This window comes from Amborella trichopoda, chromosome 9 (assembly GCF_054954075.1).
Source record: "Amborella trichopoda isolate Santa Cruz 75 chromosome 9, AtrichopodaSantaCruz75HAP2 v2.0, whole genome shotgun sequence".
Classification (NCBI taxonomy): domain Eukaryota; kingdom Viridiplantae; phylum Streptophyta; class Magnoliopsida; order Amborellales; family Amborellaceae; genus Amborella; species Amborella trichopoda.
Window position 1 is genome coordinate 17,631,768 of NC_142344.1, and position 72,089 is coordinate 17,703,856.

General features: G+C 35.0%; 2 protein-coding genes across 2 annotated transcripts; both read left to right on the forward strand.

The window, feature by feature from the left end:
* Positions 1 to 4,702: 4,702 nt before the first annotated feature.
* PRR5 (two-component response regulator-like protein) lies at positions 4,703 to 14,227 on the forward strand. Its single transcript, XM_011630726.3, has 8 exons — positions 4,703 to 5,093; positions 5,687 to 5,848; positions 6,327 to 6,457; positions 6,607 to 6,762; positions 6,886 to 7,012; positions 7,497 to 7,935; positions 12,226 to 13,042; positions 13,648 to 14,227. Exons 1-8 carry the CDS (start codon positions 4,931 to 4,933, stop codon positions 13,777 to 13,779), a joined length of 2,127 nt encoding a protein of 708 aa, XP_011629028.2. The 5' UTR covers positions 4,703 to 4,930; the 3' UTR covers positions 13,780 to 14,227.
* Positions 14,228 to 33,572: 19,345 nt separating this feature from the next.
* On the forward strand, positions 33,573 to 34,921 carry LOC18424551 (Late embryogenesis abundant (LEA) hydroxyproline-rich glycoprotein family). The gene has a single exon (XM_006829137.4). The coding sequence runs from the start codon at positions 34,043 to 34,045 to the stop codon at positions 34,706 to 34,708; it is 666 nt and encodes a 221-aa protein (XP_006829200.1). The 5' UTR covers positions 33,573 to 34,042; the 3' UTR covers positions 34,709 to 34,921.
* Positions 34,922 to 72,089: the final 37,168 nt, after the last annotated feature.

Sequence of the window (72,089 nt, forward strand, 5' to 3'; positions counted from 1 at the left end):
AATCAGTCAGTCCATTATGTTATTAGGAGTGGCAATAACTAAGGTTTAATGGGAAAGTGAGTTGATTCCAACCCAAAACAATTCCTAAAAGTTGTACCAGATAGAGCCGGAACTCCAAGGGATGGTAGAAATATCTTCAGAGAGCTTAATTTTAAAATTTGAGGTCAATCCCATATCATTTGTTACCGTTCTTAAAAGAACTTCACTTTAGCATGCTATTCCTATGCTACTGAGTTACTATTCATAATAACTCTAATTGCAAGATGAAATCATCATTTTCCTTTTTGCTATATTTCTAATTACCAAGGTGAAATTAGCAGATTTTTTTTATAGGGTATAGTTTGTATAAGGCTAAAGCCTTGATCAATCAAAGTAAGGCGCCCTGACTAGGCTAAACAGGCCTTAGCCCCATGCCTGCCCCTAGCCTAAATAAAATTGGGAAAAAAAAAAAAAAGGAAAATTAAAATTGAAAAAAAGTGTTGGGCTGGCCTTGGCCCATGATGGGCCCAGACCTTACCCTCAGGTCATAGTTGCCCGGCCCTTGCCTAGCTCTCTAGCCACATTTCGTGGCCCAAACCTAGTTTTTTAGGGCTGAGCTGATCGGGCAAAGCTAGGTCACGTGGCACATTTCCACCCCTACATCCATTTGAGATACCTTGGGCAATTCGTTATGGTTTACAAAAAAAAAAGTATTTTGGTGAGTCAGTCGAGTCACCTATTCTTGTGCTGTCTCCCTCCAAAAAACATCTCAAATATGTATTTTTTGATCCAAAATTTCAGGGTTCGGTAGTCTCAACCATGGAAATGATCTAAATGCCAAATTTTTAGTTTTCAAAGAATGTAAATACTATTCTTTGAATCCTTTTTCCACCGTCCATTTTAACTTTTTAATAGATGTAGCATTTCTTGATATCTACCTTAGAGATGGACGTAGACAAGATATGCTCGTTGAGTCAGCTGACTCATCAAAACCATGTCACTTACAAAAAGGTGTGGTTTGCATTGAGTCGAGGTTCTAAACAATCAAAGTAAAGCACACCTTCAAATAGTATCGAGAAATGTGATTTCAATATTAGAAATCTTTGTGGTAGCTTTAAAATATATTTTCATCTTTAATTATAAAATTTAAAGTTTAAAAAATAGTGTATATCGAACATATCTATGAAAACTTGAAAATTGACGGTCTAAAACCGCATTATAAGATGCACTATTTCCAAAAGCTAAAATCCATTTTTTTTCTTCATATTCATGCATCTTGTTGTCGAGATAATCAATTTGAGGATACTTGAGTATCAAACGAAATTTTGATGTGGGTTCTAATTTGAGTGTTAAAGCCTCGGCTCTATATAAATTTTTTCCTTTAAAAAATGAGGTTATGTTTCAATATTGCAAGACAGCCGTTGGTGTACTTGTTATTTCTCAAAGAGGGAGAGAAGGATAAGGCTCTAGCACGATTTGCTATATTTTGAAGTCGAAAGAATATCCATCGTAGAGAAAAGGAAACCCGCTCTTCCCCAATTAACCACCACAAAAATATCCACCAGTCCTTTGCTTTCCTCCATTTCCACTTTGAACCTTGGCCTTCACAATTTTCCTTTTAGAGGCGAAACTTCTTTTGACCCGTCGCTTCCAAGAACACCTGTGAACCATACACTTTCTCACAATTCTTGCATGCTCCTATGAAGTTGATAGTATGATTTATAAATCAGGAGACATTAGGGCTTCCATGAGTCAGCCCACTCATATATACGTAGGACTCTGCTCTTCAAAATTCATCTCCATATATAGATTTTTTGTTCAAATTTTTGTGGATTGATAATCTAGAACAAGGTAATCATGAATATGGTAAAAAAATAAAAAAAATAAAGTCTAAAAATGTACCTTTTTTTTTTAGGATTTTTTTTACACTCTTGTATGTTATTTTGGTTTGGTGCACTTTACAAAACGTCTATCCTAAAGATGGACGTTCCACACGTCAACACGCTTTTGTGTGAATCACATAAAATTTTTCCAATTTTAAAAAGTTATAACATTTTATGTATGTTAGGTTTCTATGACTCTAGGAAAGGGGTTGGGGGTCATGGTTTCCATTCCTATCAATAACACCATCCCACTAACACCTTCAAAAATATAACTCATAATCTACTTAAGAAAAGGGGTAGGGACATAAAAAAAAAAAAAAAAAAGGTTTTTATGAATCTCTGGACTCACATGTCTATTTAGGCCCCCCCTAAATGTTTAAGAGATGCATGACTTAACAATGAAAATCTTAAATATAAAAAATATTTTAAAGCTAAAAAATATTTGTTGCTCTATTTATTTAGTAATGTCCATCTTAAGATGGATGTTCAGTGGGTAAGCTCGGCTGAGTCACAAACAACTTTTCCTTTATCAAAATTCTTACAAGACATTAACTACTTAATTTTTCCCCTTAAAATGTTATCCATGCCATTTGATTGTATTTTAAATACCCATCAAATACACATGACAATGAGTTGGAATAGTTGAAAAAAAGCGAACTACTAAATTATTGAAAAATTGAGTGTATTGGATACATTTCCCTTATAAATAACGCCGATAAATTAATTTCACCTATTGAATATATCGGATTGGATACGTTGTATATTCATATAGAAGGTTTATATTTATCTCTTAGGAGAGATTAGATTTTCAACTTCATCATTAAATTTGGTCTATCAAGAAGGTCTATAAACACTAAAAGATTTTGTAAACCGACAATCTACATAATATATTACAAGATGTACTATTTTTAATCCTTCAAAATCTCTGCTTTTCTATATCCATATATCTCGAGGTTAAGATGTTCAATTGTAGAGTTTTCTGATGTTGAAACAACGTTTTTAGGAGTATATTTGAGGTTCACTTTACTTCTATAATCTAAAGTTGATAAATCCAATTACTTATAGTAAAAGAAAAAACCGAAAAAGTTAGTATTTTTGCAAACATTGAACCCGATCAATAGTGCACCTCTATCTACATCATTTTACATCAAGAATTCAACCACTTTACGTCCTTACAAATGGTTTCGATATTATTTTTCTAAAGTGTGTGGTTTGTATAGGGCTGAGGCCCCAAACAATCAAAGTAAGGCGCACCTTTTAAATAGTATCAGAATATATTTTTTCGTATTAGAAATCTTTGTGATGGCTTGAAACTTTATTTTCATGTCTAGTTATAAAGTTTAAAGCTTAAAAAATACTGTACATCAAGTAAATCTATGAACATTTGAAAAATCTAAATATTTTCATACCTAGTTTTAAAGTTTAAAGCTTCAAAAATATTGTGCAACGAGCAAATCTATAAACACTTGAAAAATCTAAAAAATTGTCGGTTCAAAAATACATTGCAAAGTGAACTCTTTCCAAGATTTAGATTTCATTTTTTCTCATATTCATATATCTTGAGATCAAGATGATTGATTTAAGATTTTTGAAGTCCCAAAAGTTCGTGGTGAAAGAGCAAGGTCCAAAGCAATTAAATGGATGAGCCTAATTCGCCCATTTCAATTTTTGAAAAATTGAATTTGGCCGGTTCGGACTTTTTTTAAAAAAAATGTTACAAGGTGGAAGAAACAAACATTTATGTAATAACAATTTTTTTTCGATATTTTGATGATAGCATAAAATAAAATAAATATTTATGTAAATTTTTTTAGATTTTTTAGGTGCACTTTAATTTGATTGTTTAGGCCGCAACTTTATATAAATTTTTCCTTTTCTTTATTATATTTGGAAACCCCTCAAAAATTCGAAAGTCAAAACAAACAGGTGCATGCAGGGCATTGTCAGTAAAGTAAAAGGCCATGCGGCACCAAAAGATCTGCTCCCCACAATCCACAAGACGACAAGCCCCAGCATGATTGGCGCACAATACCTGCCACGTCATCAAAATGCCACGTCGGCACCCCTCTAAAAAATCTCTCCTTCCTGACCACGTGTCGACTCATCGTGCCCTCTGTGCACCACTTGGCTCGAAACGTGGCTAATCCTGGGCCGGACGCTCTCTGCAAAACTCGTCCATCCACGTGTCGACCTAGGACGATAGGCTGGCACAAAATATCCAAAGCAAACGGAAATATCAACCCTACACGCGTCAAAGGCGACGGTGATGCAGTGTGGATCTAGGACCTTCGGTTTCGGCCATGGGCTCTCCGGCGTCGCCCCGATGAAATATCTGAACCGGTGATCACCAGTGTGCCACGTCAGCAGTGGGAACAGAGTGGACCAATGAGAAGCCTCCTTTTGATCGAAGGGTTTGCTGACGTGGCATCAGAGGGGGAGATATTTTGCAAGGCAGAGGCGGCCTCTACGTTGGCAAGCGAGATCGATTCTTGTGGCGGTTACGCCACCGCTTGAACCGGCAACACCCAAACCCTTTCTCTATCTCTTTCTCTTTCTCTCTCTAAAAAAATCTATCTTCTCTCTCCCCCTCTCTCTCTCTCTCTAACAACCCTCTCTAACAAATCTGTCCTCTCTCTCTCTAACAACTCTCTCTCTCTCTCTAACAACTCTCTTTCTCTCTCTAACCTGGTTATTTGACTCTCTCCCTCTCTTTATCTAACCCCTCTTTGTCTGGCGTTACTGAGGCAGTTCCACTTGTGGATGCCGTCTCTGTCTTTCTCTCTCTTAATTCTTAACTCTTTCTCTCTCTATTTTACCTCTCATTTTTTTGTCTTGAAAGAGGTTTGGGTTTTCTTCTATTTTGAGGAATAGAAGGGAATTGATTTTTCTTCAGATCTTTTTGGTCGGGTTTTCTGGTCTGGTTCCTTTGCTTTTCGAAAGTCTCGCTGTGTTTGGGAAGAAGGGGATTTGGGTTTAGAGAAGGGGAAGAAGACTTGGGTTTTTGTTTTGCTTCTTGTTGTTCTTGGTGTGGGCTTCTGGTTTTTGGGGAGTTTGTTCGTTGGTTTTCGATGGGTGAAGAGGTGAAAGGGGAGGAATTGAATGTGGAGAAGGAAACGGGGATAAATTGGGAGAGCTTCCTTCCTCGTGGCTGTCTTAGAGTGCTGCTGGTCGAGCCTGATGACTCTACTCGACAAATCATAGGTGCCCTGTTGAGGAAATGTAGCTATAAAGGTGCCTCTCTTTCTCTCTCTCTCTTTCTCTCTCTCTCTCTCTCTCTTTCTCTCTCTCCCTCTCTCTCTCTCTCTCTCTCTCTCTCTTTCTCTGTTTTCTTTTGGTGGGTCTGTCAAAATTCCCTTTTTCATCAGTGGGTTCTTAGGGCTTTGATCATAGAAGTTGGTAATTAGGTCTTGGGTCTTTTGCTTAGTGCTTAATCGAACATGGAAGATGCAGTATTTTAGTCAGCAGTTGAAAATACACTGGAAATTGGGATGAATTTGCTTATTGGTTTGAAATATCCCGCAGTCTACTGCAAAATTCCTTCTTTTTCTTCTTTTATTCTTTGTATATGACCCCTCTGTTTCAAATTTCTGTGCTGTAACTCCTAGTGTTGATTTTTCTCTTGTTTTCTGCTGTATGGTTTCCCTGTTTTCTTCTTCTTCCTCTTATTGGGTTTCTTAACGTATTCTATTTTGGCACTTCCTTCGCTGTTTACATTTTCTTCAGGAGCTTCATTTACTCTTGAACTCATTGATAGTTCTAATATTGACGCTCCTAAGAGATCACTGAACTGAAAACTGGGGGATCTTGTGTTTGTTTTGTTACAGTTGCTGCTGTTCCAGACGGGAGGATGGCATGGCAGATCCTAAAAGAGAATCCCCATAATTTTGATATTGTTTTGACGGAAGTGATAATGCCCACAATTTCTGGATTTGCTCTACTCTCCATGATAATGGGTCACGAGATTTGCAGAAAAGTTCCTGTTATCAGTAAGTATCTTCCTTCTTAAAGAAATATGATTTTCTTGGTGTCATCCTATTTGCAATGTGAGTTTTGGTACTTTCCAGCTCTGGAAGCTGTAGATTTCCAATTGAATTCCAGTAGTTTGTGTTCTGAAATGTATGCATCTGTTATTGTAGCCAAATGGTTTTCTTTCTTTTTGTGAGCTCCTCCAAGTTTAAATTTTTGTCTTAAGAACTCCATGGAACATGATTTTCTCCTTCATAGAGTTAAATTTTGATGGGTTTTACCTGTTCACAGTATATAAATAAACTTAAACCTTCATTTGCTACGAATGATTCTTTTTTGTTACTTTTACTGTTCTTTTGGTCTTATGTAGCGAATACCAAATTGTTTTTATTTTTTTTCTGCACTAGTTTTAATCCTGAATTTCTTTGTTGTTATATCCATTCAGAAGTCTATATTTTATGAAATGGTTACATTTTTAACTTTTCTTGGTGTATGCAGTGATGTCTTCACAGGACTCTATTAGTATTGTTTTAAAATGCATGTTGAAAGGTGCTTCAGACTTTCTTCTCAAACCCATAAGGAAGAATGAACTCAGAAATGTGTGGCAACATGTGTGGAGAAGGCACTCTGTATGTTCTCTCAGCAATCCTTCATCTTCATATCTTCGAGTTTCTTCTTCTTTTTTTCTTCCACCATGTTTCTTCAATTATTTTCTTTTCTTCTTTCAAACTAAATTTCAAAATTCTTATCAAATCTGCTTATTATTATTTTGATGCAGTCCAATATTGGAGGCATTACATGCCAAGAAGGAAATCCATCACAACTTAAACTTGAGGCTTTATCAGAAAACAATGCTGCAAGCAATCATTCGAGCGAATATATTGCTTGTGCACAGAAAAACAAGGAGAACAGTGAAAAAGGGAGTGACGCTCAAGTGAGTACATTATTTTGTTATAACAAGATATGTTATAATCAGATATGTTATAATCCTCTAAACAATATTGTAAATTAGTTTTATAAAGTGATGAATGGTTTGCTTAATTGGTTTCTTGTGCAGAGCTCTTGTACAAGACCAGATTTGGAAGTTGAAAGTGCAGACACACAAAGTAGTCAGGAGTTCTCGTTGCAGCAAGGCAGGAGTATCCCTCAGGAGTTACAGCTGAAAGTAAACGAAGCTGCTGAAGGTGTGATAACTTTCTCTCTACCGTTATTTTTTTATTTATTCATATTTATTATTATTATTATTATTTTGGTGGGCGGGCGGGCGGGGTTTGGAAGGGGGGTTGGTATGTTATTTTTCTTTAATAAAAGAAATACAGAGCCAAAGAAATTTACTTTGATAAAGATAACTCAAATGAAAACTAAAATTGACTAAATGGTACAGAAGACTTAAATGCAGGACTTTGACAAAATCAAGCAAAGCTTAGTGTTCCACAAAAATTTGGGCGTACATCTGTAAAGTTTGATGATGAAACGGTGGTGTCGTATGTATTACTATTGGATGGTAAACATGCGAGAGAAACATGGAGAAAGAGACATATAGTCTGCTATTTACATTTTATAGATTGGTTTGATTTGCAATTTTCCATCAAAACCTTCTATATTTCACTGCCAATTGTTTTATCTTGGATTGGAGTGGCTAATGAGCATATTTGTATCATAAATCAGCAAGGAGGCCGGAAAAGTCTTACTGTGATCAAGCAATTGTATCAACAAGCCAAACCCCAGAGGCGGAAGGTGACTGTGCGAAACCCCTTGATGAAGAGGAGAGCCTGAACTTAACTGGTTTCAGGGATGGTGCAAATGCTGATTCCATAAATGATCACAACTCTATGAAGTTTACTTTCTCTGGACAAGCCATTGACTTGATTGGGGAAATTGATAGACAAAGAATGTGTCAATATTCAGATACAGGAACTCTTCCACAAAGGGAACATTTATCTAGAGGCATGGCAAGTCCCTTTGATCTAAAGGATGACATGTCCCCATCAGGCTCTGTTCCACTGTGGGAGCTCTCCCTTAGAAGACCTCAGTTCCTGGGCTTTGATAGGCAAGAGAAAGAGGAGAGACATATATTGCATCATTCAAATGCCTCTGCATTTTCAAGGTTTGTCCTGCCTTCATCAAGACATTGCTCAGTTTCTTAACTTGACAGTTTACCTTTAAATTTGTTGACACTAAATTGTAGATGCGCACATTATATTTTCATATGTCTCACCGATGCTTCTGTTAAAGGGTGATGTAGGATGAGATATATTATGATGATAAAAAGAAATGAGAAATTCATGTTATCGCATTGTTGCATACAATCACTTAAATGGATTGAAGACATTTTCTGAAAATGATAATTAGTTTCTAATTATTGGACTTCAATCGACAGGATTAGAGTTAAAGATGCCAAACTTAATGTGCTATGCAAGTTGATATTTTTGTCGTGTGCCCGCATCTATAAAGAGTTATATTTCCATTTTGCAGTTACGTTAAATATCTAAGTTTCTGGCCCACAAAGCTTATGAAATGAATGGAATCTGAAGCACATTTTTATTGAAAATAGTTCTGGGATTTTGGTTTCTTTCGTCTCTCTAGTGATTTCTGTTGGATATGATTTCTATGATTCAGCCCTTCTGTTACTGGAACTTTGTTCCATTGACATGGCTTTTTGTTCTCTTGTTCTTCATTTTTTGCATCTATCTCAGTTATGTGTCACCAGCCCTCATATTTCTCGGAGTCCGGTTCCGGTTTGAGGTCTATGTGTCTTCTTTAGTTTGTCTGATCCACGATTAGGATGGCAAATAGCCAAGTGGGCCTGGTCTGATTTTGACAGGGTTGGGCTCCTATATTGGTCCTGCTGACACCTCTTGGGCAAAATACTTTAGGGGATTGATTATCGGGCTGGATCTGTGTGGCTGGTGGGGCTTGAGCCAATATATGTGAATTCATTCTCTTTAATGTATTAAATTTACTTTTTCTTTGTTTATTTTCCCCTTTTTGTTGTTTTTGTTTGTTGGAGCAAGGTAAAGATAATGTCATATTATTTTGTATGTATTTTATATTTTTGTGGAGTTTAGGAAGTTATTAGCCGTAACATATAAAATAGCCCAGGGTTGCACTTGGATCTGGTCCTAGGCTGTGCCTGGCCCGGGCTCTGCAGCCATGTTATGGGGCAACGTTTAGGCTTGCCTTGAGATTGTCATTGTCTTGGTCCTTGCCCTGAAAATGTAGGGCTGGATTTGGGCCAACTCTGGCCTTGCCTAGATCCACCCTGTTGCCACCCCTAATCCACATGTATTTACATCATTTTCATTGAAACTTGTTATATAATAAATCCAAACCCATTTAGAGATTTTGTTACAATTTTTATTGATGTGGAAACTGCACATTTTCTGGTAGAACCTTTTTGGTTCACTGTTCGAGTTTCAGTAGAATACACACTTCCAAGGCAGTCATACTGTGTATATATTGATTTTGTTGATTAGTTAAGAAGCATCTAGGTTTTCATCGGTTGGATTTTGTGCATCCAATTTGGTCAAGTCATTGTTGAAATCATTATTGGGCCACTTCGTCATGGGCTGCATATATTTTGATTAGTTTCCATCTAGAAAATTGGTCAGTATGTATTAGCGAGGAGCTTCTGGTAGCTACACTGGCTCATGTTTGACAGTTGTATGCATATCTCTATTTTATGATTGTAATTGGGATTTGATTCAATAGTGAAGATAATGTGCATTTGCTATTTTTGTTCCTCTTCATGATCTTGTTGCTTTGAAGTTTGTAGATGGAGGCATAAGACCATTGCAATCAATTTCTACATTTACTTTACATCAATGGGTAATTGATGAATGCTTTTTCCAGTATCCTTTTATCCTTTTGCTTCTGCCTCACTTTTTGATGTTGCAAATCTTAGTAGGGTAGCTAACTATAGAAGCATAGAATACTCCAGCTTACAAGTAGCCCTTACACTAACATTTGTCGTTCATTCTACCCCTGATTATCCAAAGGGTGTGTAGTAGTTAATCTGGTCAATGAGCGTAAATGATTATAGTGAGCCAGTTTACTGTGTACAAGCCATCGTAACAAATCACAACATCAAAGGACAACTGGATTTTTAGTGAAGGTGCTGTGTCAGGCACTGTTGAAAATTCTAAATATCCAAACTCAAAATTCCGTCAATATGTTTTGGAGTTATGTATTAATGCCTGCTGTCCTTCCTATTTCATCTAGTTTAGAGCCAGGACTAGCCAGCCCCAAAAAACAAAGTCAATTAGGTCGATTAGCCCTGTGTCACGGGTTGGGCTAAACCATCCACATGAGAACGATATATATATAATATGTGAATATGAATATACAGATTTCTTTAATCAAAGTCCTTTGTTCATGATCTGGCATAATTATTTGTGTCATTGTATACCTTTGCATCGTTCCATAGATGGGTTTGTGTGGGTTTCCATTTGATTTGTGTACATGCTTCTCTTCAGTTGGATCTTAGCACATAACAAATTTCACTTCCTAGCAAAGGAAAGTCGAAAATTGGTCTTCTGCCATTTTCTTTTTTCCACCATTGGTTTGTTTAAATTAGGTACATTTCCTCATTAAATAGATGTTGAAATCGCCCTTGACATCATGCTTTGAAAACTATCTTTTGAAAATCTATTACCTTCTTGACCGAAGTTTGATAATCTTATTCTATTTGTTAGTGGGACCATGGTGATTTACGTTCCCTAGCACCTGGAGATCTTCATCTTAGGGTACCTCACGTAGTGTATAAATATAAAAGTATGTTTATTATAAGCCTTTCTTGTCATACTGCTGTATATGGTGTGCTTATCTCTTATTTTATTCTTGGAACATCCTGAATGTATGTTAACTAAAAGCCTTTCTTGTTTTATTCTGCATATGTCTCTCTCTCTGTTTTTATTTTTCTTAATAAAGCCTTCACTTCAGGGCTGCCAATTGGGCTAGGCCCAAGCCAGTTTGGGCATGTTAGTTGAGCTTGGGCCTAGCTTGGTTTAAAAAGCTTGGGCCTCGAGCAGGCTCGGGCATGGCTGCAAAACCTTGAGCGGGGATTGGGCCAAACCTGGCCCAGACATGATCCGGCTTATTTGCAACCCTGTCAGTGTTAGCCACTTGGCTGATCCAACATGTGGGCGTCTGGGTTGGCCTCTGGAGTGGCTTGGTTTAAAAAAATCAGGTCAGGCATTTTGGCAGCTCTACTCCAGCTGATTCGTTAGCTATTTTTGGGCCTGTGAGGTTGTCAAATGTCATAAGCCAGAGTCTGGGTCAGTAGGGATATTGGATAGTTTAAGAACTTGCAATGAAGAAGAAAATGAAAAGACTTCTAATAAATCCAAATTGTTTTTTCATGTCCTATGGTGTTTATCTTCAGAGTTCTTTAAAGTCTATCAACGCTCCTTTCCATATCATTTAAGCTCCCAAAAATCATATGCTTATGTGAATATGCAGTCATCCTTTAGCTCCATTAATCTTCCCCAACTAATGTTCCATGCAGTGGTCACATGCCACTTCTGAAAAAGCAATTTTGAGTCACCTCGTAATAATCTCTCACAACCACCTGATTTCAGTGCTAATAGATTTTTGGGAAATTTATTAAGTTACCCATGGGAGATTAATAATTTAACACTTACCCACCCATATTTTTTTTTTCAAAATACCCATAAATTAGCACATGGCCTTGAGTTGGAATAGTTCCAAAAGGGTAAATTTTTAAATATTTCATCTCTTGTGGGTATTTTGATAAATTTTCCTAGATTTTATTCCTTCCATCGAAATTATTTTACAACATTGCAAGAGAATTTTGTTTAATAGGGGTAAAGATGACATGGCTTCTTCATCTTCTTCTTACTTGTTGGGGTGACTTCTTCTATATCTGCTTTAAATGTCTTAACAATTTGTACTAAGTAAATCTGTATCTTATGGAGCATGCCTTCCCAAGTAAATGGTGCTATATCTTGATCGTATTGTTTCCAGACGCACCATCCTTCCTTTCTTTTGGCTTAGTTTTGGTGCTTGGATATATATGCCGTTCTCTATTTTTGACAAATCGATGCATTGTTGCAATACCTGCTGAGGCTGGTAAAGAAAAATAAAGGCAATACCACACACATTTGCTGTATAGTATGCAATACATAGGCAGAGCATTCACCTTCCATTCTCAGTGGCTGACAATGGAGATGAACCATGTTCGGGATGGAAGACATCTCTCGAGCACGGTTTATCTCCAATATCCATTTAAAGAACAGTAGGTGGATTGCCCACTTGTGTATGACACACCATACCTGGGAACTGGGATGTGTATGTTGTAAAGAAAAACTTTGAATGGAGCCCATTTGTTTTCTTGAATTGAGCTTCAGTCACTCATGAAAGGAAAAAACTTTTGCAGGTACAATAACCAGACTGCACATCCTTCTTGTCCAGCATCAACCAGTTTTTGCCCTGGCGTGCAAGAATCCAATGCCAAAGCCCACTTACCCATGGGAACCCAAACCGCTACTTGTCACTCCATCACTGATCAATATCCCTCATCACTCAAGAGAGAGATGCACCATGCACTAAAAGAGAACACAATGCAATTAGAGAGCAAAGAAGAAGAAGAAACTCCAAAGTTTAGCCCATCGCTTAAAGACAGCAAAGCCTTCCCATGTCCTCAAATGGGTGTCATCTCTTTCCCAGTGCCCATACGAGGCAGACCCTTTGATGGTGTATGCACAGGCTATGGTGCGGTGCTCCAGCCCATATTCTATGCACAACCCAGTTTACCTCCCTGGGATTCACCCCACCAACAAGAAGCTCAAAGAGAAGTAGACCCATCTCATCAATCTGATCAAGCCTCTGAACAATCCCATAATTCAGACCATGATCACCATATAACAAGCCATGAAGTGAATCAGCCAGTTTCACTTCCTTTGGGCCAAAAGCATGAGGTGCAATTAGAACCAAAAGAAGCTCAAAAGAGTGCTTCTCCTGCTACTGGGCAAAGTGCAAGCACTGTATGTAATGGGAGCCAAACTCATGTTAATGGGAGTGGGTGTGGAAGTGTTTGCAATGGCGGTAGTGGGAATATTAATAATGATAGTGGAAGTAACGACGGTTTATTGGGTCATAATGGGAACTCAATTGATTATCATCGTTCAAGCCAACGTGAAGCTGCCTTGAATAAATTTAGATTGAAGAGGAAGGACCGGTGTTTTGAGAAGAAGGTAATTGCTTTATTTTCCTTGATCTTGTGTCTGTTATAGTTTTAGTTTGATTACTTATACTTGGTTCTGGACTTGAACCAAGTTGATGTGTTGGAACACGAGTGAAACACGACTCAGACCTTCCCAAGTTGGGAACAAAATTTGAAACATGGCATGTGCCCTGGCCAAGTAGATTAACTGACACCTTAGTCTTGTGATCATGTTTTTACATAGTGATGGTGCATTGGCATGCTGGAGCGACTGAAAATGATTGGGATAAAAACCTCTAAATCCTTTAAAAATCTCATGAAATCTTTGAGAGACACAAAAAATGATATTTATCTTAGTATTATGGTATGTGCCCTTTATTTCTGAACTTGATCTATGATTCTTTTTTGAAAATTAAAGCCATGCATAAATGTGAATATATGTTTCTAATAAAAGTGAATTCTGTTGACAAATTCCTGAGCATATGGATTCCTAAGTTGACAACTTTCCAATACTAAGCCAAAAAATCCGAGTCTTGATGAAGAAAGCAATCACACTCAAGAATATGAATTCTAATAATTCTTCTCATCTTTTCGGCTTCTTTTATTAGTATTTTGACTTTGGATTTCCTTGTGCAGGTTCGATACCAGAGCAGGAAGAGGCTTGCAGAGCAGCGGCCACGTGTGAAAGGACAGTTTGTTCGCCAATCACATCAGGAGCCCACATCCATGGAAACCGATTGCCCCCGTAATGACATTCTAACCTTGTAGACTGCTCAGATATTCCCGATACTCGAACATGGTGATATTATCTCGTATACCTCAAAAGGAAGATCTTTGCCAGTGGAGCATGACTCAAATGGACAGCGTGATATACAAAGCATGTCTGATCAGTTTTGCTGGGAGTGGGTTAACTGAGATTTTGCAGTTTATTTCGTTCCAGAATTACAGCGATGCTTACGTTTTCCATAGTTTTTATTGAGGCTTGAAAATAATGTTGGAGATAAGAATATCAAGAAGTGATTAGGAGATAGAGCAAGGTGATGTTCAGTGATTTTGACTAACCACCACACAATGCTGTTTGCAGTTAGTTTTATTTTGCTTTGCTGTATATAACTCTCTCTACCCTTGCTGTAACTTGGAACCTCAGGTGTGTGCTCTATGCATTCGGTCCGATGGAATGTAACCGCCTCACATGTTAGAACTTTGAGTTTTGTCATTTTTGCGTGCAAATGGCATTTGAATATGTGGGGTTTTTTGTTTTGGAATTTGCACTTTATGGTTCCCTGGAATTTCCACTTGGGAAAGGTTTCTATGCTTCCTTTCCAGCATAAAAGTTCTATCTTCTTCCAGCCGTTCAATTTTGATATGATTGTTTGATGTTAGATTCGACGTCTTAAAATATTTTATTTTTAATTTTTTTAATATAATTTGTATGAATATAAAATTTGGTACGTGTTATCTTTTCATTGGGGCCACCTATAACGAATATTTAAAATAATTTTTTGATATAATATAATGATCAAAATATTTTTTGAAATTTTTAAGGGTATTTTGATTATTTTATTTTATGAAAAATATTTTTTTTTAATTTTTTGTTGTGCGAGTTTAATAGAGGAATGGATGTCCAAAATTTGATATCAAAATAGTTTACATTAAAAAGAAAATAATGTAGAGACAGGTAATCCTAGCAATCCATTCAGAATGGACGGCTGGATAAGGGGGATGATAGAGCTTTTATGCTCCAGTATAGAAAGCTTGCCTTTTGCACTTTACCGGTGCCTGGAAGATAGAAATGATTGTTTATATATATATGTGTTTTGTTTTTTTTTTTTGTTTTTTGGGGACCACATTGCTCCTCTCATCTGGAGAATTTCTCATATCCTATCATTTATGTACTGATGATGTAAACGCTCGTTTGGGGTGTTGGGTCCTTCAATCTGGAAGTGTATCAACATAGTTAGCAAGTATCTCTTTAAAAAGCAAAAATTTCTGATTTTTCAACATCCATAAAGAGCTTCGAGTTTTTCAAAAGATTTTAAAAAAATCGCATTTTTTTAATAGGATTGATATAAATCTGTATTTATCTATTTTCAAAAACAATTTGAAAAAAAAACTTCAAGAAAAATTTCTTTCTTCATTAATTTAATACTATTTAAAATTTGATTTAGAGACAAGGACATCAACAGTGGTAGTAAATTAAGAATCTTGATTCAATAAAAAATTCCATTAAAATTTTTTATCAATAAGTTCCCTTAAAAAATTCCATTAAAATTTTTTATCAATAAGTTCCCTTAAAAAAGTGTGCAAAAAAATACAAATAATATAGTTCCTAAAAAAAATAAGATATCCAAATAATTTATATCGCAAAATAATAGGTAGAGTTAGAAGAGTAACCAAATGATATTTTTTTTTTTGGTAAACCTAGAGCATCATTATAAAGAGCGAGAAAGTGATTCAATGATCCTAAAGATTTAGGCAGTTGAGCAAGAGAGAGATTCAATGACACTAATGATTAAGGCAGTTAGGAATTCAGTGAGAGAATTGAATTTTTGAATTTGCTTAAATTATTTTGTTGTTTTTTTATATATACCGAAGTTTGATTGATTTCATATGTTTATTTTTTATTTCATCGGTGTATACAACATAACATTTTGAAAGGACCACCATGCTACATATTTGGGCCTTTGTGTTTTGTTCTAGTTGACTGCAATCCTCTACCAAGGGTGTTTTTTTTTCTCTTTGAGCAATAATCCTATGCCATAGGTTATAGTTTTTGTTATTTACTAATGCAGTTCCTTTGTTTAGTATTCCTGTTGGGGCAATGATTTCATACAACGATTGTATCATAATATAATGCAACCACACTTCTAGAAAACCATATTTGTGGTATTTTTATGACCTAAAATTTTGCACACATGCTCTCTTCATCTCAATAATCAATATGCAAAAAAAAAGAAGTGTAATTTGAACTCTAGATATGGTCAAAATTAGTCCCGTCCAACAACGAATCAAGGCCATTCATTTGGTGAATTTCAAGATCTTAGCCGTTAAAAACTCAAAATTATTATTTTTTTAACGTTGTTCATCTAATGATAATAAAGCCATCTAAAAAAAAATGGGAAATTTTTTTATTTTTTCTGATTGTTCATTAGAATGAAACGAGTGTATATTTCAAAAGTTGGATCAAACGAATGGCTCTAAAATAGTTTTTGAAGATTGTGGCATTATACTATGACATAACCGTTGCATGAAATCATTGTTGTTGTTTTATTGTATGCTCCAACTAAATTTATGGTATGTTTTCTGTTGTGACAACAATCTAAGATTTATTATTGGATCTATTGAAAGTTTAGATAAAAATTTGTCGAGTTTTTAGTCTAGTGAAACTAGATAAGGACATAAAATTATTGTTCAATAGCATTAATGTATTTATATAATAATTACAAATCATAATCCTCTATTGTGTCTTCTTTATATGTCTGATTTTTTAACTTCATTTTTTGAGCCAAATCAGAAATATTTACTATTCTTTAACTTAAATTATTTTTTAGTAATCCATATTTTTTACTCAATTTTTTTCTTTCACCGATATTATTATTCACTGACTTGTTGACCATGAATATGAACTTGTTTATGAGATACGAATCACTCTTCCAATGTTCATGGATTTGGGTTAAAAGAGCAAGTAAAAAGAAGCATGTACCATAATCATTGGTGGCCTTGTGTGTGTGTGCTGTAGAGAAGAGAGATTCAATTATATCAAAGAAACCTTATTCAGATTTCTCCTCTATTGCAGAGAGAGGTCTTGAGGCTCTGTGCCCCAAGCCCTAGGCTCAAGGTTCTTTTAGGTTTACTTGATTTCTGTAGCTGAGAAAAACTACAAGGAACTGCTTCTAGTTAGGTGCCAAGGCTAAGGGCTAGAAGTTGGGGATTTCAGATTTTTGGCCTTAGTAAGGTTCAGTTGACTTAGCAGTTTGGGAATTTGAATATGATGGTATGTTTTCGGTCAAGTCATTCTTTTCCATACGATCGGTTTAGATGCATCCAGCATAATTTGAAGGACATTTGGAAGTGGAGAGTACCGCATAAGGTCCGGGCTTTGTATAGGTAATGACATAAGGAAAAGCTTCAACCATTGACCATTTAAGAAAGAGAGTGAAAATCTTAGTTAAAGTATGCCTATTTTGTAAAAGGAAAAGTTTATATAGAGCCGAGGTTCAAAACAATTAAATTCGAGACTACCTCAAAACTTTTATTAGATGAGGTTGTTTTGATGCCCAAATATCTTCAAATTGATCATCTCGACATCAAGATGCATGGACATGAGAAAAAAATGGATTTTAAGTTTTAAAAATAGTGTATTTTGTAACGCATTTTTGGAACGTCAATTTTAAAGAGTTTAAAGTTTTCATAGATCTCTCGTTCCATACTATTTTTTAAGCTTTAAACTTTATAAATAAATACGAAAATATATTTTAAGGCTATCAAAAAGATTTTTAATATTGAAACCACATTCCTCGACATTGTTTGAAGGTAGGCTCTAATTTGATTGTTTAGAGCCTGTGCTCTATACAAATCGCACCCTTTTGTAAAAATGATGAGGATAAATGGAGACCATTTATCTCCACATTGTCCTTTCTGTAGTCATATTTGGTATTGGGCCCTGCAAAAAATAAGTGTTTCTACGGTTTATCCTAGTTCTCATAAATAAATCCTTGGCATCTCAAATTGAATGGAGTTTCGAAGGTAGGTGGCATGATTTGGAACATTTTTCGGGTAGCTATTATATGGGAGTTGCGGTTGTGAAAGGAATAAAAGAACATTTGAGGGAGTATCTTCGGAGATTCAAGGGATAAAGAATAGAATTTTGTTTCAGGTGTGAAGCTGGTTCAATATGTGTAACTAAAGAAGGTTCGGATGTTTCTAAGGTGGGTGTTGAGTTGAATTTGAAACCCTATCACTTTCAATGACATTAAGGTTAGACCTGGGTGTAATTCGCAGCAACCATTGGCAGAGTGTTTCAATTTGAATTTTGATCATCTTTAGATAATACTGGTGTGGCAGGAGTACGTGGTGTTTGTCGTGTTAGCAGAGGCACCGTGGTGTTTTGTGGAAATATTTATGCCAATCATGCTGAAATGGTAACATTGCTGCAAGGACGTCAGATTTGGAAGGATAGATAGCTTAGAAACTTTTTGGTAATTGAAATGATTCACTTAATGTGATTAACTAGTGTAATAAGATATCCAGACCGCTACGGCGTTTAAGATCATTTGGCTACAAATTTTGGATAGTATGTCTCAATGGTAGGTGTCCTTGCATCATGTCTATAGAAAAGCGAACGATGTTGCAGACAGGCCGGTGAAAATGAGTACTTCATTAGAGTCGCTGATAGTTTGAGATGTTTTATTTTAACGCTGTATTATAATGCCTGCTAGATCTAATAAACGTAAGTATTCTTCTCAAAAAAGAAAAAAAGGTTGAGTCGACTGAAAACTCTGACCGTAGAGCATTCTAAAGTGGATCTATTGATAGAAAAGCACTTCCAAACCAGGGTGTATCGGTCACATGGCATGATATAGGTTGTCCATACTGTAGCGACCCAATATGCACAACTACAATTGCCATACTTTATTTTCTGTGGTTGAAGGTTGGTGGTCCTTTCAGATACTCTGGCATTTAATCCAAAGTTTATTTCTAAGTCCAGCTTCCCCTTTATGCGTAAAATCTTGCTATTTAAAGGGGCATTTGATGTTTTCCAAATATTTCAATGCCCTTCACGGAGCATGGTCCAGAATTGAATGTGCTCTAGGCAGCAATAAGTTAGTGTAGTCCTTAAGGTTATATCTCAAGTTTTTAAGGCTTAATTACCTAGGTCCAAAGATTTACTTAGGGTTAATTCTAGGTTTAGGGCTTAGGGATCTAGGAATAAAGCCATTTTCAAAAGTAGTTGTCTGGAGTTGTCTCTCTTTTGTACTCTTGTTCTTCGAAGAACAGGTGGGAGGCAAAGAAGTCGATACCTGTCACAGGTGGAACTTGTAACTCTATAATCAGTTGGTCAAAGGACGGCCGCCCATCAGATCTGTCGGCACATGAATTGCCATCCTACTTAGTATTCTAGGAGAACTTTGAGGTTTTCCACAAACTATTTTGACCTGAGCATTTTTTGGATGTTTACACCTAAAGACGCGTCGGTCTTTAGCCTAAGCACTGTCTTGCTATTAATTATACATTTCAAATTATGAATTTGAAAATGAAACTGAATTTGGTTTTGTTCCAAGATTCCTTGTGCATTAGGTTTCTAACTTGAAGAGTTTGAGCTAGTTACACTGTGGGGCTTTAGTCCTGCTAAGGATTTGAGACAAGCTTTTCTTACTTCCAAGGATGTTCAAGTTCATTTTCTCATGATGATTAGGCACTGAAGAGACAAAGTCATCATTTTGTGGGTTATTGATCCAATTCCTTTGTTCATTTAAAATCACTTTTTTTAAAAAAGAAATATTTTAAAAATAGATTGATGCGGCATTTATGATTTTAAGAAGGGAATCCAAAATTACCTGACATAGAGTTTTGTGAGTTTTGTAAGCATATTACTGACACACCCCTTGAAATTTTGGTCAAGGTAATTCTCTAAAACTTGTAACCCAGTACCCTAGTTACCTTTTCAGACCTAAAACCAAAGTCTCCATAAGAAATCAACAAAAAATATAGGAAAATCCCTAGAAAATTAGAAAAACAATAAAAATATCCCTAAAAAATTAGGAAAACATCCAAAAAAAACTCATAGAAAAATCCTAGCAATCCCTTATAAAATAGAAAAATTATAAAATCCTAAAAAATCTTAGGAAAATGCCTAAAAATATCCTAGGCTAGCCTAAACCCTAAAAACCGTTTGTCCAAACCTTAGAACAAGGAAGCACTAGAAAAACCTAGCTAATAACTAATTCTCTACAACTATCAAACCCTAAATTATCTACAACCCGATTTTCAATATATCAAATATTTGGATGAACATGCATTAAGTACGTCTCATCCAAAGCAAACTTTAAGGTTGAGGACGAAGACAGCTCAACCACCAGTCAAATCCAACTGACTAACTCTGATTGTCGAGCTAGAGGGATCGGATTCCGAGTAAGTTTTTTCCTTGATTTTTTAATTTATTTTTTTCTTTTATTTTCTTTTCTTGGTTATTGTTATGGATTTTACATGATTTCAAGATGGCTCTAGTGGTAATTCATAGAAAGATCTTTTGAAATCATATTTGCCTTTGAACTGTAATTCGATGGATCCCCTAATAAATTTAATTGCTTAAGTTTAAAACACGAATCAGAGAGGCGCTTGTAAAATTCTCCCAGATTCGGTCTTTAACAATTTATCGCTCACTTTGGGGCAAGTTAAACTCAAGGCTGCACAAAAATAAGTAAAAAAATGACCTCTAATTATGTTTCAGACTGCTTTTTAACAAAAATAGGAACCAAAAAATATTCGGAAAAGACCTAGAAATTTTAGGGCATGGTGCATCCAAACGACACATAATGTGTATGTAAGATTTCTGGTCCCAACAACATGCATCACATTGCTAGGATAGTTCAACCCTAGTATTTCGAGAATTTTTTCAGCTTCCTCTTAATGTTTCTTCATCTATTCATGCTTAATTTATTCTCCATTTCATTGCTTTAATCCAAAAGGAAAAATGATATTTTCTTGCTTTTCTTTTCATTTCCTAATTTTTGGTATCTTGATTGCATTTACGTTGTTCTTGTTTATCTTCACCCTTGTGAAAAACAAAAAGGAAAAATTAAATCTGTCTTGCCCCTTCCGGCTATAGTTTCCAATTTTTGGTATATCCTAGTCAGGAATGAGTCTTTAGTATAGATTAGGAGCGATATTTAAGGATCAAGGTGCAGTGAGACCCTATGACTCTGGCTTGCTCTTGGTCTAGAACACTAGGTCAGCCAAAGAGGAACCACCAAGGTACTCATCCAACCCTTAGAACCCTTGAGGGTGAGTTTGGTCTCTACCCACATGATGCCTCAGTTAGCCATCTAGGTCTCCAAGTTAGTAGTCCTCAGTACCATCTCCTAGGAATCATGGACCATCAAGCTAATAGGACTTATGGAACCTTGAATAGCTAGGGCATTATACTAGGAAAAATCGTCTAAGATATAGAGATTAGCCTTAAGTTTAATCGACAGGGACAAGTGGTTGCACCGAAATCTATTAGGGAACATGTTTATGATATTATAACTCTATATCATAAAACTAATACAACCAGGCCAAATTTTCCTTTTAAGTTTCATATCTTGGAAATAAGAAGGGTTTTTACTTATATACGGGGTACATGAGGAGTTTGAAGAACTTCCAATTCTTGTTACAGTTTGTATCAACCCTCTATATGATGTTTAATACTCTTGTTTCTGTCATTGAAGCTTATACATTCACTGATCTAAAAGGAAAATATACAGACTAAGGGAGAATATCAATACCTAGGGGAATATGGGGCCTGTATACTTGATTATACGCAAAAGTATCGTCCATGGATCTACTCCTTCTCAAATTGGGCCTCAAGTGAGTTGGGAGTCAACATATTATCTCTCGTTTGATGATTTCTAAATGATGTTTAATACTCTTGTTTTTATAATTGAAGCTTATACATTCATTGATCTAAAAGGCAAATATACAGACTAAGGGAGAATATCAACACTTAAGGGAATAAGGGGCCCGTATACTTGATTATAAGCAAAGGTATCGTCCATGGATCTACTCCTTAAACTGGGCCTCAAGGGAGTTGGGAATCAACATATTTTCCCTCTCTTTGATGATTTCTATTCCCACATAATAGAAGATGATACTATCGGAGGCCTATCTCTTGACTGCCGGTGCAATGAGTAGTCACTCTCTCATCTTTCTCTCTATATCACACACAAGACGGGAAATATAGGAGGGCTTGTATTAATTTCATCCTCTCCTCTTCTCACTAAAAACTGAGTTTAAATAGATCTTCTGAGGTGACAAGGATGAAGGTTAATGAAGTACATCCAAATCGTTGACCATATCCATTCACCTCTCAGGATTCGGTATGAACGACAAGTTCATATCCTTGTTTGAATTTGAAAGCAAGATGGATTTAATAATAACTTTATCCTTGTTTAATCTCAATTGTATCTTGATGTTTGAATTTGAATGTGTAACTGTCAAGAGTCATCGCAATATTTATGAGAAAATTAAGGAAAGTGGTTGTTCTTATTCATCGTCAGCTAGTCTGCAAAGCAATATTGACATGTTTGAGTATTTCTATTGCCGCTCTCTGATGACAAATCCTCCCACCATAAATTTTTGTAAGCTGATAGAGGACTCAAAGGTGAACATAATGACTCAAACCTAACCTTAAAAGGATCATAGACGAGAGAGATATGACCTATCGAAGTGAACTCATTTCTGCGACAGATTATGACAACAAATATGAGGATTGAGGGTGCAACCGCTTTCACCACATGAGATTATAGACCTTAGGGATATGATAATTTTATCGAGGGGCCTATGACACATCTTCACAAAATTTGAGCTTAAAAATCCATATCTTGGAAGAAATCATCCATCAACGGTCAAACTTTTGCATAAATTTTATGGTTACTGTTGCTGACTTGTCACTCTCATTCAACAGATTGATAGGATGGCACACCTACATGATTTATAGAGAATTGAGCTCTTTAATGGTCCAAGTCCTTTGAGAAAATTCCTTATAGATTGAGAGAAATTTCAAATCAGTGATTGGATGTCATCCTGACTTGTCTAGCAGACATTGTATAAGGATCTGGCTGCCGACGAATATGAATTCCAAATAACCGGAAAATTTGGGATGAGGGATATGATGCCTTAAATATGATTTTTCGAGAGTTTTGAACTAATATCCAAAATATCATGTTTGGGGTCGTCGGCCTAGGTAGAACTTTTTATGCTGAAAAATTACTGCCGATGGGCCAAATGATGTCCAATTTGTATGACTCTTAGACTAGAGCCATATGAGGCCTCATTGAATATATATATATATATATATGTGTGTGTGTGTGTGTGTGTATGTGTGTGTGAGCGAGGGGGGGAGCGGTACACCTCAATGTAATATCAAATTATGAGGTTTCCTTATGCTCCGACTGTCAATCACTCATTGCTTGCAGATGATAAATTCAAAGATGTATCGTACCGTATCCAAGCTCTTCCAATATTATGTGGAGAGGTATATTGTGGCCTCGGGGATATATGACTCAAAGCTTGCCTAAAATTGAGATAGCTTGATAGTCTTTTATGACTAGTCATTAGCCAAAATGCACATGTGTGATTGATGACGGGTCCAAAAGCTCATCTTACAGTATCAAAACTCTTCCAATATTGTGTGGAGAGGCATATTATGGCTTCAGATACATATGTCTCAGAGTTCATCAAATTGAGATGGTTTGATACACTTTGCTATCAGTGGTTGTTAACCGAGGTGCATGAGTTGGCTGACAACAGATTTGAAAGTGCATCATACCATATCCAACTCTTCCAATATTGTGTAGATGGCATATTGTGGCCTTGGGGGATATCTATCTAAGAGCTTGTCTCGAATTGAGATGGTTTGATACATTTTGCTATCATTGGTTGTTAGCCAAAATATATAAATTGACCTATGACCAAGACTCTTAAGGTATATTAGGGCCCTCACATGACAAGTCCTAAGCGTATCATACTCCACTATCACACCAGGAGCAAGCCTCGGAAATATTTTCCAAGAATAATATCTATTGGGTTTGTATAGTGACTTCACCATCTTCCAAGAATATTATCTATTGGGTTCGTTCGTTGGGTTTGTTGAATACTTATCTCTTGTATTATACCTTCGAGCTTGCATGTAAATTTCTTCGAGTGTACTTAGTCTTGTATAAATACTAAAAATACACCCAACACCATCGTTATGATTTTTATTTTGCTTTTTCTTTTTTCCTTTCATCATATATGATTATGAAATTTTCAATTTCAAAAGATGTAACGTATTGCAAATGGGAACTAATAAAAAATAGGAGACACAGAATTGGATCCAATTCATGAGGATTTTCATAGAGATTGGGATGAATCATAGCCCAAAGATGACGCGTGGGGTATGATATATATCTCTTACATCACCTCAGATGGGTTTGACGTATGATGGCATCAATGGGAACAGAAAGGTGACAGGGAGTTAGACAACTGACCACCGCAATACCAATTGAGCGGCACAAGGAAAATTGGCACAATTGGCAGAATGAATGGAAAGGTATTAAAGAGAATCTGATTCAATTATCAAAGTTGAGTTTCTTGACTTCTATAGAACTCTATCCCTCGAGAGTTTTGGGACTAGCTGTGCACAGTTGAATGTTTATTTGATTCGAAAGATTTGCCCAATTCATGGAAGGTGACACTCATGACCATTAAGCTTAGAGGACTGGCGTACATTTGGTGTGACCGAATTCAAGAAGGAAGAAATTCAACTAGGGAATGACAAGATCAAATCGTGCCCCAAAATGAGGGCAAGGTTGCATGAACAATTTTTCTTATCAAGCAATAATTTCGCCAATTGCATCTAGTACAAAATCAGTCAGTGAGTATACAAAAGGGCATTACTTTCTATCCATGTAAAGTGGGTTAGTGAAGATTGAGGATCAACATGCAACCTATTATGTGTTGGCGCTACAGGATGAAATTTCTACCATACCTAAGTTTTATGAAAGGAAAATAAAGCCCCGTCTCAAATCCTCATTCAGAAAGCATTTTCGGCAACAAAATCATCATGATAGCTCTAAAATTAATTTTTAACACCAAAAATAAAATTTGAAGCTCAAAAAATGGTATAGATTTACTGATCTTTGAACGTTTATTTTTAGCGCGAAATAGACGGTCTTGATAAATTGTTACAATATACACTATTTTTAGAGCTTTAAATCCTAATTTTTTCACAACAGTAGTGTTCAAGGTAAGGTGATCAATATAAAGGTTTTCCAATACTTGAATTGTAATTTTTGATGAATTATGAGGTGAGGCTTGACTTTTTTTGATAGGGCTGCAGCCCTATCAAACCATTTTCCTTTTAGATTTGACCATTAAAAGACAAAACTTGTCAAAATTGAACCTCTACAACGAGATTCAAGTCCTTTTAACTATAAAACGCTAAACCTACTATCCCTCTTCAATCTAGATCTAAATCGTCCAACCTAGATTTGATCAATACCAGCTTCAATACCATTGATCAATCTTCAACTTCAGTTCATATACTTCATACTGAGGACCCTCTGTGCCATAGATCCATCTCCGGTAAAGGGATCAAGGATCGGTATCATATTCTAATTCTGCATCAAGCACTCCAATACTCTCTTTCTTTCATTTTCTTTTTATTAGTCATTCAATTTTATTCAATTATATTTAATCATTTTTTAATATAGTTTTAAAAAAATTTATTTAACTTCTTTTGATTTTGAGGATGTTACCCTTCAACCCATAGATTGACCAAAATAGAAAAGATTTTCTAATTGTACCTTTTATTCACTCGAAAAAATAATGTCTCGAGATTGAATGGATACCATCTAATATTTTAGATGGCAAGATCTAATTATTAGAAACTTCAAATTTCAAAAAGCAATTTTGAGAGTAATCATCTAGTAATTCTTAAGTGCTGCATAAAATTGCAGATCGAAAAAGTCCTCCCAAGTGGGTCTTCTGATCAAGTGAGTAGACGCATACATGATTTTCTAAATTGAAAGTTTGTCTATGTGATAACGCATAATGTATATAAATTAAAATTGTTAGTTTTTTTTCATCTGCAAGATCACTTACAATATCCAATTACAAATATAATTACTCTTGAAATTAATAAATAAATAAATAAACGGTGCACTTGCTACTACTTAAATACAAATATTTTATTCAATAAATAAAAATTTGATATATTGCTTTATTAGAATAAGAAAGTACAACAAAAAAATAAAATAAAGTAAGTAAAGTTGTCAGAGATTACTTTAACCGGGCTTAGTACACCCCACACCGAGTCTCCTCCTTCTAATGATGCTCGGGCTCAATGATCGATCTCTTGATTCTACTAAGTATACTCCAAAAGCATATGGATCTTATGTAGTGCTAAGGCCTCAATACATTAGCCTACCTTAAGCCCCTTGGCTTAACCTTAGAGAAATGAGAAAGCCTAATCAAGAGAGACATAGAATTCCCATAGTGGGGTGTGCCCCCCATTCATCACCCAAAGAGAGAGAAACATTGTTTGGGGTGTGGCCCCTTAGAGAGAGCTGAGACAGAGAAGAGACAAGTGAGAAGATGAGAGGTGTAGAGAATTATGAGGGGGGAACGTGTCTTTATAGATTTGTATGCCTTAGGCTTTACCATATATAGTGAGATCAAATCTAAACATAATAAGACTTGTGGGAGGAAAGATGTGAGTCATCCATTTCTTAGATCAATGATCAAGATTTAAAAAGAGGTGCTAAAACCTTATCCTCTATTTCCTAAACTTATTTTCATCAAATATTGAAATAAGTAAAATATACACATACGTTCTCATTTAATGGATATTCGTTCCTTATTCATTCAATCTTTAATCAATCAAAATATCTTGATTTACAAGACATACCAAAATTTATTATATTGATTCTTAATGCAAGGAGATTTCATACAAAAATAAAAAAGCAACTAGCATGGGGGTGTCTCACAATTTTTACTAAGCAAACCTCCTATGGGTCACCCTAGGTCGCCCCTCCTGGGCCCCACCCAATCTACCATGTACATTTAAATTGGCCCCCATATCAAATGGTGGGTCCCACATATTTTGCTAAATATTTAATTTCACTTTTAGACTTTAAAAATAGAATTTATTTCTCTTGAATTTTTTAAAATATTGAAAATAGATTTTCTCTTATATTATAAATCCAAATGATAAAAATAAAATATCAATAAAATCATAAAAATTCAAATAATTATTCTAAAGATCATATAACATAAAATTAATTAAAACTAATTAATTTTGATGGGAATCAGATTTGTATATGTCTAGAAATTATGAATATATTGGAGCACTTCACCTTCAACTTTGGACCATAATCCACTCTAGCTTTCTTAAACCGACTCAGCGGTTTCCATGACCGACAGTCCACTTCATGGGTTCATGATTGGGCCACCAAAGTCAGTTAATAGGCTAGAAGACGTAATCCTAGTATATGAATTACACGTTCTCCCCAAGAGACAAATCTACGGTCTCCCAAACCATGATGCAATCACATCTCCATGGTACATAAGGGTAATCTCTCACACATGTACGTACTTCACCCTCAATGGTTGATTGTTATCTCGATACGGCTATTTATATACATATTGTGTGATGGTTCAGGGATGAGGCTTTGACCTAGTCTCTAAAGGCCAACCATCACACACAAGGGCCGCACAGTCTCTCGGCTCATTCATTCGGGTAACTTCGACCCAATCGAGAGATGACCCACTGAACCCTCATCAGTTTAACTATATCCCCAGGTACCTTGGGTTTTCTAACTCGACTAGCCTAACAAGTTGAGCCAAGTTCGAGTATCAGAAAATAGCATTTGCCTAGTATAGCCCACAAGAGGAGCACACTCCTACTGAGTTTATGTTTCATTATATAAAATGTTTATACAAAATCTCGTAAGCGCCTTTAATGGCCACATAAACCCAGATAAACACTACCTTAATTGCTTGTTTAAATAGTCCAAGATACTTTTAGTCTCTTGGGTAGGTTTCATATTTCAAAATCTCAGGTTGATTTGTTTCTGATCATCCATCTTATTCACACATAAGAAATACCCTCCATTATACATTTTGGGTTAGAGAGCATGCCCTGGTGTGCTCACCTCGTTAGGTTTAAATCATAGGTGGGCTTTCACGTACAAGTATTGGATATGAATCCTGGACAAGATCCTAAGATGCGGTCTTTTGTAAGGAGAGAGCATTCCGACTTTTCAAATAAGGCTACACTAGCCCTTTAAGGAGGCTTTGGTAAGAGAAGGAAGCAAGTTCAAAATCAGTGTTTTAAAACCTTTTGATTTTTTATGCGGTTTGATAAGTAGGATTGAATCAGTTCTCTCACGCTTATATATATATATATATATATATATATATATTATCGCTTATGTAATGTTTTTTAGGCTCCTTTAAATCCCCATCTTATAATTTCTTATTTTAATTTTAATTTTAATTTTTTATTCTTTAATATTTTTTAGATCACGATTTGAACTGATCCAATCCAATCTAGAATACAGATCCAATCAAACTTGAATGTGGAATGAGCCATCCAAGCAGGGTGGCAACGACCCCTATGACCCAAAGGATAGACCCAATTTGAATTTGGGTTAAAAAATTGGATCCGTTGGGCCAGGTCCACTATTTAGCTCTGAACCTGGGTCTAGGTCTCATGTCATTTTTCGAGTTTGAGTCCGAGTCTGGGTCCGGGTCCGGGTCCAGGCTACCCCGAACCAACCCGATCTGTTGCCAGTCTCCATCCGAGCCACCGATCGAGTAAAGACAAAAATAAAACAAAGGAGTCTCCAGTCCAAGAGCAGTGGGTACCACAGGTGACTAGATTACATGTGTGCTGCCAATAAAATCAAACCACATTAAAAACCAGGACGTTATGCCACGTCACGTTTTCCATGCATGGAAGCCAGAGGCCGCCTCTTGTCTCTGTGTCGGCCACCGCCATACAACCATGCAAGAACCTCTCGAAAAGTACCGTCATCTTCAATTCTAAGATATCGGCAAACCTTTATATCTCAGATAAATTTCGAGCGAAATTCGGCTCATGGTTTGGTGGGTCGCTGGTTTAAGCTTTTTAATCCCTGCTCTTGACTATCCTATCATGATGATTGAGTGGCTAAGATCCTCATAGCATCCACCTCCACGTTAATCTGTCATACAAGCCGCTTGTCCTGGTTTCTTGCTTCCCTAGCTCACCTAATAGGCTAAATCTGTTGTGACCTTTGTTGGTTGGCAGGATATAGAATTTTTATTTACCCAAAAAAAGAAAGAAAAAAGGTTATAGAATTCTAGCTTTTAATTTAATTGATGATTATTATTTTGATAAATTAAATTATGTATTTAGTATGAGTGAGTTCCAATAAAAATAGATTAGTGTATTTAGAATCTTAATCAAGAGGGTGGAGATTTGCGCTCGAAATTATTCAGAACAATCCTAATAAGTAAGTTTTATCATACTGGACAAAAAGTTTTCTATTTCTATTTTTATTTTATTTTATTTTTATATTTCAAGAGTTACTATTCATGGGTTAGTTTTCACATGTACTGATTATGGAATTTTAGTACTATTTAGGAGTATTTTAGAGTATTAATTACTTACTTAGATGTTAAGTTTTTTTCGGCTTTGAAAAGGTAGGATATCACATTACAGGTTGTTATGTTATTTGAATGAAATTTATTTTGTAAAAGAAGAAAGTTTCTCTGCTCTTTACTTGATTTACAACTTTGCCTTTTCTCAATTATTGATGATCTTTATTATATGAGGTTCAAGAAAAGGTATATTTAATTTTCCACCGTTATTTCTTACATCAATTTGGTATTAGAGCACATATTTTCATCAACAACAAAACCAGAAAACTATGGCCAAATCTTGGGTTTATTGATTTTAGGCCAAGGTTTGCCCGTCATCTTAGATCTTGTTAATTTCACCAATGTTTTGTTGATTATTTGTATAGGATTTGTGATTTCGTTGAATCCATGGCAACGAGAAGGGCGAAGTGAGACTTTCATATATCCACTTCATAATCCTATAAATGAAGCAAGTATCTATCGTAGGAAAGATGATGATCTTTCCTCCCACAAAGATATTGAATTTAATATGTTCTACTTTCACGATCCGCGTGAAGAATTAAGTGAATAGTAGAGTGATGAAAGACCTAGATATAGGGAGCATCACTCGAGGGTTTTTAATTTGAAGGAGGATACTCTTAATTTTGGCATAGGTTGTATCCAAAATCATCATGCTATAATTAAGATTTACCTCCATTCATCAACACTTGCTCAGATGAACAACATGATATCTTAAGAGATCCGATCTATGATGAGGATCAAGATAGAAATGATGATGTTTCAGAAGAGGATCTTGCTCATGAAAAATATGAAGAGAAGGCAACAAGGGACTGATCAAAATCGTGACATTTGAAAATCTCAAGGATATTGAAGAGGTTGGGCATTCAAAAGAGTTAGGACACTAGAATCAAAGTACTGCAATGGGAGCTTGGTATGCTTGTATACCTCAAATTATGGTTGTGGTTTCCGAGAATGGTGAAATAAATGTTGAGAAAGCCACTAAAGGCTAGACAATTTGGTTTGAAGTTTCATATGCAATTTCCAATGCAAGTTAGGGATAGCTAAATCTAATAAATTTGTATCAATTCCTTATTATACATTTCACTACTAGTTTTTTAGATATTTCTTCTTACCACAAGTAATATTTGAACCAATAAAGAAGAAGGTTTAAGAATGTGGTTTTGATGCTAAATTCAATTTAGCACATTTCAAAATTCGAAGATGCATTTTCTCCAAATATGAGAGATTGATGTAAGACAAGATTATTCCTATCTTAATTTTTATATAATTATTTTTATACTATTTATGAGTATTATTCACGAGTAACTATTTAGGTTATTATTCATGTGTTACTATTCACTTGGGCATTTTTAGAATATTAATATTATTTGGGGGTATTTTGGTGTCTTAGACTATTTTGGTAAGTTAACTTTAGGGTTTCATAGACTTATACAAGATGAGATTTACATTGTGGAATGCTTATGTTATTATAAAGAATTTTATTTTATTAAAGAAGAAAGTAATATCAGATGAAAATAAAGAAATTACAAATCAAGTGCTAAAGAAACATCCAAAGAAGAAATGATACCCACTTTAACCAAGGAATCTGCCTTATCATTCGCTTCATGATAAACATGGTTGAAGGAAATCGTCCAGTGTCGGTAGAAATCTAAAATTTCATTCCATGCTACCCTCATATTTTTCGGAGGTCTCCCAAAATTATTACACCAATTTATAATATTTAAAGAATTCCCTTTTATACTCCAGCATGATTCATTGCATTTTTCTCTCAAAATCTTAAGACCTTGTAGTAGAGATAACAATTCACTTTTTTAGTCGGTGCCTCCCAACCCAAGCCTGAGTACGAGTGCAAAATGAGACAATCCGAATTGAAAATAACTCTTTTTCTCTTGACTTGATTTACAACCATGTTTTTTCTTCATTATTGTTGATTTTTTTTTGTTTGAGGTTCGAGAAAAATGAAAAGTTATTTCCCAACCTCCGTTATTACAACACATATAATCAACCTCAAAAATAAATTTTAAAATGCACACCCTAACAAGTAAATTTTAATAGAATTAACGTAAGCCACCGATGTGATGATGAAGTTAGACCAAAGCCTTATGAGGATTTTTTCGACCCAAACTTCGACGTTATTGTTATGGAAAAACCTTTTATAGAGCCGAGGATCTAACCAATCAAACTACAGCCCACGTCAAAACTTTCACCAGAAGCGGTTGTTTTGATGCCCAAATACCCTCAAATTGATCATCTCAATATCAAGATGCATGGACATGAGAAAAAAATGGATTTCAAGTTTTGAAAATAGTGCATCTTGTAACATATTTTTTGACCGTAAATTTTCAAGGTTTTTATTTTCATATATCTGATTGATCTATACTATTCTTGAAGCTTTAAATTTTACAATTAAAATGAAAGTATATTTTAAGGCTATCACAAAGATTTCCAATATTGAAACCACATTTCTCGACACTATTTGAAGGTACGCTCTATTTTGATTGTTTCGAGCCTCGGCTCTATAAAAACCACACCCATTGTTATTTGGTAAAATTTTTTGAAATGAATAGAAAAATGGTAAAAGTTTATATAGAGTCGAGACTCTAAACAATCATATTGGAGCACACCTCAAAAATTTCACTAGAAGAGGTTATTTTGATGCCCAAATATCCTCAAATTGATCATCTCGACATCAAGATGCCTGGACATGAGAAAAAAAAATGGATTTCAAGTTTGGAAATAGTGCATCTTGTAATGCATTTTTTGACCGTCAATTCAAGATTTTCAAGTTTTCATAAATATGCTCTATTTAGACTATTTTTTAAGCCTTCAATTTTATATTTCGAGATGAAAATATATTTTAAGGCTATCAAATAGATTTGGAATATTGAAACCATATTTCTCAACACTATTTGAAGGTGCGATCTACTTTGATTGTGTAGAGCCTCGGCTTGATTGTAGAGCCTCGGCTTGATTGTATTAGTATGCTTCTTGTTGGAAAATTGTTTAATGCGTCTGGGACTGCATTTCTACATTTACGGTATTAAATATAAAGATGGATGCAAATAGGTGGTCTATCTAAATATAATCGAAACTAACGATCCAATTGTTTTTTTAATGGAATTATTATTTTTAATTTTCAAAATTTAAATTTATTTTTTCATATTCATGATCTCGATGTTAGAGATTAGATGTTAAAAATTATGTCAAAAAATCCATCTCAAAAATAGATTTTAAGAGGTCACTTATTTCTACATGGACTCATGGAAATTGTCTTTTCTTGTTATGTGTGTGCGTATTAATTTCTTGAAAAATAACGAATGCATATTTTCGTTTTCTTTTACTTTCATTACGAAATTTTATTTTTTAGAACTCCCACATCCAAAGTAAACATAGGGAATGTAAATTATCTTGTACAATATCCCAAGCATATTTGAATTCCTTTTTCTATTTTCTAATAAAATTCCAAAAATAAATGGTACTTTTATTTTCACATAGTAATTATTATTTCAAAATAAATAGTGTTAGTTTCAAATATGATACTTATAAAATTTTGAAGATGCAACCTCTTCAATCTAGCAACTAACATAAATAAGTAAAGAAAAATTATTTCATGAGTGAGCGGGCGCAAGAACCTGCTGACTTACAAACGTCCATCCTAAAAATAGACATTATCTAACAAAAATACTAAAATATTATATTTTAATACTAAAAATACTAAAAAATTATATTTTAATTTTAAAAGTTTAAAAGTTAATCAAAAGCGCACTGTATGTAATTGATTAAACAAAGCGTGCGGTTTGTATAGAGCCAAGGCTCTAAACAATCAAAGTAAAGCACACTTCCGAAGAGTGTCGAGAAATGTGCTTTCAATACTAGAAATCTTTGCGATAGCCTTAAAATATATTTTCATCGTTAACTATAAAATTTAAAGCTTCAAATATAGTGTAGATCGAGCAGATCTATGAAAATTTGAAAAACTTGAAATTTGACGGTCCAAAAATGCGATGCACTGTTTCCATAACTTGAAATCCATTTTTGTCCTCATGTCTATGCATCTTGACGTCGAGATGATCAATTTGAGGATATTTGAGCATAAAAAACAACCTCTTCTAGTGAAATTGTTGATCTATATGAACTTTTTCTAAACAAATCATTTGTATATCATAGATGATATAGTAATTCTGCAGTGGATCTTGAATTTTGAAATCCGGAGACATTCTTAAACATCTTTTCACCTGTGGACCAAGCGATTGGTGTGCTCCCAAGAGAGAATATTATGCTCCCGGTCAGACACTGTTAATCATTGATCCTTTCTCTTGCCGAAAGGAAAGTAGCAAAAGTTACTTCACTCTTTCACCCCAGGACAAAAAGAAAAAAGAAGGCTAAAAGAAAAAATAAAAATAAAAAATAAAAATAAAAATAAAAAAGAGAGAGAGAGAGAAAGAAAAGAGAAAAGACAAGAACCCACCCATTCATCTAAAGCCACTCTCCCAGCCTTTGCCTCCAGACGTCGCACGTATTCCCTCTCTCTGCACCTTTCCTCCGCCACTTTTCCCCAACCCACCACCTTTCCCTTAGCCTTATAAACCCCCAACCTCTTTCTTCTCTCTACACTAAAAAAAACCAGGCTTAGGAGAGGGAGAACATGAGCCAAGGCGGAGAGAAGCTCCCCTCCGGACCCAAGCCCCCACCGTCGCCCTCCCCTGCACCTGCAGGAGCCCGTATGGCCTACGCACCGGCCCGGCCCCACAAGCTGCTTTGCGGGGTCCTGACTGCCCTCATCCTCCTTGTAGGCAGCATCGCGCTCGTCTTGTGGCTCGTCTATCGCCCTTACAGGCCGCGCTTCTACGTCCAAGGCGCGGCCATCTACTCCCTCAACCTCACCTCTCCCTACACCATCTCAACCAGCCTGCAGTTCACTGTCTTGACGCGCAACCCGAACCGTCGCGTGGCCATTGAATACGACCGGCTCGCCGCTCTGGTGGTCTACAGAAACCAGGCCATAACGGCACCTGTGGGGTTGCCTCCTTTGCATCAGGAGAGGAAGAGCAGCGTGGCTTTTGCACCGGTTCTGGAGGGGAACGGGGTCCCAGTTTCGGGCGAGGTGGTGAGCGGCCTCGAGGGGGATGAGGCGTATGGCGCGGTGGCGATGAGGCTGGTTTTTCAAGGTAGGATGAGGTACAGAGGCGGGTTTTGGAAGAGTGCGTGGTATGGGATTTATGTGAAGTGCGAGGTCTTGATGGGGGTGAGGAGGGATGTAGCCGGTCAGGTCCCTGTCCTAGGGGCCCCCGGCTGCAGTGTTGAGATGTAGCCACTGCTAAAAAGTTACTGTTTCTAACGGAATTGCCTGGTCTAACTCGGAGTCGGCCCATTCAAACTTGGCAGCCGGCTCCAGGCTTCGAAGGATTGGATGCAGGTTTGTTTTTGTTATTGCTTCTTTTGGGTTCTGGGAACATGTAAAGAGGAGAAGAGTGTAGAGGCCTGGGGTTTAAAGAGGATTGATGAAAGAGTTGTTTTTGTTTTCTGTGGTTCTGGTTTGTGGTTTGATTTCGTGATTTCTCTCTCTCCCAGTCACCAGGTTTCAGCATTTTCCATGTTTCTCTTGCATTTCCCCCTCTACAATTGTCAACGATTAATACATTGCGCTGGTAGTATTGTCAAATTCGCTTCGCTTTATGCTGAATTCTTCTGGGTTTCGGCCCCCCATGAAACCCAACTCGGTTCTTCTTCCCTGTATCAAATCATTTTCAAAGACATAATTGAACACCTCTCTCTCTCTCTCTCTGCATCGGTGGTAACCAGGATGAATTCCTTATTCTTCTTTGCCTTTCTAAAAGATTTTCGAAATCTTTAAGAAATGATTGTGTTTGACGAAAATTTAATAAATATAACCATGACCCCTCTCTTTGTCAATATAAAAGTGCAGTGAATTCCAAAAAAAATGCAGTGAATTACTATTCGTAGAAAATCAGAATACCCTTTTCATCTCTTTCACTGTGGCAGGGTTAAAACCACGAAATATTGTTTATCGCAAGTGGTTTATTATGTGATTCGAGGCATATACTCCGCAAAACGTGAAGTTCACATTATGAATATGCCTTTGCTTTGTGCTCATTTTGAGAATGATGGATTATACTTATGAAATGTGATAACGGAAAGAATGGAATAGGCATATAGTAGTGTATGATTGAAGTTTTGGTTAATTGTTTCTTGGTGAAGCCCACAAAAGCAGTTAGAAACAAATGAGGAGGAAGACGCTCTTTTTTGACTATTAGAGATGCCTCAATAATTAAACACCTACACTTATCGGATTCCGTACTACAGAAGTAAAAGGCTTCTCTAACACTGAAAAGTTTTTTTTTTTTTTTGAATGGGTGAATCAGTGGGGACTTGCCCCAACCCTTCCACATCCGTAGATTTAAAATAAGTTAATCGTGAACCCTAAGAAAAGAGGGAAAATTACAAAAATCTCCCAAAATGAGAACAATCTACCCCAATCAAGTTTTTTTTTTTAAACAACTTTTACATTAAATTAAATTTTTTTAGCAAATACCCTCAAGTCCAAAAAATGATGAAAATGCCCACAATGTCGGACCACCCCCATTTTGTGTCGAACCGCTTGCCTAAAGTGTTGGACTCCATGTTTTTCAGAAGCCGAAAGTGTCGGATTGTCCCCATTTTATGCCGGACTGCATGCCCAAAGTGCTAGACTATCCCTATTTTGTGTCGGACTGCATGCTTTCCAGAAGCAAAGTGCCAAACAGCCCACATTTTGTACTGGACCACATACTTGCCAAAAGGTAATTTGGTCTTCATTGTACCATTTTTTTTACTTAGCTATATTTGTTAGGAAAGTTAAATTTTAGGTAAAAATTACTAAAAGAAATTTGGTTGAGCAAAGTTCTCTACGATTCTGGAGGGGGTTGTAAGTTTCTCAATAAAATATGCTTCTTGTAGTTCGGTTTTATATGCTCTCTCTCTCTGTTTTTTTTCTTTTTTTGTCTGATGTTTTGCTCTCTCTCTCTTCTTGTTTCTGGTTTTTTTTTTTTCTCTCTCTCTCTACTTATAAATTTTATATAAGGCTTAGGTGTTATGGTGTTGCACCTCCAAAAACAAAATTATTAGAAAATGTGGTTTTCAAGATTCTAAATACGAAAGAAAATATTTTTTAAAATTATATGAGACCCTATATATATATATATATATATATATATATATATATATATATATATATATATATATATATATATATATATGGGGCCCAATTTAAAACAGGTGATAGTTATCTCCTTGTTTGTTGGCTTATCTTTTGGGTATAGCCAACTTGCACGATAATATTAAATATTTAGTAAATCTTTGCATATTGGTTGATCCAAGAAATAAATATTGGATATACTAAAATAAAAAGTAAGATATAAGATTTGATGGGAATAGATCTAAGAAATAGAGGATATGGCTCTAGCATCTCTTTAAATCTTGATGGTGGATCAAAGAGATGATGATTCAAATCTCTCGCCCCACAAGTCTTTTTAGATCGACGGTTAATATTTGACCCTACGAATTGAGTCAACCCCAAGGTATAAAAAATCTATATAAAGAGGCTCTCCCAACTCATAAAAGTTTTCTCTCATCTCTCTAAGGATTTATCTCTAAACACTTATTCTCTCATCTCTTTAAGGGTTTTTCTCTCTATAGGTGGCCCTCCCCATAAGGAAGGCACGCACCAACCAAAATCTCTCTCTCAAGCCAAGGGGGCATGCCCAAATCATCTATTTCTCTCTTGTTTCTAGGTCTCTCAAGCCAAGGGGCATGCCCAAGTCATTTATTTCTCTCTCGTTTCTAGGTGGCACACCCAAGTTAAGGTTATCTTGTGGTGGTTTTGAATTCTGAGTAGCAAAGGGGGGGATCCTCTTGCTCGTAGATCTCTCCCACTCTTCTTTGATCTATCTCTCACCTCTCCAAATATCATTTGATCTATCTCGCATCTCTCAAAAGATCAAGCCAAATACGCTTGAGCAAGACTAATGCATTGAGGCCTTAAGAAGTTGGTTCTAGATTGAGATCGATGGCTCTAAGTTCAAGCCAAATGGGCTTGAGCAAATTAAGGTATTTAGGCATTAGGTAGTTGGTTTTAGATCGAGATCCATATGTCATTGACGATGTTTTGCTATATGTGGAAGAATCAAGAGACCAATCATAGATCTCGAGTACCATAGACTCGGTATGAGGTGTACTAAACCTGGTTGAAATAATCTCCGGTAATTGTACTTCTTTAAATCTTTATTTGTAATTTGATCTTCTCTTCCCATGAAGCAATGGGTTAAAGTTTTGATTTAAGGAATTGTATTCAATAGTGGTAGCAAATGATAATCGTGTTTATTTTATTTTATTTCTTTGTTTCAAGAGTTATTTGTTTGTAATTGGACATTATAAGTGGTCTTGCCGGTGTAAGAGTAAGAAAAATAAGAAAATTTTTAATTAGTATCCAATATGCTTATTCACATAGTCCAACTTTCAGTCTCAACCTTAGACAATTGTGGATAAAATATGGATTTTAAGTTCCAAAAATACATTATACAAATTTCTACTTTTTTTTTATAGAGCTGCCAAATCTAGACATTTTTTAGAGCTTCAATTTTCATAATGAGGGGAAAATTAAATTATCACACCGTCAGAAAATTTCTTGTTCCAAAAAACTGCATTATACAGTGGTACAACTTTATTTAAACAATAATCAAAGTAAAGAGCACCTCTAAGTGTATATTACCAGTGCCAGAAACCCATACAATAATATGAAAATCTATTTTCATCCCTAATTATGAAATTATAAGTTCCAAAAATGTTGCAGATTGAGGGGATCTATAAACATTAGAAATTCTAGAAAATGGATGGTCAAGATAATGTGTTACAAAATACATTGTTATTATGACTTAAAATTTATTTATTTTTCATATCTATACATCTCGAAGTCGAAATGGCAAGATGGTTTTCCAACCTCGCAACATCTTTTCTTTTTCAAGTAGATTTTTGAGGTGGCCTCATTTGTAAATATAGAGTTGACACCTTATACAAACTTTTTCTTCATTAAAATGTTCTTAAAATTTCTAACGTGGTTATATCTCCCATTTTTGTTATTCACTAAACTAATTCGACCCATGTAAAGTAACATTTCTTTTTGATGAAAACAGAGTTTTAATATCCAAACCAAAATTTGGTTTTTTATCACCTCCCATTTTATCAATTGGGATCAGTCGAATCGGTGAAAATGCTACAGAAAGAAGTAATAGAGAAATAAAATCAAGTAGATTTAAGGCGAGGGGACTCAGATTGCCTGCCCACGGCTCTAATCCCGAGAGGTAATTCTCAATCCAGATCATGCGAAACAATAGAGAATAAAATGAAATAGATACAAAGGCAAGGGACTTCAACTACATGCCCAGTCCCGACAAGCGATTCCCAATCTAGATCACGGGCTTCTAAAACGATGTAGATCATGGGCTTTTTAAAAACGGATGAAAGCCCGACGACTGGACCCGGACCCGACCCGTATGGGTAGTCATAGGATACATGATGACAATCGCGTTTCTTTAGGCACACGATAGGTTAGGGGTGGCAATGGACCCAACAAGACTTGGGACCCGATGGGTAGTCCCGACCTCAAGTCTTGGTATGGATCCAAATACAGGACGCAACGGCTGGACCCGAACCCTACCCGTGTGTATAGTCATAGGGTACATAATGGCAATTGTGTTTCTTTAGGCGCATGCCAGGTGTACCTATTGTCACAATGTTGACAATATTTACAGCATTAATGGCAAAATGAAAAAAAAGCTCATAACCATTGAGTAAATGATGGTAAAAAAAAAATAGGGCAAAAAAAAAAAAAAAACTCATAGTCATAGGTGGCAATGGATCGGACCAGACCCACGACCCAATAGATCCGAATATGAGTCCAAATTTTGGACCCAAATGCTATTCGACAGGACCCGACCCGATCCGACCCGTTGCCACCTCTACTAAAGAGGAAGTTGGAGACTAGACCATGGAATTATAGATTTTCTTAGGATTGCCCTAGACATAAGATATTTTTCAAGACATCAACTCATAGAAAGAGCTTATGTTTGATGATAAGAGACAAAATACTTTCTTCATGGATTTGGGGGTTGCCCAATAACTTTCACATTAAATTTATGATTGTTCAACTTGACGGTGAATACTTGTAAATCCTCCATTTCATTGATTTGGAGATGTAAGACGAGCTTTCCTTTCCCGTTACGAGATCTTAGGCCAATAACTACACCCTTTGGGTCCACCCTAACTGAAGCTTTCTAGTAATTTATTTTGTACGGATGGTTGAAATATATGATCAAGTAAAAAAGTAAAAGCGTTGTGCGAGTACGAAGACTCACTAGCCCGCACAATCACAAGTGTCTATCTTTAAGATGAACATCTACAACTAAAGATTCCTATCCAATGGTAAAAGTTGGACTATATAACCCGAGTTTTGTTTTTCACCACCCAGATGAATAATAGATGTCTAAAAATATAATGAGAAACAATAAAAATATGAAGATATCTAATAATTTTCACTTACTATCACTTTAACAGTACCTTATTGCACAAACAAAATTGCATAAACTTGATATTGAGATCATGAAACACATAATATTCATGGGAACAACAAAACATAAGACTGCAAATCATAAAGACGATTGCCAGAAAACTACCTCAATTGAACGTTGCACACCCTACTCCGTGCATCCTCCAATGGTGCACATGCTCATATCTTTGAAGTATGGGAAACCATAAACTACAACCTTTAATCAAATCTGAGAGCAATGGAATGATGGCACAACATGTAAAGAGCATCAATGCCTTAGTGTGGGCGATACGCCCCCTTCTTCTTCCTATTATAGATGGAGCGTGCCCCACTTTTTCTCTTTTCCAAACATTATGTAAGGGAGAGAGATGGGCTAGAGAGATCAAGAGAGACGGGAGAGAGAGATGAGAAGGTGTAGAGAAACTGCATAGATTTGAGCCCCTATTTATAGATTTTCTCTTAGGTTAGGATTTCTTAGGGTTAGCCATCTTTATGGAGATTAAATCCAAACTATTGGTCATAGGAGACCTGTGGGATGAGAGATTTGAGTCATACAGTCTTTAGATCAACCATCATGATTTAAAAGAAGGTGTTAGAATTATATCCTGTAGCTTTCTGAACCTATTCCCATCAAATAATAAAAATATGAAAAATATATCATACTTTTCTATCCTTCGTATAAGTATCATGCTTTTAATTGAAATCATATCCTTTTAATTTAAAAAAATTTCCAAATTATTTCATCTTGATTGAGCGCCTTATGGGCCTCATCATGAAATAGGAAAGTGGCTCCCATAAGTGGGGCATGCCACTTTACGTTGCCCATAAGTCGGCTCCACCCAATCTCCAGCTATATATTATGGTGGGTTCATAGCTCATGGTGGGTCGCCACCAATTATATAAATTATAAAAATTATAAAATATTTTTTAGAAAAGAATAAATATTTTATTTTTCCCTTTGAATATTTAAAATACCAAAAATTAGATTTTTCTCTATTTATAAATCATTTTGAGAAAATAAAATATTCAGATACTTCTAAAAATTCAAACTATCAATCTAAAAATTATTTAATATCAAAATAATTAATTCTAAATAATTTTGATGGGATCAGATTCAACTAGGTAAAGGAATTATAAATTTGCTTAAACACTTCATCGTCTACTATGGACTATAATGCATACCCACTTTCTCAAACTAACCCAACAGTTTCTATGATCCACTGACCATGGCATGGGTTTATGATTGGACAACCAAAGCAGCCAATAGGTGAGGGGACACAATCCCAGTATATGATTTACATGTTCTGCCCTAAGACAAGTCTAACGTTACACAGACCTAACCAACTACAACTCCATGGTGCATAGGGGTCATCTCTGGTACATGTACAATTATCATCCACAATGGTGACTCTCTTTCTCAATATGACTATCATATGTATATGTCGTGTGATGGTTTAATAATGAGGTTTTGGTCATCGTCTCTACAAGCCTACCATCACATACAAGGGTCACACAGTCCATTGGTTCACTACCCTGGGCAACTTTAATCTCATCAAGGGATAACCATACTTACTCTCCTCAGTTGTGCTCTATGCCCAGGTAATAAAGGGTTTTCTAACTGGACAGACCTAGCATGTTAAGGTTAATTTGAGTATCGGCAAATGATATTTGCTTATCTCGATCCCTCTGGATTATAATCTCTCGGTCCCTCTGGACCATATTCCCATTAGAGTTCATTGTTCTATTATAATAAATGTGGTTACATGCTCTCATATGGCCTTTAATGGCCACAAATACCCAACAAATGGATAGAAAAGCATTCTAATAAAATATTTTAAAATTTTATTTTATTTTATTTTAGTTTTTATATTCATGATTATCATAGTACAAATCATGAATCACTACAAATTTGGATCTAATATCGACACAAATAATGGGTGTTATAGGGAGTCCGCCTGAAAATAGTATGAGTTGGGGGACTCATATAAACCGAGTCCATTAAAAAAAGTAAAATAGTTTGATAGGGCTGCAACTCTATCTCATAACTCATTAAAAATTGTATTTCCAGTATTAGAAAACCTTTACATCAATTATCTTGGATTGAACATTATGGTTTTTTTTTTTAAAAAAAAGATTTCAATATCTAAAAATGGTGTATATTGTAACAATGTATCTAGATTGTCTATTTTCCCCTCAAAATAAGTATTCATAGATATGCAAGATCTGTACCACTTTTTGAGTTTTTTATTTCGTTGTCGGTATTGGAAATTGATTTTAAAACCACCATGGAAATTTTCATTGTTGAAAGTGCTTTCCGAATCAGGATTTGAGGTGAAGGTTTATTTTGTTTTCATAAAGCCTAGGCCTTATAGAAACCCCATCCATTAAAAACAAGAAAAGAGAGAGTTATTTGGGGCGACACATTTCTACATTTGCATCCCACTATACATAAATCATTCTCTAAAGATGAAAGTAAATGATGCCTGTCCGTTGAAAAAAGTAAAAATTAAAGGTTTAGATATTCCCTTCAAAAACTATATTTTTAGTTTTAAAAATTCATTTTACACATTAATGAGCTTCGTGTTAAGGATTACATATTTGTTAAAAAATAGGGTTAAAATCTGTCAAAAAAAAAAATACATTGATCTCCATGTTAGGGATTATATATTCCATAAAATTTAGGGACAAAATCTATTAAAACAATGCATTATTAAGGGGCCACATCCGGGGACTCATAGAAACCTTGTTTCCATTAAAAAAGATGCTATCTGACTCAACTTTAAAGAATTGTCTACGAAGATACCATTTATCTTTTGTCTCACAATTATTCTCACTATTTACATATCAAATTGGATGGATTAGAGTGAGTCACAAAGTCCATCCTTTTTTTTTTTTTTTTTTTGAACTTTGTGTTTAGTCAATGACACTCTTACAACTACACATTTTGAAATTAAAGGGAAAAAAATGATGATGACCTCCATATACAAAAGATAAATGGTTTCTTTGTAAACAATTCCCCATATTAATCATGTAAAGTTATTAGGGAAAAAGTAAGGACTTTACAATAATTACCCTTGTGGTACAAAATTCATGGAATTGCAGGTTTTTAAATCGACAAAGGTTACCATGCGGCTGCAAAACTGCGGCTAAAATCATCGAAAAGTTGTTGCGTTGATGCATCAAAACTAACATATTGATAATCTATGTCTCAACCTCAACTATAGTTAGCAAGTCAGGGAATGCTAATAGTTAGCAAGTCGGGCAATCCAAACTATCAACAATAGATCGGTTTTACACCCAAAAGTCAGAAACAAAAAACCAGATAATAAATATAGATTGCCAAAAATTAGGGAAGTTAAAGAATCATGAATATTACGGATTTGGTTAAAAAATGGAGTGGAAAAAATGAATATTTCAAGATATAAGATTATGAGTTGTAGCCATCGTGTAAAACCAATGAACAATAATTTTATATCTTTACTTAGTATCATTAGAGTTGGCAATTTTCGTCTATAACTTTCAATAAGTACAACAACAATGTTTACTTTGTTGTCATGATACAAAATATATGATATGGGGAGCATACAATAAAACAATAGCAGTAACAATAACGTTAAGCACAAGAACTAGATTAGCAAACAACAAGAATGGTTACAAAGTACGATAATATTCGAGGGAAAACAAAAAGCAAAAAAAGTGACCCTCATTATATAATTGCAGTTAACTAAAATATAAAAACTCAAAAACATAAAGCAGCAATCCAACCAAAATGCTATGCTGTATATATAAATGAAAAAAAATGAAAACCATAAATTAATCAAAGTTTTATATATATAAAGAAAGTAACGAAATGTTTAAAAAAATCCCAATATTCAAAGCTCACCCTGAATTTATAGCTGCCTAAATTTTTAGTTGTTATTGAATATCTCTCTTGCTCTTTACAATTATGCTTTGTGCTTCGCCAAAACAAAGATTTTTCATTGGGTTATGCCTCTTTCAACTCTAACTATTAGTTTGAGACATATGGTTGTTTTGATGGATTGGTTTTTAGGGAATATATTGCAGTTCTTTTAAGGGAACATATTGTTAACTTTTATTTTATGGATATTTTTGTTAAATCAAGATTTTTTATGTCGTCCCGCTTTTAATGTGCTTATTTCTAAACCAAAATTCAAAAAAATCAAATCAATAAAGACATAAAGTTATAGGGAAGAACATTTTAAAAACAAAATTTTAAAAAGATAAAATACATATTTATATAAGTTCTTAGTAGATTTTAAAAAAATAGAGATTTTTTGAAAATGTCATGTTTTAATAGGAGACTTGCTGACTATGATCTTAAACAATATATATGCAAAAAAAAAAAAAACAAAAATTACAACGAATACCTTTTCAACAACTTTATTACGGTATAAGAAATTGTTTTACAAAAATTACACAGAGACAACCTACACTCTGCTGTCCTTTTCTTCTTCCTTTTTTCTTTTGATTTTTTTTCCCATAATTGGCCACCTGTCCAACATTTCAGACACCGGAGAGGCGGGGAATCGTGCAAGTTTTCAGCAATTTCTATTAGTTAGGGATGCTATTCGGTGTTTCTAATATCGGAATGCTCGACTTCCTAGTTGTCCAACATTAGAAGAACTAGACTTTATTATAAGTAATTTTTATTATTTAAATTATTATTATTCAATTATTATATTAGTGTTTATTTATTTAATTAATATTTCTTATCTAATTATTATAATAGAGTTTATGTATTATTTGAAGGTACTTTATTTTTCAATAGATTTTCGTGTATCTTTTATTTTTTATTTATATTTTACTATTTCTAGCTTTTTGTTTGATCAAATTTCTAAAATTAGAAAAATAGAAATGAAATAGTATAAAAATTAAAAATCCAATTAAAATTTAAATTAAATATCTAAAATGATAGAATAGAAATTCTTAGTCTAATATTCTTATATTAGAAGAAATATTCTAATAATTAAATATTTATATCTATTGAATTTTTCAAAATAGAAAAATATTCTACTACACTAATTACATTTTGTTATAATAGTAATAATAATAATTTAAATAATCATATTTTTTTATAATAAGTCTGGTATTTCTAATGCCATACAACTTAGGAAGTTGTGATGTTTGTCATTAGAAACACTAAATAGCAGGGCTATTTATTTTTCCTAATATCGGATAAGTCCTGAGTAAGAGAAAAATAAAACCTTGTGTGATTTTCCACCTGTCTAGTGTTGAAAATGTCGGACATGTGGGGATTTCTAAAAAAAAATAATAATAAAATCCACGGGGTGTGGGTAGTCTTTCCATGATTTTTGCATAAAATTTCTCCATACCATAATAAAAATTGTTTTTATGCTAGAAAGCTCTCCAATTGATCATCCCTCCAATTGATCATCCCGATCTTTATTTTTATTTATATATATATATATATATATATATATATATATATATATATATATATATATATATATATATATATATATATATATATATATATATATATATATATATATATATATATATATGGGTGCGGTTTGAATAGAGCCTAGGTTCTAAACAATCAAATCAGAGCCTACCTTCAAATGGTGTCAAAAAATACGGTTTCAATACTGAAAATATTTGTGATAGCCTTAAAATATATGTTCATCTTTATTTATAAATAATGTAGATCGATAGATCTATGAAAACTTGAAAATCTAAAAAATTGACGGTCTAAAAATGCCTTACAAAATACACTATTTTCAAAACTTGAAATCCATTTTTTTCTCATGTCTGTGCATCTTGATGTCGAGATGATCAATTTGAGTATATTTGGGCATCAAAACAACCTCTTCTAGTGTAATATTTTAGGCAGGCTCAAATTTGATTTTTTTAGAACCTCAGCTCTACATAAATTTTTCCCTACATATATATATATATATATATATATATATATATATATATATATATATATATATATATATATATATATATATATATATATATATATATATATATAAGAATTTCAAGTCCTAAGAATAGTTCATCTTCTGACATGCTCTTTGAACCATCAATTTTCAAGATTTTCAAATGTTTATAAATCTACTCGATTGTCACCATGTTTGGAACTCTAAATTTTATAATTAGGGTTAGGAAAAGATCTTCAAGTCATCGTAAACTTTTCGTCACCAATTTGTATTTTCCGACATGATTTTGGAGGTGCGCCTATGATTACTCAAGTTGCACACGTTCCATAGACTTCACGTTTTTCTCTTTTTTTGAGTAAATGAAAAGTACATTGCTATAGGATTATAAAATCCTTTAGCATTTCTTACTACTTTCAATAAATATGGTTTTAAATTTTAATAAGGGAATATATGCATGAGACCATTTACCTTTAATACAAGATGGTCACAATTACTTATAACTATCCGATGTGAAATTTGACAGTTTGGATGTGTCACAAAGTTAAATTTTTTTTTTGTCGAAGGTTGAGCTTGGTCATTGAAATAATTGTAGCCACCCAATTGCACACCACCCAATTTCACATCTAATAGCCAAGATAAATGTGACCACCTTGTACCAAGGGTAAATAATCTCATTCTATATTTTCCTTTATAAATAGATAGTAACAAAGGATTGTATACAAAGATACCATTTATCAAACTAACCATTTTTCACATATCCATTACTGGGGGAGGGCCCAAACCTTTAATATGGCCTAGATGAGAACATTTTATTTTTATAAAAAATTGAATGGAAGCCTGGTAGAAAGAGAGACTTTAGAAGCCGACCATCCTTTGTACGTGGAATGAGGACCCAGAAACCCTATTTCAAGCTTTCTCAAATACAAGTGGAGAGTAGCATCGCCCACCCTTTTTCTTAAAAGTGGGGATGGTTAAAGAGGGTTCGGTTTGCCAAAAGAAAGAACTTCTCTCTTGTTTTTTGTTTTTTGTTTTTTTTTTCCCACTTTTGACTCGAAAGAAAGAAAGAAGATAAAAAAAAGGGAGCAAAAAAAAGTGGTGCAGTTTTCAAAACTATAAAAAAGAACGGGGTGCATTATGAAAATTGTTTTGAGATCGGCACACTTTCGGTAGCTTTTTTGAAGTGCTAGGGCTTTGTAAACAATTGACATGGATATTTATGCTAAATGATTTAAATCTCTTAATGTAAATCCAACTTTTTATATGTTAGAGAAATTTACGTAAATATCAATTTTATTTTTTTAAAATAAAGGCAGGCTTCTAAGTTTTTGAAATTTATTGTGAGGTTTTTTTTTTTTTTGAAATTTTATATTTTTGAAATTGTCCTCACTATCAAGGAAGATATGTCGAACCCCTTGAGAGGAATGATGTTTGTACATTTGAACTGCCCTTTTGGTTCCGAAGGGCACTTAATTGCTTAAAGTGTTCGTTGGCCCTTATTGGACGGCTCTTCATAAGTCCAGTTTCGAACTTTGTAAGTGGTTCGATATTTTGTTGTTGGAGCAGTATGATGTTTATAATATCAGATTACCGGATATTTTTTTTCCCCTTTTTCTAAATGTTTTGGGGTATGTTCATTGTTAGCACTCCAACCAAACCACAATTTTTAAAAAAAAAAAATATTTTGGGGTCAGTTCGATGTTAAAAATCTCAAACTGCTCGCACTTTAAATTTTTTTAGGGTTTGTTTTTTTTTTTTTTAATGTGGTTAAAGGTTGGAGTTTTCGATCCAAATTCTGGAATGACTTTGCGGTTTGATAGTACAACTTTCGAACTACTTCCTCCCTTGTTTTCTAACACCTAGGGTTTTTGAACGGGCCATTTTCACTATTTCCCATCATCTTTTTTTGGAGGGGTAGAAAAGATATTTATACAAGTAACTAGTGACATTTAATGCTTCGTGAATGATATTACACCCCATGTACATGATGTTCTTCTCCATTATAATTAACAAATGCTCTCATTTCTATCATGAATATCTACTTTGCCTTTGAATAATTACCTAAAATACCATAGACAAAAAAGTTACTATATGATGCGATAATGGTATCGAGTGTCCAAAAATGTTGAACACATTAATAAAATACTCATATATATAAGTACTCTAATATAACTCCTTTTTTCATATATATGTTTTTCGGAAGTTGACTTTATGATTTATATAGAAGTAATTACTAAAAGGTTCACAAGATGTGAGTCAAAGGCATCCACAAGGTAGGTGCTCAGTACAAAAAATGGAACTACACAGAAGTTGTAACCTATATAGTAATAAATAACATATTATTAAACCTCATAAAACAGTTTAATGTTTAGGGGCATACTAAGCATGAAATTATATACATTGTGTATAAAGAACAACACGAGAAAACCCCAATAATACTAGAGATATATTTTTGTGTGTGAAATTCTTCAAACATTTGTGATATAACAAAACAATTGCATTTTTAGTAGAAAGACTCTTTTGCCTAGTTATGCTAAGATGCCCTTCAACTTGACTGATCAAGGTCAAGAAAACCAAAAAACCAATGAAAGTAAATCAAGGCAGGGACTGGCACAAAAATAAAAGTGAAAATAGAAGGAAATATAAGAAATGGTAGGAAAGAATATCAACTTTTTAAATTAAATCATTCTATTCGCAAATTTACTTGTTATACTTGGAAAAGGAATAGAAAAGAATGAAGAAAAGATACGAATAAGAGGAGGGTTACCTCAATAAACCCTAAGAAAAACTTGGATGCTGCCAACTGTGTGTTTCTCCCAGTGTTCAAAAGAACGAGTCGGGCAGACTAGTTGGTCATGGCTCGATCCGATTAGTCGGACCAACTCCGACTTAGTCAGCCAACTAGTGTTGAATTTATAATGCAAAATGAAATGGGGGTAAAAATTCACAAAAAATGATAAAAAAATATTTAAAATAAATAAAACAAAAAAATATATATTATAGACATAATTGGGTTTCAGAAAAAAAGATTTAAACACTTGAAGCTAATTTACAATAAACTTTTTTTTACTAAAAAGATAATTTTAGATATGAGAGAGAGAGAGGGAGAGGGAGGGAGAGAGAGGTTGCGGCTAGCCAATAGATAGAGAGATAGAACGAGGTTGAAGTAAGCCCCTACCCCAACAGAGAGAGAGAGGTTGGAGCACGCAGCCCCAACGAGAGAGAGAGAGTGGGAGGGGGGAGAGACAGATTGGGGCTAGCCAATAGAGAGAGATAGAGCGAGGTTGGGGCAAGCCCCTGCCCCAACAAAGAGAGAGAGGTTGGAGCTCGCAGCCACAAAGAGAGAGAGAGAGAGAGAGAGAGATTGGGGCAGGTGTTGGATATCACCAAATCTAACAATCTCCACCTTGATATCAAAATCACGTGTTCACCATGACAACATTCATTTGATAGCTTTATAAATCCATCATCTTTTGCCAAATAAATTTCATCACTTACTGAAAATAGTCTTTGCCATCAAATTTCTTCACCTCGAACTTTGTACTCAAAACCTTTACTGTCATATAGACAACCCCAAACCAGGCTCTGATACCACGTGTTGTGCGTGGAAGCTCTAAAAGCGATGAGTTATTTTTAGCTAATAAAGTACAAGAAAAGTAGAATAGGCAACAAGCAAATAAAGCCAAAAAAAAGAAAAAAAAGAAAAAAGAAAAGAGAACACAAAGATTTACATGGTTCACCTCAAAAGGGATACATCCATGGGCACGGTAAACTGAAATCTACTATACCAATGAAAGTTAGATCAAAGGTTTTGGGACATAGAGTTATCTCTCTAACCCTCACCAAAACCCAGTCGGGCAAACATTTTTAAGCTAGTCTCTTGACCGACACCACATGTTGTTATTCTTTCTCTTTATTTCTAGCAACCATTACGGACAACACCAGATAGAGACACAAGAGCAATAAGAAACTGAATCTCTACATAAAACCAGCCTCTCAATCTACATGAGTCTACAAGAGGCACATCGTAGTGTTTCTTCTCTTTGAAAGGATGCTTTGCCTCTCATGCATAGGAGGTCCCTTGCCTCTCTCTCTAGAGGAAGCACCTTTCTATATGGTGATTCAATTAGGGCACACATATTCTTTCATCTTACAACCCATTTATATATAAGGTTTTTTTTTTCGTTCTTCCCATTATATAAGGTTAAAAATCAATACTAAACAAAAAACTTCCTATAGATGTTACATATATCTCAAAAACCAATAGATATATTCAAGAGTTCTAATCTTTTTGGATTTTTACTTCTTTTAAGAAACTTATCAATATTAATCTTAATAACACGTAATATGAGATTTTTTTATGTGGGTGATTTTGGATATTACCAAAAAATTCTAGAGAGAAGAAAGCTTAGGTGAGATTGAGCTTTTGTCTCTGATTCTCTCAATAAGTGCCTTGTAATTGTTTTTCTTTGATTTGGTGAAAAAAACATTGATTTTTTTCGTCCATCGATATAGTCACATATGACGAACCACGTAAATTTTGGGGTTCTTTTTTTTTTGTTATTTATTTGCTGCTTTATTTTTCTTGATTGTTGTTTGCTCTATTTTTCTCATACTTTATTGCCAAAAATCAGCCCATCGGGTCTAGAGTTTATGCGCATAATAATTGGTATCAGAGCACAAGGTGTGTATGGGGCTAAAGCTTGTATTAGAATGGTAGAGTTTGACGGATACATGGTTTGAGGTGGAGAAACTAAAGGAAAGAGTAAAGAGTGATAAATGGGTACTTTTGGGTTGCTTTTGTCTCTTTATGGGGTTATTTTGTAGAGAGAGAAAGAGCCAGAAAATTAGAGAAAACTCTTGGGTTCTTTTCTAGAAAGAAAAAATTGTAGAGAGAAGAAGACTTGGTGATATATTTAGCTTTGTACATCTGGTTCGCTCAAGTAAATGCCTTGTAATTTTTTTTCCTTTGATTTAATGAAAAACATCGATCGTCTTCACCTATGGATGTAGTCATATCTATGATGAACCACGTACATTCTGGTTGTCTTTTCAATTATTTATTTTCTACTTTATTTTTCTTGTTTATTATTTGTTCTATTTTTCTCGTATTTCATTTGCCAAAAATCAACCTATCGGGTTTAGAGCTTCCTCACACAACAGCATGTCTCTGCCCCAACAACACAACAGAGTTTGAGAGGTTAGGGCAAGTCCCTGCCCCAACAGAGGGAGAAAGAGAGAGGGAGAGAAGTTGGGGCAAGGCCCAATATAGAGTGAGTGAGTAAGAAAGAGGTTGAGGCAGGTCCCATATCCAACGGTGAGAGAGAAGAAAGAGGTTGGCCATGGCCTAATAGAGAGAGGAGAGAGAAAGAAGTGAGATACCCCAAAAGCGAGAGAGAGAGATTGAGCCTGCCCATATATATATATATATATATATATATATATATATATATATATATATATATATATATATATATATATATATATATATATATATATATATATATATATGAAAACACTACGTACAGTCTATAGGAAAAAATGAACAGTGATTTTGTTTACCCCCATCACATTCCAAAGTTCATCGCGCGGTCACGATTGCCCGGTAGTGTTTCATTTTTGATTTTTTTTATACAAATCAGAATGACCTGAAATTTTGAGTGTATATTCATAAAAAAAAGGCGAATCTTCGAAAATTATAATAACAAATATTTTACCCTAAAAATAATGACTAAAATACCCCTAAAAAGTTTTAGGGGTATTTTGGTTAATTTAATTTTTACAGATATTTTTATTTTATTTTATTAAATTCGCTTCAATAAGATGTACATACTGTTTAAATTCCAGGTCATTCTAATTTGTTAAAAAAATATGAAAAATAAAACACTACCAAATAATCGTGACTGTAAGATGAAATTAGACGGTGATGAAGGTAGGCAAAATCACTATTCATTTTTGCCTATAGATGTTGGAAAGATTTTTTCATATATATATATATATATGGAAATGTTGAGGTTAGCTCACTAGCTCACAACAATATATGAGCCCAACGGTTATATAAAATTTTAATTGATTTGGATTTGTAAAAAAATAATTAAAATTCAAATACGAAATGAGAACATGACAGTCAAATCGGCTCAAATTTAATCTGGGCCAATGGACTCATATGAAGCAGTGAGCTAGTGGGCTAACCTCAACATTTCACGCGTGCACACACACACACACACACACACACACACACACACACACATATATATATATATATATATATATATATATATATATATATATATATATATATATATATATATATATATATATATATATATATATATATATATATATATATATATATATATATATAGCGAGAGAGAAAAAGAGAGAGAGGGAGGGAGAGAGGATAAGATTGGGCCAAGCCCCTGCCCCAACCGAGAGAGAGATGGGGCTCCTCACCCCAACCCAAGAGAGAGAAATAGGAGGAAAGAGACTTACTATACAAAGAAGGAAAGATAGAAAGATTGGCATGTTGCTGGTACAAAGAGCTTGGCAACAACTCATCGATTAGTGCATTGTATGAAAATTACCCAATACATAACTTTATGGAATTGGGTAAAGTCAGGATCAGCTAATGACCGACTCCGAGTTAGTCGGCCGAATTTTAAAAAATCAGCCGACTTTTTAAACACTGGTTCCCCCTCAACTCACTCTCCCTCTCTAAATGTTCTACGTTCATTCTAGGGCACACTGTGCCATCAGAACATCAACTACCCCAACTAACCTAGATAGGTTGTTCTATAGGTGCCATTTCTCTCTCTCCTATACTATTTTGTTGTAGTACTAAAATCTTCTACATATGTCTATAAGATGTAAGACCATAGAGCATCATGTCACACATGAGGGAGACCGTGTTCCATCATGTCAATGCGCGCAAAGAGAAACCCAACAAATTATTTTATTTCATCTCAATCCAAAAGTTGTTTTAACCATATTTTACACTTTTTCAATTCTATATTGATTTTGCTAAAAAGAAGAAGAAGAAGAATTCGAATGTGTTTAAATTGTGTGTGCGCACGTGTGTGTATACGAGAGTGAGAGAGAGTTTACAAAAAGTGCAAAATAGGATTCAAAAAGCTTTTGGATTGAGATGGAATAAAACAATATGGTGGGGCTAATTTTTGTTGCCAAAAGTGAATAAATGTGGGAGAGAAGAGATGAGGGGGTATGTTGAAATACTTGAGGGTTTTTTATGACACTTGAAAGAAAAATAGAAGAAGGGTCTACTGTGAAATAAGATGGGAAATTAGGGGTTTGTACAAAATTTTCCCTAAAAACTATGGGAAAAGAAAAAAAAGGTAATCAAACACTAATTAAGCTTAAAAATGATAAAATCTCAATTAGTGCAAACTGAGTGAAAGAGACCTCACATTCTGTATATCAATGGAGAATGGAAAAATTAATGAAGGCATGGAAAAAATTATGCAAAATCATCATAAATAGAGAGAGAGAGAGAGAGAGAGAGAGAGGGAGAGAGAGAGATTGATTGCTTATTGCATCATCAGTTAAAGCAAGAATCACTACCAGGTCTACCCGCTTTTGATGGGTTTCAAAGCAAGAATCACTACCAGGTCTACCCGCTTTTGATGGGTTTCAAAGAGAGCGAGAGGGGGATTTAGAAATTCTATGGAGAATGAGGAGGAGAAGAAAATGGAGAGCTTTTCATATTTAGAGAAAGAGAACACGTGAGAATGAAGGAGAGAGATCAGTTGGGTTTGGTGGCCTCAACGTAAATGATTTAATTTCAAATAAATGAACGAGTTATATAAGAAGAGATGAGTCCAATTTCCATCATAATTTTTTTGTTGGGTTTCAAAGATTCGTGATTTGAGGATTGGAAATGGCCGATCTAGATCGAGAATCAGTTGGGCCAATCTAGATCTCATAAAATATCAACCGGTCCCCCATGAACCAGCCAGTTCTGGTTGGTTTGTGCTGGTTCCTAACAAAAATGAACCGGTTGTGTTAGGGAACCAGTACGAACCGACTCCAATTTTTTTTGTTGGTTTAATCCTTGAACTAACCAGTTTTAGCTGCTTCCAACTGGTTTCAGTTGGCTCTCTGAGTTATTGTTAGAGAGCCAGTCGAACTGCATTAGAAATCCAAAGGGAAGATTTGGATCACCGATCGATTTTTTAAAGCGTTGTATTTTGGCTTAAAAGATGTGTCAATTAAAAGAAATATAGAAAGTTAGATTTTTAGGTAGGAAAGAGATAAAAACTTAAAACTAGATAATAGAAAAAGACAAGGATTGCTTTGAGGGGTTCTCGGGCAATTTGCTTTGAGGGGATTGATTCCATAGGTGCTTTGGTGGGGGGTTCGAACCTTTAGTGTTTGTTATTAAAAGTGTTGGAACAAATACGGTCCAGCAACTAAAGCGGAAGCAAAATAAAACAACCGGGAATCGGGTATCATACTTGAGTGCTCGCACAACAATTTTGATGAACGTTTGTGGAGAGGATTGATCAACTCATGTACACACGTTCGACAACTACTAGAGCTATTGAAATCTGTTCCACATCGCAAATCTTGAGCGAAGTAGAAGCTCACGAACACTCTCACAAAATGCGATAAGAACAGTCCTAGCTCGACTCTTATACACAACTCTATCTCTAAGGGTTGGTTTTTTCTTTAGAACTCGAATGGGAGAAGGATTTTACTCACTCTCTCTCACACTTTCTCTCTCACAATAGGGGCTCTCACACCTCTCTCGTGTGTGTGTTGTGGTGTGTGTAGAGACCTCCACCCCTCTCCCTTTTATAATGAGAGAAATGACCTTCTCATTCATGAAGGAATAACCTCTTTATGAATAGGCACCCTTCTAGTGCATGGTGCATGTCATTTATGGGAAGGTAACCCCCTAATGAAGAGGTGCAACCTCTCCCCACCTCCCTTCATGTTGTAACGTAAGTCAAACATGAAGGGAGTGTGATCCACTTGGGTGTTCCCTCACATTAGGGATGCACCCTCATGTCTACATCTCTCACTCGTCCCCTATGTGGAAGGGGATATATGCTCAAATAAGAGTTGTTATTCATTATTGCATCGTGAGTATTCTTTCATACAAAGGGAAAGTGTGGTGTGCGACCTACTAGAGCGAACATTCTGTTAGAGATAACTATACTAAGTTTCCAACCAATTGGCTTGGAACAACTCATCTCTCCAATACCTGCAAAAAAAAAAAATGCTCCACTTACCCTAGACCTGATTTGACCACACCAGTCTAAGTTCTCAACTAATCCCTCATGAGCCCAACTAAGAAGATTACTTAGCCCATTCATGCATAATTACTTTCAATGCACATGTAATACGTATTGTTTTTTTGTAATACCAAAATAGAGTTGTGTGTAATAGAAGAGGTAGAAAAGGATGATGATATCATATAGGTATAACGAATGGAAAAATTAACATCATCAATATCCAAAATAAACAAGTCATTAAAAATTTGACCATAACAGATGAAAACCATCTGGAAACGTAAAGGTAGCATAATTAAGCATGAAACTGATAAAACAATCGTCTCTAGACATAAAACTGAAAACAAAATTTTTCTCATTCCGAGAGCATAGAGGACGTCATGGAGAAGAAGGGTCCGACCACTTCAGAATCGGAGTTGGTAAGTTCCAACCCTTAGCACATCCTCTGATGTGTAATTCCCCATAAAAATCTTATTACTTCCAACCGGCAAAGTTAGAAGCACAACGAATCCTTATCGTTCCCTTGTTATATGTCTTGTCGCTCCTGAATCCATAATCCACCCAGTAAATTGTGAATGAGTAACAAGCACCTGAGTGCAAACATTTGCATAAGCTAAGAAAATTAGTTTGTACCTTTCTAGGTTCATGACATTCACATGCATAGTGGCTCTTCTTCTCACAATATTAGCAAGTTATTTCAGATTTGTCCCTTGTGGGCTTCCTGCGTCTATACTTGTCATTTTTCTTTTCCTCAGCCTCTTGCTTAGGTTGATCCTTCCTTTGAGGTGTCTCATTCCTAAACGTACCTCGAGGTTTACGACCTCGAGGCCGTCTTAATTGGACAACTAGAGCGGTTCCAACTCCAAAAGATGAGCAAAACTCAGCCTCTATCTCTATGTGATGAGAAAAATGGGAAAAAGTTGTTACAACTTCATTATGTAGCATAATTGACTTTATATTTTCCCAAGATTCTAGAAGAGACCTAAGCAATCCGAGCATCTGTTGCTCGTGACTGAGTTTGTTTCCAGCTGCCTCTAGGTCACGTATCATTTGACACATTTTTCAGACATAGTCTGCCATCGACACATTTTGAGGTATTTTGTATGTCTCAAAAGCCATAGATAAGGCTCGTAACCGAGCAACGGAAGTGTCATCATACTTCTGCTGAAGCGCATCTCACATGGCCTTCGCCGTGGTGAATCCCTCGAATTCACGAATGAGGTCATCAACTGTAGCACTTAGCAAAGTAAAGCGAGTGCTACGGTTAGGATTGTCCTTTGCCTCATTCTCATGGAGAAGTTCTTCAGCAGCACCTTGTTCAGGTTTTTTCTTAATGGTAGTTAGGTGTTCGAGTGTACCTTGCTCATTTAGAAGGTATTGCATTTTCCTATGCCACGTAGGAAAATTGCTCCCACTCAACTTTTCACCTGTAGTGAGATCCACGATCACATTTTTAAAAGCTATTCTAGGTCAAAACAACAAAATTGCACCAGTTAATGCAGATGTCGCATGGTTTGTTTGATAAATGATGACACTTAGATTATCATTTTTACGCTTTTTAATTCTCTAGCTACTTGAAAAAAATTGACCCTTAAAAGTCTTGATATGAAAATTTCACGTGGCCACATTGAACTCTTGCTTGTAATAAAATACTAAGTTTCTTTCTTGGATCTAGCATCTTAAATACCTCACAATTTGTATGCGGTGCACCTTCCTAGATGCACTCCCATTAAAAAAAATGCATTTTTATATGGCTTTAAAATGTCAAAAAATGAGTAAGGCTCATCATGCATGGCCTAGCATATGAGGCTTATCAAGATTAGTTAGCCATGATGCTCATGGTCTAGGATGCCTCAACTTGCATAGCCCATGTATGAGGCCAACACGACTATGTGGTCGGTACATAAGGTTATATAGTGCACATGCCTATAGCCTTAAAATAACCATCATGAGCACTTTGAAACATCATAGGCCAACCATAGCCAAGCCTTCACAAGTAAGGCGAAAACGATAATGCGAGCACAATCGGGACCTGGTTCCATGATGGCTCTGATACCAATGTTGAAAAAAATACGGTCCGGCGACCGAAGCTGAAGGAAAATAAAACGACCGGGAACCGGGTATCATACATGAGTACTCGCACAACAATTTTGATGAACGTTTGTGGAGAAGATTGACCAACTCTTGTACGCACCTTTGATAACTACTAGAGCTATCGATATCTGTTCCACACCGCAAATCTCGAGCAAAATGAAAGCTCACAAACACTCTCACAAAATGCGATAGGAGCAGTCTTAGCTCGACTCTCATATACAACTCTATCTCTCAAGAGTGGTTCTTTCTTTAGAACTCGAATGGGAGAGGGATTTTACTCACTCTCTCACAATAGGGGCTCTCACACCTCTCTCGTATGTGTATTGTGGTGTGTGTAGAGACCTCCACCCCTCTCCCTTTTATAATGAGAGAAAGGGCTCTCTCATTCATGAGGGAGTAACCTCCTCATGAATGGGTACTCTTATGGTGCATGGTGCATGTCATTCATGGGAGGGTAACCCCCTCATGAAGAGGTGCAACCTCTCCCCGCCTCCCTTCATATTTGACTTAAGTCAAACATGAAGGGAATGTAGTCCACTTAGGTGTTCCCTTACACTAGGAATGCACTCTCATGTCTACATCTCTCACTTATCCCGTATGTGAGAGGGGTTATATGCCCAAATAAGAGTTGTCGTTTATTATCGCATCGTGAGTATTCTTTCATACAAAGAGAAAATGCAGTGTGCGACCTACTGGAGAAAACATTCTATTAGAGAGAACTATACCAAGTTTCCAACCAAGTGGCATGGAACACCTCGCCTCTCCAATACCTGCAAAACAAAAAACTGCTCCACTTACCCTAGACCCGATTTGACCACATCGGACTAAGTTTTCAACTAATCCCTCATGAGCCCAACTAAGAAGATTACTTAGCCCATTCATACACAATTACTTTCAATGCGAACGTAATACATATTGTTTTTTCGTGGTACCAAAACAGAGTTGTGTGTAATAGAAGAGGTAGAAAAGGATGACGATATCATATAAGTAGAACGAATCGAAAAATTAACATCATCATTATCCAAAATAAACAAGTCATTATAGTGAAAGCCATCTGAAAATGTAAAGGTAGCATAATTAAGCGTGAAACCGATAAAGCAACCGTCTCTAACTAGACATAGAACTGAAAGCAAACTTTTTCTCATTCGAGGAGCATGGAGGACGTCATGGAGAAGAAAGGTCCGACCACTTCATAATCGGAGTTAGTAAGTTCTAACCCCTAGCACATCCTCTGATGCGCAATTCCCCATGAATAGCTTGTGATTTCCAACCAGCAAAGTTTGGAGCTCAACGAACCCTTCTCAATCCCTTGCTATACGTCTTGTCGCTCCTGAATCCACAATCCACCTAGTAAATTGTGAATGCGCAACAAGCACCTGAGTGCAAACATTTGCATAGCTAGGGAAATCCGTTCGTACTTTTCTAAATTCAGGACATTCACGTGCATAGTGACCCTTCTTCTTGTAATTGTAGCAAGTTATTTCAGATTTGTCCCTTGTATGCATCCTACTTTTATGCTTGGCATTTTTCTTTTCCTCAGCCTCTTGCTTAGGTTGCTCCTTCTTTTGAGGTGTCACATTCCTAAACTTACCTCGAGGTTTATAGCCTCGAGGCCGGCTTAATTGGGCAACTAGAGCGGTTCCAGCTCTAGAAGATGAGCGAAACTCAGCCTCTATCTCAAGGTGATGAGAAAGTTAGGAAAAAGTTGTTACAACTTCATTATGCAGTATAAATGACTTTATATTTTCCCAATATTCTAGAAGAGACCTAAGCAATCCAAGCATCTATTGTTCGTGACTGAGTTTGTTTCCAGCTGCCTCTACGTCACGTATCATTTGACACATTTTTCAGACATAGTCTGCCATCGACACATTTGGAGGTATTTTGTATGTCTCAAAAGCCATAGATAAGGCTCGTAACTGAGCAACGGAAGTGTCATCATACTTCTACTAAAGCGCATCTCACATGGCATTCGCCGTGGTGAATCCCTCGAATTCACGAATGAGGTCATCAACCATAGCACTTAGCAAAGTAAAGCGAGTGCTACGATTAGGATTGTCCCTTGCCTCATACTCATTGAGAAGTTCTTCAGCAGCACCTTGTTCAGGTTTTTTCTTAATGGTAGTTAGGTGTTCGAGTGTACCTTGCTCATTTAGAAGGTATTGCATTTTCCTATGCCACGTAGGAAAATTGCTCCCACTCAACTTTTCATCTGTAGTGAGATCCACGATCACATTTTTAAAAGCTATTCTAGGTCAAAACAACAAAATTACACCAATTAATGCGGATGTCGCATGGTTTGTTTGATACATGATAGCACTTAGATTATCATTTTTACACTTTTTAATTATCTAACTACTTGAAAAAACTTGACCCTTAAAAGTCTTGATATGAAAATTTCACTTGGCCACATTGAACTCTTGCTTGTAATAAAATACTAAGTTTCTTTCTTGGATCTAGCATCTCAAATACCTCACAATTTGCATGCGGTGCACCTTCCTAGATGCACTCCCATTAAAAAATTTGCATATTTATACGGCCTTAACATTTCAAAAAAATGAGTAGGGTTCACTATGCACGGCTTAGCATATGAGGCCTATCAAGATTAGTTAGCCATGATGCTCATGGTCTAGGATGCCTCAACTTGCATAGCCCATGTATGAGGCCAACACGACGAAGGCCATGTGAGACGTGTTTCATTGCGGCTCTGATACCAATGGGGCTAAGTGGAACCAATTCAGGATCGGGCACAATCGGGACATGGTTCCATGATGGCTCTGATACCAATGTTAAAAAAAATACGGTTCGGTGACCGAAGAGGAAGCAAGAACCGGGTATCATACCTTAGTGCTCGCACAACAATTTTTATGAACGTTTATAGAGAGGATTGATCAACTCCTATAGGCACGTTTGACAACTACTAGAGTTATCGAAATCTGTTCCACACCGTAAATCCCAAACGAAGTGGAAGCTCATGAGCACTATCACAAAATGTGATAGGGGCAGTCCTAGCTAGATTCTCACATACAACTCTATCTCACAAGGCTGGTTCTTTCTGTAGAACTCAAATGGGAGAGGGATTTTACTCACTCTCGCACACACTTTCTCTCTCACAATAGGGTCTCTCACAGCTCTCGTACCTTTCTCGTATGTGTGTTGTAGTGTGTGTAGAGACCTCCCCCCTTCTCCCTTTTATAATGAGAGAAATGACCCTCTCATTCATGAGAGAGTAACCTCCTCATGAATGGGCACCCTTATGGTGCATGGTGCATGGTGCATGGTGCATTCCATTCATAGGAGGGTAACCCCCTCATGAAGAGGTTCAACCTCTCCCCACCTCCCTTCATGTTGTAACGTAAGTCAAACATGAAGGGAGTGTGGTCCACTTGGGTGTTCCCTGACACTAGATATGTACCCTCATCTCTACAAAAAGGGATAGATTTTTTGTAGTTTTCTTTCGGGGATCTTTGCCTAATTTTTCTTGGGGATTGATGAATGTTTATGGGCCACACCTTCTTGCTTTAAAAGAGACTTTTTTTTCAGATATGGCTCATGTATTGTGGTATTTTAAGTTTCCATTCTATATTGGGGTATTTTAATTTAATTTGTTGGCTTGATGTCCTCGGCTAGTGGCTCTATTAATTCAATCATGAGGATGTTCAATAGGTTTATTGAATATCATTCTCTGTTGGTTTTACCAATTTCAAGAGCAGAGTATACATGGCCAAATAATAGCCTAGCTAATCTGTCTATGTCCAAGCTTGATAGATTCTTGGTCTCTGGTGATTGGTTGGAAGCCTTCCCCCTAGCTCAATTAAGGCTCTTCCACGTATTTCTTCTGATCACATCCTAATTATGTTAAACTCTAGTAATTTTAGGAGTGGTCCAAAGCCTTTTTTAATGGAGATTGGCTGGTTGGAGGAACACAAGGTGGTAGAGACTAGTAAAAATGCTTGGGCAAGTATTATCTCGTTGGGTTCGTTGGACTTTCAGTTGCATAAGAAACTCCATAATATTAAGCATTACTTTATTGGTTGGAAGAAAGAGAGAAAATATAAGGTGAAAACCAAAATAGAGGAGGTCCTATTAAAGATAGAAACTTCAGATCAAAATGTTCAACTGACAGGAGTGTTAACGGAAGTTGTGGTGGAGGAAAAGAATGCAAAAGCCTAATGTACTTCATGAGTATTTAAGAGTGTGGATGAAATTTATTGGAAATAAATGTCAAGAATAAAATCGTTGATGGAAGGTGATCTCACACCAAATTCTTTCATACCACTGCTTGTACCAGGAGAAGACAAAATAATATCTCGAGGTTGGTTATACCAGGTATTGCTGAAGATAATTTAGATGGCTGAGAGGAAAGCATTGTGAACCATTTTAAGAGTGCCTTCACTTCCTAAGATAGGTACTCCCCTAGAATGGATTGTGTTCCTTTCAAGATCTTACCTAGCTCTTTATCAGATAAGTTAGAGATCAATGTCACTATGGAGGAACTTAAGAAGGCAGTCGTTGTGCTTCAAGGTGATAAGGTCCCTGAGCCTGATGGTTTCCCATTTATATTTTTCCAAAAATTATGGACAATTGTTTATGTTGAATTATTACTAATGGTGAAAGGATTTTTGTAAAGTGGAGAATTTTTAAGGGAGTAAATTCAATGTATATTACTTTGATTCCAAAAAAATCGGTTATTACTTCTTTGTCTGATATTAGAGGCCCATTAGCTTGCTTACTAGTCACTACAAAATTGTGGCAAAAAATATAGTCATAAGATTGACGATGGTGTTACTTACTATTATTTCTGGGCCTCAATTTGTTGCCATCCAAGACCGACTAATTGTGGATTGTGTTTTGGTTGCACAGGAATGCATCCACTCAAGAGTGATTAGTAAGTTACCATAGTGTGGTAATTAAGTTGGATATGGACAAAACGTATGATAGGATGAAATGAAGAATCCTTATGGAAATTATGAAGATGATGGCCTTTTGTTCTAAATAGAGAAATTGGATATTTGGATGCTTTTTATTGGCTCATTTTTCAATTTTGATTAATAGCAGCCCTAAAGGATTTTTTAGAGCCTCTAGGGGTTTGCGTCAGGGTGACCCGTTATTGCCCTGTGTCTTTACTCTCTATGATAAATGTTTTAGCATTTTGATCCGGAATGTAGAGAATAGAGGAAATTTTTTGGGTTTCAATATAGCAACCCAAGGGCCAAGAATTTCCCATCTCCAATATGTGATCATACTTCTCATTTTATGTGAGGCAGATGAGATTCAAGTAAAAAATATAATGCAATTTTTGAAGTGCTGTGAAGTGACATTGGGTTTGAAAGTTAATTTTGATAAACAAGCTTTGATTGGGATTAATTGTAATCCATCTGTGGTCAGTCATCTTCTTGTTTCCATGGAATGTAAAGTTGACCACTTTCCTTTGATTTATTTAGGTCCATCAGATTTGAGACTCACCGTTTCAGTATGGGATAAAGTGGCGCAACATGTGCAATTCAAACTGAACTATGAAAGCCTAAAGTCTTGTCTCTGGGAGGGAGAGTAACTCTCATTAGAGCATATTTGGCTAATCTACGAATTTATCATATGTCACTTATTCAGATTCCAAGATCAGTGGCTAAGAAAATCAAAGGAATGATGATGAATTTTCTTTTGGGTTCTTTTGGTGAAGTGTGTAAGTTCCATATCCTTAGGTGGTATCGAGTTTGTACTCCTAAGAGTGAAATGGGTCTCGGTATTAAAAAGATTTCATTGGTTAACCAAGTCTTTTGTGCAAGTGGTGGTGGCACAAATTTCAATTGAAAAATCATTTTTGGTACCAAGTTTTTCTTGTCAAATATGGCATTGATAGGCAAGGTTTGTGGATTGGTGGTGGGAGGGGAAATGTTGCAAACAAATCGAATATTTGGAGGCCTATTTACCTATACAAACCTTTGATAGCTCGAAATATTAGATGGTCTCTTGGGAATGACGGTCATATCTCCTTTTGGTATCATTAGTGGTTAGGAGAGGTACCACTCAAGATTGCTTTCCTTGATATTTTTTATACAGTTCATATGCCAAATGACGCAATGGCTGATCTCTATGAGACTCGAGGTGAATAGATTGTTTGGAATTTAAATTTGGCTTATAGTAGGGTGAGTGATGGGCTGCTCAGCTCTAAGTACATTGCTGAGAAATCTTGATCAAGATTATATTCCTCATACCTTGGAAGATGAAGTTATTTGGGATTTGGAGAGCGATGGCGAATTTTTAGTGAAATCTATGTATAGATGACCATTTCATGATAGGTGCCGATGGTCATTTGCACAGGGTGCTCAAATGTGGAAATGGCCAATTGCCCACAAGGTGCAAGTTTTCTTATGACTTGCGGCTCAGGAAAAAACTATCATTGTAGATAACTTAATTAAAAGAGGAAAAATGTTGCCTAATATTTTTCTTATGTGCAAGGAGGATGCCGAATCTGGACCGCACTTATTTTTACATTGTTCCTTTGCTTCAAGAATATGGTGCTTTCTTTTTTTCGTGATGGGAACGAGAGCCGGAATGCCAGGGAATGTAGTGGGGATTGTCACACAATTGGCTTTTCCAAATCTCCCGAAAGTTGGTAGGTCTCTGTGGAATATTGCAAGGGGAGCTGTCATGTGGGAACTATGGATAGAACGTAATAGACGAACCTTTGAAGGTAATGTTGTACCATTTGATAGAGTGCTTAATAAGGTTAAGCATACTATGTGGTGTTGGTTATCAATCACAAAAGAAGGATGGGCAGTTTCGAATAGGGATGTATCGCTGAAGTTAGCAAATATGCTAAGGATGGGTTGGGTGCAAAGTAGGCCACCAAGTATTTGGGCCCCACCGCTTCAAGGTAGGTGCAAACCTAACTTCGTTGGGAGTTCAGCAGGCAATCATGGGCCAGCAGGTATAGGAGGGTTTTGAGAGATTAGAGAGAGACAATAATATTAACTTTACCAGGCATATTGGTGTTGCTATTGCAAATCACGCTGAAATTTTATCTTTATTTCATGGCCTAAAGCTTTTTAAAAGTATAAATTTGGGAGATTGTTGCATATTGGACGGGGATTCTATAAATGTAATAAAGTAGTGTAATAAGGAACAGAGGGTGTCGTAAGAGTTAGAAATCTATCTAGATTCAGATTTTGGACTTGGCTGGATCGATGACTGTTTCATTCCATCACGTCTATAGAGAGGCTAATGATTGCGTAGACAATCTTGCAAAATCTGGTGACTCCTTACATTCGTTGATTATTTTAGATGATGTAATCCGGTGATGTAACATCCATTCCTTAATAAATTGAGTAACATTTGTCAAAAAAAAGAAAGAAAGAACAAGAAGACAAGGATTGCGATCTTTTATCATGGTTTTTGTTTTAAAGAAAAGAAGAGCATGGAGAGAGCCGATTAAGAGAGAGTGGGAGATAAGAAAGTTGGATTTGGTAAGCAGTAAGAGATAGAGATTAGAACATGTAGAGATTAGAAAGGATGGAGATTGCAATTTCTATCATACTAGTAGTGGGATCACGTGCATTACACAAAAATGAAAGCGTAAATATGTAATAAAAAAATGTCACAGAATTATGAGGTAGGCGATCACCTAAATAATTACTTGATTTTCCAATGAGAAAGTGCATTTCATGTAAAACATATTCATACTATTTATCTATAATTTTAATTATATTTACATAATTAATTTAATATTCATTTTAATATTACGATCACATTATTAATGTTGATTCTAATATTATTATAAAAATAGTTAATGATAATAATTTAAATTATTATTCTAAATTTAAATTAATTATAATAAATTCATATCATATTTTTTATTTTTTGAATATATTACTAATATTTAATAATCTGTAATTACGATGTTCATAAAATAAATCATAATTACTTTGTTATTACTTTATTAATAATATGTTAACGACTAAGGACTTCCTCATGTTAAATTAGTTTATTAATTCTTTTTTTTAATTATAAGTTATAAGATATTACTATATTTAATGTCACTGGTAGTTTTTAAGAATTTGAGTTTTTGAAAGTATGGCCATAAAATTTGTATATTTTTAAATAAATATTAAAAAAATAACATGCATTTCGTATTTCATTTGGTAGAAGATGCCCTTTCTATTACATGCTTTATTTATGTGTGATTAGGCCCATGCTTAAATGTTCATAGATGCTCCGTATAAATGCTTTATTCCAAATACCATTTTAACTTCAATTTTGAAACTTTAGACTTCAAGATCATGCTATAAAAAAACAGTAAAGTTCAAAGTTCATTGAACAGAAAGAAAGTTAATTGTAATACCTTTCAAAAATTAGAAAATTGGACGTGGATTAAAGGACTCAGAGCTTGCTATTAATTTTAACTTAACTTAGAACATTGGAGGAGACTAACGGTAAGTATACTTGAATTCACTTGTAAAAAATTGATATCCTCTATAATATTCTTTCTCATACCTTAAATCCATTTTTGTTTTTTTCATAGTCAACATTTTCAACATTTTTTTCCTTCAGACATCACAAATATCATTACTTCACCACTTGAAAATTAGTTTTCATAATATCAAAACGTGGTGAAAGTTAGTTTTCATAATATAAAAATTCATGTTTGAAAATGGTAATATATGAATTACTATATTAGTATTAATAAAATTGTAATAAAGATACATATTATGATATTTATAATTAGAAACATATAATTATGATATTCATGAAAAATCATAATTACTTTATTAGTAATATGTTATAACTACTAAAAACATGCTCTATGTTAAATGGGTTTATTAAATTTTTTTAATTATAAATTTTAATATATAACTATATTTAATATTACCTTCAGTTTTAAAGAATTTGAGTTTTTAAAAGTATGATCATAAATTTTGTAATTTTTGAAATAAATATTAAAAATTAACATGTATTTGGCATTTTATTTTATAGATTTTTATCACACACTTTATTTATTTTGTCGGTAGGCTCATGTTTTGAATGTGAATAGGCATTCATAGATGCCCCATATAAATGCTTTATTCCAAATACCATTTCAACTTCAATTTTCAAACTTTAGATTTCAATATCATCCAAAAAACAATTGTAGAGTTCAAGATCCATTTGAACTTGGATGAGAGTTAATTGTAATATTTTTCCTTTCAAATTAAAAAATTGGAAGAGAGTTAAATGAATTAATTTTGAAAAGAGACTTGAATTCACCTCATTAAAAACTGATATCCCCAGTAATATCCCCTCTAATATTATTTCTCATCCGTCTAATATTCTTTCACATATAAGTTAGGAAAAAGTTTATATAAGGTTGCAACCTTAAAATGAAGAATTACAGATGTATCTCAAAAATCCATCGGAAAAGGTTGTTTTAATATTTGAAAACTCTCTAATTGATCATCATGACATCGAAATGTATGCAAATGAAAAAAAAAAACAAGACTTTGAGTCCTAAAAATAATGCATCTTGCAGTATATTATCAAGACTGTCCAATTTCAAGATTTTCATATGTTCATAGATCTACTTGATTTTAATCATTTTTGGATTTTAAAATTTAATAATTAGATATGAAAATAGATATTCAAATAAGAATAAGAAGTTTTTACACAAAAATCACATGTTATGATAAAATTTGGAGGGAATCATCTGCTATCGAGCCGGTTCCACGTAAAAATCGGGAATCACCCGTGTCCAGAGAGAAAAGGGCGATTCCCAATAGTGAAATGCGAGTCTCATATTGGCCGCCTCACAGGAGCAACACGTGGTAAACTCACCTCACATGTCTTCCCCCTCGTTTTTTTACGCGCGCAATGGAGCATCTATTACAAATAACTTTATAGAGAACCAAGCAACATTCATCGTTCGATGTGAGATAATTTCTACAAAAAATCATTAAAACAAGATGTTTGAATATATATTATTATAGAATCAAACAAAATCACATGAGGCGACGCGGCCGTGTTGGTTGACAACTTGGATTTTACGGAGGACGTCTAGGGTTTGAACCCCTTCTAGGGTTCGAACCCCTTCTAGGGTTTGAACCCCTTAGTGCACAACCAAAATTTTTTGAGTTCGAACCCCTTAGCGCACAACAAAATTTTTGAATTCGAACCCCTTAGCCTTAGCACACAACAAAAAAATTTTTTAGTTCGAACCCCTTAGCGCACAACAAAAAAGCTTTTGTTGTCAAAAAAATAAACAAAGGCAGAAATACTGTTGTAAAAAAATAGAAAAAATATAAAATAAAAGGCTTTTCATGATAAAGATAAAAAAAATAACACAACATTTTTTATTTCTCTTGTAAAAAAAATACAATTTGTTGTCAAAAAAATAAACAAAGGAAGAAAATACAATTGTAAAAAAATAAAATAAAAGGGTTTTCAAGATAAAGATAAAAAAGATAATACAATATTTTTTTATTTTTCTTGTAAAAAAATATAAGGTAATATAACAAGTATTTCTTGCAAAAAAATAAAACAAAAGGCATAAAAAAATAAAATATACTTTGGCAGCATCATTTTTTTATTTTTCTTGTAAAATAAAATAAAAAGTAATACAACAAGCAAAAAAAAATGTAATACAACATCTTCTTCTTTTGTCAAAAAAAAAGAAGAAGATAATCAACAAGTATCTTATTTTTCTTGTAAAAATAAATAAAAGATAACACAATAAATATTTCTTGTCAAAAAAATAAAAGGTATATATTAATACAATCTAGGAATAAATGGTCTAACTATATTTTTTATTTTTATAACATGATGGTCTTTAACATAAATTTAGTAATATTAATTTAAAGATAGGATTCATACAATGAAGCCATTTGAAATATCTCTCTTTCTACTAACAATCTCTTCCACTAATTTATTCTAGAAACCTAAAAAATTAAAGAAAATTAGTACGCATTCTAATAATTTCTACATTGATAACCAAATCTTTTACTTTATTTATTAATTTTTGTATTATAAATCATGTAGTGTACTATTTTTCTTACAGTTATCAATAATACATTTTAAATTAAATGATATTATAAAATATTTTGGATTTGTTATTATTTATATAATAAAATAATTATAAAATATTGTTGGTATATAATATTATAGTTAGTTAGGTTGTAATAATTTGGGTTTTTTTAGCGGATTAGGGTTTTCCGTCAATTCAAGATTTTAGTGGCCAATTTTTCATCGATTTAGTCAACTCTTTATTGTAGTCCATATATGATTATATACTTAATCCATGATAATTCTATGATTTCTTTTGTGTGCTGTAAATTTAATGGTCAACATAAGTTCATATAGGGAAAGAACATCTCAATATTCATAAATTGATGAAAACAATGAAAGTTAATAATGTAGTACCCTCATTTCTTATTGGATTCTTAAAAAACAACATTTATAATGAATTTGAATAATTGTTTTGAATTTTTTTTTAAGGCTTAATCCAAACGATTTGGCCTGATTCCTGATCCGGATCGATTTTTGGGATGCCCGATTTGGGTCACTGATCCATTTTTTAAACCACTGGTTATAACCTTATAGAAACCACAAGTTAAAAACCAAACATTCCATATCCATTTTTCTTTTTCTTTTTACACGGAACCTTTTTAACTTTTCTGTTCTTGAGGCTCACAAACATCTTTACTTCACCACGTGCATATTAGTTTTCATAATATGAAAATTCACATTTGAAAATTGCTCCCTCTATGGCGTGGCTCTCTCTAGGTTGGTGAGGAGATGCGACCTTTAGCCCTTTCTTTCTTTCTCTAAAGTCGCTTGCCCTACATGGTCTTTAAGGTCTTTTTTCTTTTTTGCATGTCCATGCCAAGGGGATGCAACCTTTGAACTTTTATTTCTCTATCATCTTTGTTTCACTTGCCCTTGTAGACACCTCATTTTAAAAATGAACAAATTCCATAATTTTCTTGAACCCATAGGACCACACTATTTCAGTAGACCCCTAAACCATAGACTACTATAATCTATGGTCCCCATCCTATGATCCACACCTAACAAATCTCATAATTTTTAGTAGTTATCCATTCCACACCAATGGTTTTAGTAGTTATCTATTCTAACCTAACAAATCTCATAGTTTTTAGTAGTTATCCATTCTACATCGCTATTAGGTCTTTAAGAAAAATAAAACTGAATGTGCCCTTTTGGAAAGGAGGTGGGATGTGGGAGACTAGGGAGACCTCTTAAGAAGGGGGGATGGGTAGACAATAAAAAAAAAAAGGGACGTGTAGGCCAAAAAAAAATTGAAAGATAGAGAGCCTAGAGAAAACCGTGACCAAACCTAAACATAAGAAAACCCTAGCTTTAGGCCACTGCTAAGAAATCCATCCAACCAAGCAAAGCCCGGTCAAAACTTGATGAGAGAGACAAAGAGGACGCACGGCATGAACTCAGTCAGTCTTGATACGGGCGAGGCCTCGAAGCCTCGGGAGTCAGGGGCCAACTGGCCCGGTCTGGTTTTTTTTTTAACTTTCTGCATTTCTTTTCAATATTTGTTTTTTTATTATTAGACTAAATATGTTTTATTGCATTTTATATTGTATTTCGTGCTTTTGGATCGATGCTGGCTCTGCCACTGATCTCAGAGTGGATGTATTCGTTTTTTAATAGTTCTGGCCTCATATCAGAATTTGATTTTCCCCACTCTTTATCATTTTTTAAAAAAATCATATTGTGGCACGGATCTGAGAGATCTGAAGATCTCTCTGATTTGTACCTTAAATAGTTTGGCACCCATCGTGGGACATTTCGAACTAGATCCGTTCACGAAAAAAAAAAAAAAAAACAGCCCCGATCTCCTTTTGAGGGCCGTTTCTTTTTCTTTTTTTTTAAAATCCAAAAACCAAGAAAAAGAGAAAAAAAAAAATCTCATTTTATATCTTTCCCATAACATTTTCTTCTTTCCTTTTCTTTTTCGTTTATCTGCTTGTCAGCAAACTAAATAAATAAAAAAATTGGGATTTTTAAAAGCTATTTCTTTCCTGTTTTGGAAACAGGTTCATAGTATGCACCACCATCACCATTGCCACTTTCATTAAATCTCATTATGTAGATTTATTTATTTGTTTATTTATTTATTTATTTTTTTATTCATGTGCATTTCTTTGTTGCGACATCATCATCTTCTCTTTCCAAAAGAAATTCATGCTTTTTGTTGCTTATGATTTGGATGGATCAACCTTGTGTTTATATCTATATATATATATATATATATATATATATATATATATATATATATATATATATATATATATATATATATATATATATATATATATGCTTTTTGGTGCTTACGAATTGGTTAGATTAGTTTTGTTGTTGCTTTGCTTTGATTAGGTTAGATGTACTCGCATTCATTCAAATTTCCTGTCTCTTGTTAAGAATTATCTAGTCAAAAGAAAAATGACAAAAAAAAAATTCAGCGCTTTTTTTAGGAATCTTTTTTTCAAAAAAAAAAAGGGCCTTTTTGCCTTAAAAAAAAAAAAAAACTTTTTAGGCCTCTTTGTTAAGAAAAAAAAAGGAAAAAGAAAAAAATATTATTGTTGTGAAAAAAAAAAAAAAAAGAAGGTGTTTGAGGCCATCTTTGTTATCCACTAAAAAAAAAAAAAGTATCTTTAGCCATTTTTATTTTAAAATAAAAAAATTACTTTCCAAAGAAAAAAATCAGCAAATTTTTTAGGAATCTTGGTAAACAAAAAAAAAAAAAAAATCTTTTGAAGGCAATCTTGATTTCAAAAAATATATTAAAGCCTTTCTTATTTCTAAAGAGGAAAATTTGCTTTGCAAGAAAAAAAAAAAAAAAATTTAAGGCCTTTCTCATTTTTGAAAGGAAAATTTGCTTTGTAAGAGAAAAAAAAAAAAAAACCCAACTTTTAATGCTTACCTTGTTTCGCATTTGCTACAAAAGTTCCTTTTTTAAAGCCACTCCATTTTCTAAATAAAAAAAAGGGAATCTTGCTTAAAAAAAAAAATCACCTTTCTGGCCTCTCTCTTTTTTTTAAAAAAAAGGTAATCTCTATTCATTTCTTTAATCGTGATTCAACATTTGTCACTTCTCTCTATTCATCAAAAAAAAAAATTCAGGATCACCTGCACTCTCTCTCTCTTTCTCAATTTGTGCTCTGATCGGGTCACTCTCGACTCGGGGCGCACTCGACTAGGCATAGACTGTGCCTGGTTTCACTATTTTGACGAAACACCTTCTCAGGGGTTGTTTACCCCTCCATCTTTACTGTGCTATTGAGCAAGTTCTGCCTCGAAGCATGCATCGCTTGACACGATTTGTGCCAAGTGCCCACATTTTTTTTCTTGTATTCTATTTTTCTTTTCACTGGCATGCTTCTTTATACACTCTTGGACACAACGGACTAGGGAAGCTCGGAAAACCAACAAAAATTTTCAAAAACCCCCAAAATCCGGCACTAACTGTCATGAGGGAACCTAACATTAAGAGTCGAGGCGGTTGGGATTTGCGTAACTTTAACTATGAACGACCCTCCGTAATCCTTAGCCTCAAAGCAACTTCACACATAGTAGGACCTGGTTGGTTCCTATAACATGAGGTCAGAACCTACGTAGGGACCTACTCATACTAGTTGCATTTATGTAGTTAGGAATCCACTCAGACCTAACCTACCCACATTTTAGGGCAAAAGTTTTCGACTGTTTTGTTTGCTTATTACAATTAATTAATCTTAGATCTCAGTTCAGACCTTTCAGATCCGAGCTGAACCTTTTGGGGCTAAGTCCAGTCTTGTACCCAACCTAACTCAGGTCCAA

Excerpts from the sequence above, each read along its gene's own strand:
- PRR5 (XM_011630726.3), top strand. The coding sequence starts at position 4,931 with ATGGGTGAAGAGGTGAAAGGGGAGGAATTGAATGTGGAGAAGGAAACG. Across the intron at positions 5,094-5,686 it reads GAGGAAATGTAGCTATAAAG|TTGCTGCTGTTCCAGACGGG; the intron begins GTGCCTCTCTTT and ends GTTTTGTTACAG. Across the intron at positions 5,849-6,326 it reads CAGAAAAGTTCCTGTTATCA|TGATGTCTTCACAGGACTCT; the intron begins GTAAGTATCTTC and ends TGGTGTATGCAG.
- LOC18424551 (XM_006829137.4), top strand. The coding sequence starts at position 34,043 with ATGAGCCAAGGCGGAGAGAAGCTCCCCTCCGGACCCAAGCCCCCACCG.